The 68608-nt window shown below is 45.9% G+C and overlaps 1 protein-coding gene and 1 long non-coding RNA gene across 2 annotated transcripts; both read right to left on the bottom strand.

Annotated features, from left to right (window-relative positions):
- Positions 1-9250: 9250 nt before the first annotated feature.
- LOC148056172 (uncharacterized) lies at positions 9251-43132 on the bottom strand. The gene is made up of 4 exons (XR_015703970.1): positions 43004-43132; positions 16569-16738; positions 12474-12580; positions 9251-10840 (listed from the first exon to the last, which is right to left on the bottom strand). It is a non-coding gene; the product is annotated as an uncharacterized LOC148056172 (long non-coding RNA).
- An 829-nt stretch (positions 43133-43961) lies between these two features.
- On the bottom strand, positions 43962-67276 carry TGFBI (transforming growth factor beta induced). The gene is made up of 17 exons (XM_087753894.1): positions 67129-67276; positions 62628-62726; positions 55732-55796; positions 54685-54842; positions 53420-53584; positions 52777-52923; positions 51946-52087; positions 51079-51291; positions 50807-50944; positions 50418-50563; positions 50118-50254; positions 49463-49593; positions 47449-47573; positions 45876-45978; positions 45592-45671; positions 45201-45225; positions 43962-45032 (listed from the first exon to the last, which is right to left on the bottom strand). Exons 1-17 carry the CDS (start codon positions 67236-67238, stop codon positions 44992-44994), a joined length of 2025 nt encoding a protein of 674 aa, XP_087610020.1. The 5' UTR covers positions 67239-67276; the 3' UTR covers positions 43962-44991.
- Positions 67277-68608: the final 1332 nt, after the last annotated feature.

The following is a 68608-nucleotide window of genomic DNA, read 5'->3' as shown; positions in this document are numbered from 1 at the left end:
GTTAAATTAGAAGCAAAAAAGAATAGATTAAAATGGCGCATTCCAAGTATCTCTCACATAGTTTTGCTCGTAAGCTGAATGGTCCTTTTTGTAACCAAAAAGACCAGAAACAGCCTCCTTTCCCAACTGGAGGTCTTTTTTAAATCTGGCTTTTAAAATTCTGTATGGTAGCAGAGAGAAAAAAAAAAACCACACATAGTCTACATTGATGCTCTGCTTGCAGATTGTCCTCCATAGCAAGGGGCACAATGCGCTTCCCTGGCTGATGCATGGTTGCGCTAGAATCATCCATTTTTATCACTTTCAGTTATTGTTTCCTTCCCTCGCCACAAATATTTCCCACAGTGCCACTGTTTTCTCTTGGCCTCCTTACTCATCCAAGCTAATAGTTAGGGGCACACTGGGCATTTTGTTGTGTTTTTTTTTATATTCTGGTAGGCATGAAAACACTCAGTAGGGATTCCATTATGTTTTAGCACTTGTGTTGAAGGGTGAAATAACTTCACAGCCTGTCAGAGAAGCGATGCATCATGAATAGTTCCTTCTTTATTCTACATATTTTTATTTAAACATTCTTAACCATGTTTTATAACAAGCTGCTTTCACTGTACTAGACTGTCTGGAGGAGGAGGATCTGTTTTAACTTTCAAATGACCGTGAAAGATTGGAGAGAAGCAACAAACAAGAACATCTCTGTATTAAGTTATCAAACTTTTTCCAGGGATCCGAGGCTGGAAAGCCAAATATTAGCGAAGACTTTTTGCCTTCATTCAGTGTTTTGCTGCCTTCGTTTTCAGAAATTTGCATTGTTTTCACCTGGGTATTGATTTCATCTCAAACTTTGACAGCTTTGTCTCTTCTGTGTTTTCTTTGAAGACCGACTGTGTCAGAATTTACATGGGCAGAGCAAAGGGCAAACCAGTGTCAAACCCCACAATGTTTGTTCCCCGTTGGCACCCTTTTACTGATAATTTTCAAATTCTTGTCAACAACTCCTATGTTTCCAACACAGAAAATGTCAGATTTGCCATTTTTACAGTGTTAATAGAACTCATCACATTACCACATTCAGCTAAATAACTTCACCAAGGTTAATGGGCATCTCCAATGAGTTAATTTTCGTAAAACACCCAAACCTCCTTTTACAATATCAAATATGTGAAGGTCGTTTAGCCTTAGCAAGTGGCCCTGCCTGGAAGGGACTGTGACACAGGTCAAGGATGAAACATCAGCAAGGGAGAAGAGGAAAGGCCATTTTCCTCCTCTCAAAGCTCCTCACAGTGCAGTTCAAGCCAGAAGTTACTGAATATTCCTGACTCTTCCTCAGCTCTTTAAAACAAGTGCATCAGCGATGGAGGGATTTTGTATACTCACAAGATGAAGTCAAGTCACAGAAGCTCTGCAATGTGTTCTCAGCTGGTAGTGTCCTTCTGATTTACCCCAACTCTATTTGGGTTTACTTTTGAAATCTCTCAGGGGTTGGCCAAAGCCACCAACTCTGATGGTACATCAAACTAGGACAATGCATTAGCAGTAGTACAGCCTTCATTATCTTGCCTTATACGCTGGACTATGCTCATCACTAAAATTTCTTAAATAGGCCACAATATTACATGTTCCCGCAGATGTCCACCTTTAAAAACAGCCTAGCCGCTAAACTCTAGAACGTTAAGTTGAAAACCTAAGAGCAATTTCTTCACAATACTTAAAAAGACCCAATCAGGAGCATCTGTTGTCACTGTGCCCTAAACCCCACTCATGGTGAGCATGACAAGTCCTGCCCGGAGGCAGGCTGAGGCTTCGGTCATGTTGTTAATGTTGTTAATCTTCCTTCCTTCGGGTTTCTTTCCTCCCTGCCTCCAGGACATGGGTCCTACACCAGCTTTCTGCCTGGAACAAAGGGTGGCCCCACCGTGGCATCTCAGGCTAACCTCTTGCAAAGGAAAGGAGTTCACTGCACACACAGTCCCATCAGCTCCTGCTGACATCCAGGGAAGGGACAGAGCTGTCCTGCTGAGACCACTCACTTTGATGCTACTCCTGGTAGCAGTATCAGGAGCATCAGGCCATGAATAGCCTGTCCACGGGTCTGCTTAGCAAATCTAGACCTGGCCAGGTTCAAGCACTCTGTGCAAGGTCCTTCATTTCACTCAGCATCCAGGATGCCGGTAGCCAGCAGCTCTAAAAAGCAGGGTCATGAAGTACAGAGACCGTAGCAGTGTGCTGGCTTGTGCCTTGCCAGAAGTCACAGGTTGTGCCCATCGCATGATGCATCTCCAGAAATCAGTGGTCTCCTGCCCCAACACTGAAACCAAAGCTCTGCTTCCCCGCGGATGCATCATGTCAGCTGCAGTCTGGCCTGTACAATGGATACCAAGTTACTTACATGCAATGACAAGCTTCACGTCCTGTGTTCTGCCCCTAAAGTGAAAAGCAGTGGGGAAAAAAAATATTTAAATCAGTCCATTACTCTTCTGAAAAGATGGTAGTGAACTGGACTTACACAGCCTTCACAGTAACAGGAAACATGAAAACCCCCTCTCCAAATCTCTGTAGTTCTGTGCTGATTTACAAGCCCTAAAGATGAAGTTCATTAACAATATTCCCCTTACAACTTGACTTGGGTTGAAATTTTTTTTTCCACTATTGGCTAAGAATATATCCTAAGAATGGTAACACAATATTTTCCCATTGACCCAGCAGAAAAAAGATTCGGGACTGATTAAAATAGGTAGCTATATGGATTCAGTGGCATAGATCTGTAAACTAAAGTGCTTGCAACAAAATAATACCAAGAAACTTTAAATAAGCAGAAAAATATTTTGGATTGATCTTTGAGCTGATTTTTCATTGATGTCCTATAATGGGAAGAGTTGAAAGAAAGCTTTAGCCTCAAAACCCGTAGTGAACAATAACAAGGTTTCTACAACATGATGGCAAATTTATACAAAATAAGGAGAAAGTTTTGGGAAGCTCTGCATCATGAATCTAGGCTGCCCTTTTAAGGAATACCATGTAGCGACTGGGGTTTGCAAAATTGATTCAATAAATTTAGTGGCACAAAGGTAACAGTCGCTTATTTTTTCATCGGTTCCATGGTTTTGATAACAAACCCCTTTGTTTCAATTTTCTGAGAATTTTGAGAAAACCTTTACTTCCCACTTTTTGAGAAAACCTTTTTTTCCCACTTTTTGAAAATAAAATCAGCAACTCTTACTGATCCATTTATTATGGGAATAACTGTGAACTGCAGGGTAAAATTGCTGGCTGCATGCAGTTTGTGCTCAAAGGACATGGACCAGACTTCGTGCTCCCGCCTGCCTCACAGACATTTTATCAGCTGAAAGAAAATTAATAACATCCCAGCACTGATTTGCATTCACTAGCTCGATGAAAGAGAGGCAACACAGAAGAAGTAATCACATGGGAACGTACAGAACATTAAAACCAGCAGCAAAAGATAGCGTATAGTCAAAACACAGGTGCTTCATTGTCATATTTTCATTTGGGTATCCGTATCCTCAAATAACCTGCACAAAAATCCTTGGAAGAGATGGTGGGGGGAGGACTCTGGAGGATGAAAGAAACAGTCTGAGGAGGACACGGAGCTGGTGCCGGAGGATCAGCGGCAGCAGTAAGGTTCTGGGTTCAACTTCTTCACATCCATACAAAGCTGCCATATCACAGGCTGGGCTCTCTGGTGGGCAACCTGCTTTTATTTTCTCAGAAGAGCAGATAGGACCCATGTGTTACATGCCTGATAATTATGGTCATTTGTGAATAGAGAATAAATAAAATACACCCTTTGGGTTTTCTTGGCTGTGAATTTTACAGCTAATAATTCAACATCAGGTTGAGAAGTGGACCCTTGCTGAAGAAAGGGAGAGGAGGGGGCAGGGCTGGACACCACAGTGCACAGCAGCGCCAGCTGCCATGAAGAGTGGCGTTCTTAATGCCGAATGCACTGAATCACAATAAAACAGATACCGTAAGTCTAATAGTGTCTGCATACATGTTACTCTGGTTATGCACTCCCTTCATCAGAGTAAGGAAGGTGCTTGAATAGCCAGAGCTGTTGAAAAGCAGATGTCTCATACACTTTTTTTACCATCTCTGGTCAGATGAAGGAAGGAGAGAAACCATGTATGCTTGCAATTAGAAACCAGGGGCCTGATCCAGAGTCTATTGCAGTCAACAGAAAGGTTTCCATTGACGTCAGCAAGCGCTGGGATGGGCCCCCAGAGCTTCGCTGCATGCTAACACCACCTTGACTGTTGTCGGCTGGAGCTTTGCTGGTTGAATTTCAGGACTGGCTCGGATGCCCAGTTTGCCTTTCCTCGCACGATGGGGTAAAAGGGGAGCCTGCAAGCACGGGGCTGCAGGTTTTAAGGCTGGTTCTGAATGAGGACCAAGCTTCAGCATATTTTGCAGCAGCCCTGGGCTGTGCTAAATTAATGCCATCTGCTCCTGGCCTTCCTCCCCTTGCCTCCTCCCACCTCCTCCCTCAGGGGGCTTCTGACAGTGGAGAATAGCTGGAGTACAGTCACAAGCATCACGCCTCTTCCTGTCCCTAACACACCCTTTACACCCTTTGTTTCTCTCTAAGTGTCATGGGTGGAGTAGGATCCCAAACCAGCTGGCTCCAAACCAGCTGGCAGCATCTGGCCAGGCTCAGCCCCGTTTCTCCCAGATTTGGAGGATCTGAAGCAGGCAGAGCCTCCGCTCTGCGATCTCCAGGGGTTAATGATGTTGTTTTTTCACCCAAGAGAGGAGTTATTTTCAGTGACATCACTGCCCCCCTGGCTGAAAGCTTATAAACTTTCCAAATTCAGAGGAGAACTGCAAATACCATGTGAAATCTCTTCTCGCTCTAGGTTGAAACCTTTGCCAACAGCCCTTTCAGGGAAAGGCTCCCACCACTAGTCTGAAAGTTCAAAAGGTAGGAGCCATTTCTCACCATCAGCGCTTGTGAAACACAATTGAAAGTAAAGATCCTAATTACATTTGGCATTTCTAATAGTCTCCCGCTAAACAAATGACATCACTTGTGGCATTGGCAGTAAAAGAGCCCACTGTAAGAGACTGTAAACAAGAGTCCATCCAGCCTCATTCTGCTCTAACAAAAGGAAGGGGAAGGGGAGGGAATCTTACTAAATGACCACGATGTTCACGTTTTTTTCAAGTATTAGACATGTCCTGATACCTCTGCAAAACGGTTTTGAAACGGGGGATAAAACATGCTCAGAAACTGGGACAACCATAAGGAAACCACTGCACATAGCAACGTGCAGCCACTCAGGCCGGGGGCATGGTCACCCCTTGCCTTGCTAGATCTGAATGTTGTAGGTGTTAAAGATCTGTGAAGCTGGATTGAACCTCCTCCTGATTACCGAATGCTGTATTTGACATTTCTATAGGATACATTTTCCAAAACGGGACTTATATTCACTCTTGGAAAAATGGTTGCACGTCATTCCTTTCTTCCTCATACCACATTACGTGCTCCTTGCCCGTCACCTGCTGGTGTCACAGCTCCCACCTCTGTTGAAGGGGAAAGAGATGGTTGTATTTAAGCCTAGAAGGAGCTCCCTCTAGAGAGGAGCACAGCAGCTCTTCCCCAGCAGGGCAGAAGTCCGCGCAATTTTGGTATAGCAATGTGTCAGCCTGGCCTTTCAGGGGAAATACCAAGATGCAGGAGCTGTGCACCATATCACGATTAAGGGAACAGACAAAAATCCCTTCCCTCCTTAAAAAAAAAAAAAAAAAACAAAAAACAAAACTCAGACTGCTGTATTTCAGTCTCAGGTTGTGTATTTTCTAGTTTGCCCCTGTACAGCAGCCTGTCTCGCGGCTGTGCTGGGAAGCAGCGCAATGCCAGCTTGGAGCAACCCGTGCTGCCAACACAGGAGTCGTCTTCAGAGCTCTCCTTTCCTCGTAACGATGCTGCTCGACTCTACTCAGTTTGTGATATTTGAGGGCATCCCAGCGCCAAGTGGTATGAACGCAGACCATTAATTGTAACGGGATGCGGTTAGAGGCTTTTTGATATCTACATGCCCATAACTGTAACCTGCATTCAGCTATTTTCAGCCCCTCGTGCAAACAGAAGTAACATTTGCATTCAGATTGCCCTTAGTGCATAGATATGCTGGATGATAAATGAAAAGTACAGTGTAAGGGCAATACCCATCTGTTCCATGTCAAATATATATTATTTTTGTCCTTGCCAGGTACTGTAGAGGATGCCCTTTGCCAGATTTCTTTTTAGGCAGTTGCACTCACCACTGAAAAAACAACTGCTCATTTGGACTGCAAGTCAAACCATGATCTGAATTCTTTCCCACTGCTCAATTTTTGAAATGTCCTTCCTAGCTGTGCTTCTGATAGCTTCCTTACCCTAAGGAAAGACCTTCTCCTTGGTGTTTTTTTCCTTTGCAAAAGTAAAATACAGGATACATTCTTGATCCAAGCATATGGAAATATCCCCTTGCCTACAAAGCGAGATGGGTTCATAATGTTCCTTTCTCTTATTAATTTAGTTGCAAGACGCTCTCTGAATCACTCACAGTATCATCATGCAAACCCTTTCACAGTAGTTAGGCTTTATTCATAGGAGCACTCGTCTTGCAGAGTGTGAAAGAGGCCATTTATGCTTAATAATGATAATAACCAGCAGTTGGAGACTGGGAAAAGAAGGGAAAATAAAACCCTGCAGAACTTTACAGGAAAGGACATTTAGTGTTGCCAGGAGGGCGAGGAGGTCAGACATCTGGTGGTTAGTCTCGCCTGGGATTACAGGCAGGAATGCACAGCCATGGAGGTGGGGCTCGGCCGGCCACCGTGGCAAAGGCGCTCGTGGCTGACGGGACTTTGGGGTGCCCCGGTGTGCCCCTCATTTGCACAAGACCTCTTTTGTTCGGGGGTGCAGAGCACAGAGCGGGCTCATTCTGCACAGGCAAACTCCCAGGGGATGAACAACAAGGAGGAGAAAAGCGTACCCTGAAAAAATTTTGGAGATTAAGCTGGGGTAAAGACTACCAAGGAAATATTTAGGAAATCCATCAGAAATCATGTTGTATCCATCCTTGTTAATCATGAAAAATCCCAACAAACAGGAATCACAGAGACCTGCATGCCCTCGCTCAGTGGTCCCAAACTTTCTGGGCATGGACTGTCAGATACTCATAAAAAAATGTGTGTTTTGAGAAGCCAGCTGCAAACCACCTTGCCACTTGTAGATCCTTCTGTAAGGGGCCACAGACATTACTGCTTTATTCCGCTCTAGTATGGCAAAACCATTGCAAGTGTGTTGAAACTGCGAGTATCAAACCCATGCGTGTCCTCCTGTGAGAGCACCGGGATGGAGAGCTCACATAGTCAGCTCTCACTTGGCCACGAGTTATTGAGATACGTAGAGTAAGGGGATCTGCATTTTCCTAAAGCCTAGAATAATGCTTGAGTTTAACCTTCAAGAGCTCAGCAGCCCACAAGAAAAGGAGTATCTTATTATCAAACCCTGTAAGATCTTACAATGTTTTTCTTTTGGTGCTGCAATTTCGACACCCCCAGCATTTATTGTAAGTCATCTCAAACATTCACTGTGTTCAGTTTACATCCATCTTCATCTATTTTTAACAAAAAATAAACTCAAACGCACATTGGAGCAGTACAGTATTTCTCTTGAGTATCATAAGACTGCTTGATCACATCTTTTCCTGGCACTTAGTCCGTTGGTTTATGAATTATTTTGTTACACTTGAGTACATAGTTGATAGTTTAATGGCTAGAAGTGATTGTTCTCGAAATATAGATGGAGTTGTCATGGTAATACATTGCTAGGGAGATTAAGGCATGCTTAAATTAAGGCATGCATTGAATTCTCAGTTGTTTTAGCTACTCTTTCCTTGCCATGTTTGGAGAACATCCTATCTAGTGCAGTCCTCCAAGACGTCTCACTGGATTCCCTGTCAAGTAGTGACTAACCCAATGCTTTGAGTCACCAACTTGCCATCCCTGGGCTCCAGCCAGTCCCGTGCAGCATGCGTAGGGGCCAGCAGGGCAGCGATTGGCCTCCAGCACTGCCTGTTTTGCAATACCAGGAATTCCTTCCAGCCCCTTTGAACTAAATCCTGAACAGACTCACACTCCGCCGGAGCATTTGGCTCCAAGATACACCGGAAGGTTTTCAAAAGCACAGAAGAGGTCAGACAACAATGAGAGGTCGATTTCTAGAATTTGATTTTTAAGAGTTTTAAAGGAATTGATAGCAATCGATGGGTCCTGAGGAGATTTTCAGAAACACGTATTGAAAGTGTCGCCCCTGGGGTTGCCTCCCACCCGCCCCATGCAGCGATTTGTTCAGAGAAAGTCACCACAGTGATTCTTATCAAACTCTGACAAAGAAGATTTTAGTTGAGTATCTCAGTATTTCTGATAGACCGATAGCATTTCTGGCTTCTGTTGAAAGAGATCAGCTGACACCAGTTAAATCTCTGGTCATCTGTGACCTGTCACTGGGGATTTTTTCATGCAGCCTTACTGACAGAGATCGTGCACGTGGGTGGGAAGGGAGATGCATCATTTCCCCAAAAGCAGCTCCCTGTAACCAGCCCACTTCAATGTTCTCGGTAGATTTAGCCTCTGCCTCCCCATCTACGCACAGTGAAAAAGAATATATACTAAAATCTTATCTTTGAGAAAATTTGTATGGGAAAGAAGCATTATTGGCAGTCCCATGCAGGGTCTCAAATCCATGCTGGTATTTGAAACATGAGTGAAGAGAAACCTTCAGACATTGAAACTCAAGGGAAAAAAAAAAACAAACCAAAACAAAAACAACAAAACAAACCAACCAAACCAAACCAAAAGGCCAGTCTATGAACATGTGGAAATACAATTTTCAGAATTGACTAAATGAAACAGAAGCCCTATATTTATTTCTGAATATCCTGTTGCTGTGGACAAAGCAAATCTACAGCAGTAAGAGTTAGCAAAGAAAACAGTTTATTGTCAAATCCACTGACACGGAGTAATAACTACTCATCGCAACTACAGTCAACACCTTTCTTGTAAATCCAGCAAATAAATATTCACTGCCCTGTACGTGATCTGCAGCTTGCAGCAAAGATGACCCCAAGCACATCCCAAGCACATGGGAAAAGGATCAAAACAAAAAGCACGTGACGGTTCTTAACAGAAACTACATTATCCACAGAAGGGACAAACACACATGGCCTTCAGATCCGTGTAAAACAATACCAGGGCTGCAGCAGGGCTGAAACTGGGAAAAGCAGATGCTGCCCAATGCAGAATCTGCTCAAGAAGTTTAACACGCACAACACATATCAGGAAATCAGAGCACTTTCATGTGAGCAGAGAAGAGCTCGTTGCAAGCTTATTTCCAGCTAGCATCAATGACAGAGAGACTCAAGAGGCAGAATTCAGACCAGGATCTGTAAGTTCACTCCGTCTGGTTGAGTTCGCCCTGGTGTTCAGCTTCTTGTGGAGACAGGGGCCAGCTACAGAAACGAAGCCTGGCTTAAGGTCAAGAGCTACTGAAAAACATAGGAACAGTTCTGCAGCATTTCCTCTTAAGAGACACTATTATCCACAGCAAGGAGCAGAAAATTTCAGCTGGTGCTCGTTCATGGGAAATTAAAAACTCACACAAAGCATGAGGATCCCTGAGATGCAGCAGGAGGGGGGGGTAATTTCTCCCCCACGCCACATGTTTTTTACTCCTTCAAAGATGCAGTCAGTTTAACCCTCAATTCTAGAGCTGTTTCTGCAAATGTAAGAAAACCACCTCTAGCTTTTAATAGGTGCCAACTCCATTGTTTTGGCTAGAGAGTCAAATTCACTTCGGGCCAGTGGAACAGACTAGATGATTTACTGAAGTCCCTTTCACAGTGCTTGCCATAATTTTATAAACCAATTACAACATGCAGAGAGTTTTAAAACCATCCAAAGGCGATGTTGGCCTCCTTGTGCAGTGCAAACCTGTGCAGATCACATGGAAGCTACCAGCGTTGTTTCGAAGGACTAATACATCTCAATTCCTTTAGTTATTCCCGATGCACAGTAACAGACATAGAAGATGTACACTGTATTTATGGCTGATTTAGAATTAAGACTCAATTTATGGCTCAACCATGAAAAAGTGGCAGATAAATCTCATTAGATAAAATGGACAAATAGTGGTGGTGGTCACGTGGACCGAGTCTCTCCAGAGGAATGCTCTCCTTGAGTGGTCCTGGAGGAAGGTGTGGGGCTTCCTGTGTGCGTCCAGTTGGGCGTTCACTGTTTTCCACGCACACAGCTTACAGACAGGAGAGAAGGAAACCTCCGCACTCAGCTACAGCTGCCTACACCAATAGGAAAGGTCTGCTCACCACATTTCAGGTCCTCCATTCTCTTTCTACACCAGGGTATTTGCAGTCAAATCATGAAGTGCTAAAAAAGCAGCAAAGACCAAAGCTTTTCCTCATCTGTCATTACCAAGCAGAAGAAGGTGATGCTCAGAGTCCCAGCAAGGAGGTACAGGCATGCTGCATCCATGGTCCTCACCTCACCATCACTCCCGGCCTCCATGGATCTCCTGTGGGATCTTGCGGAGGTACTGCAGTGCCATGCGAACAGGGTCAGGTGAATGGCAAAGCTCAGGCCAAAAGTGACATCGGAAACAGCTGGGTCCTGCAAAAAGGCTGCAGCGCTGGTATTGCTGTTGGCTGCCTGCCCTGCCCCCGGGCGGCCGCAGGGCTGGGCAGGGAGCGCAGAGGCTGCAGCATATCTGCAGAATGGAGCGGGATGCAGCTGCCCCGTGTTTAGAATGTAAAGGAGCCTGTCAGGGTGAAGGAAAAGTAGTTTGTGCCCTGAGGCTGTTCTTCCCCTTCCTTTCTAAAAAAAACCCAACTTACCCTAAACCCCAAAAGATTATTAAGAGCATGGGGCTGACACCTTCTCTAAAAGGATTTTTCAAAACTCCTGTGCCTTTTCAGAGTGTTATCACAGGGAGAGTTATCCCATATGCACCACGCAAGGCTAAAATGCCCCTCCTCATCAGGAGCGACAAACATCGCTTGCACAATTAACGTGGCTCTGGCACTGGTGTGCAAGCTGCCAGCCAGGGAAACATGCAAAGCAGCCACTTGAAAAACAAAATTCCCCACTTTCTTGTGCATGTGGAATGAGCATGATTTATCTGGGAAGGAATTTGCCCTCAGTGTTGATCTCCTTAAAAGAGACGGTAACTAAAATAGCTACAGGCCGCTCAAAAATTAACCAGTTGTCGTGTGCAGCGATGTTCCCCTCTTTTCCTCTCATCCTAAACCCAGACTTTTATCCCAGCATCTGTGTTGGTACTTCATTAGCCCCTATCCCACAGCAGATCATGGCAATGTTTCTGCACAGGCCAGAGGTTGGTATCACTGTTGGATGATTGCTAATTCAGCAGAGGAGCTGGGAGCCCCGCTGGCATGGGCTGCTGGGGCAGGAGAGCCATTCCCAGCTTGGCCCAGGCAGAGAGCTTCCCAAGAGTGGGAAAGAAGAGTTATTTGGTAGGCAGAGAAGAAGCCAACTGACACAAACTGCTCACCCGGCCAAACAACCAGGACTGCAAATATCAGGAAGCAGGATTAGAATCACAATTTGTTGGCACAGATGTTATTGGCTTAATATTGTTTGTGAAACGTAAAGTGAATTGGTTGGGGGGGAGGGGGGAACCAACCAACCACCAAAAAACCTCCCAAACAAAACAGTTTGTCTTTTGTAGGTTCATGTACAAACTCTCCCACACAGCCTGGGACCAAGTTTTGGATCGAGGCCTCAGCTTGGCTTTCATTTACTGGCCAAAAACAGCAGAATGGATTCATGGTGGGGGCAGGGCTGGGTGATGCGAGGGAGGCTGTCATCTCCTTGGGTTGTATGGGCTGGTTTATGTTTCCCTGTCTGCATCCCAGCTGTAGCTGCCTTTGCATCCCCATGCAAGGAGGAGGGAGATGAATCCTACTCACTTTGAAGAGCCCATCGCCCCTGATGGGTGCCCAGGGCTGGGCAGGATTTCACCCCTCACACCTATAGCTGTCTGTCACCAAGAAGTGATACCAAATCTGAATTGCCTAAGGTGGAGGGGGCACACCTTGGGCAGGAGAACTGCTGAAGGCAGCGTATTCATGGGGAAGCTCCAGGCAATTAGATGCTGTCCCACATAAAGACGTCGTAAGGATGATCGTACCATCATTGTAAGGATGATGAGGTACCACATGATGTAACAGAGGTTTAATCAAGTCTTTTTACACAGGTTATTATTCACAAGAATCTTTGTTTTAGTCTTTTGCTTAGAAAAAAACAAGAGTTCATTGAGGGGTTTAATGAACCTTTAAAGACATCACTGCAAGGACTGCCAAATTAACCTGCCAAAACAGCATTATTGAGCTCCTGGAAATTCATGACAAGGAAATGTGTGTTTAATGTACCTCATTTAACTCCTATTATTCAGAGGAATCAGCAGGTGTATTTCTCTGAAGCACACGAGATGCTAATGGAGACAGCGTGCAGTCATTCAGCCTGTGCCTTTCTAGAACTGAAGAAAAACAATCAGAAAGAAAAATACTCTTTCCCCTCTCCCCAGAGCCCTCCAGAGGCAAAGACAGTTTTTCAGTCTCTCTTTAAAGATCCAGCATTTTTATTCTTTTCCACTGCTTCAACCAGCATTTATCTCCCACTTGCTGTGTGCTTCACCGCAGTTCAGATGCCCCATTCCAGCAAACTTCCCTTTGTGCACCAATGCCTAAATACAGAGGCACTTATTTATGTGCTACTTGTGCAGTGTCAAAGTAAATACTAATAAATGAGTTCCTGGAGCACAGCTCAAATATCTGCCCTAAAGAGCTGATTATTGCTGTTGTAGCCTCTTGTAGCAAAGCAGCGCAGAGTGACTCGATTGAACAAACATCCACAGAAACAAAACCAGGGTGATGCCGCTAGTGAGACAGGACAGGTCTGTGTTTGAAGCATGGGGCAGGAGACTTGGCTGACTCTCCCAACATGGCAGGGACATCCCTGAGTCCATCTGACCTGTACTTCGCTCCACTCCCATTTTGTGCACTTCAGACCCAGGCTGTGACCCTGAAAACCCTTACTGCCCTGCTTGCTCACCCAGGGAAGTGCTTTAACACCTCACGTGAAATATCACCAAGCACTTAAACTTCTGCACGCGCCTCGAATTGTTCCAGGTGCCACGGCCCCAGCACAGCATCTCCCCGGTTTCCCCACATTCACACAGCAGCCAGAGGTCCAGGCTGAATTCCATTTTTTTGCATGAAGAAACTGAAAGCCACATCTTCCACTTTCCAGGAGAGTGCCAGGGCTACCAAACTATTGGCAGTTATTTGTGAATACCTTATTCTACCCTGCAGATAAAGGTGCACAGACAAATAATTGAAGTTTCACTGATGCTGAGAGCAGGATGCTCCTGGGCTCAGGCAGGGTGGAAGGGGAACACTTCTGGCCTTTGCTTCCAAAACTGCTCCATCTGATGGCGAATTGATGTAAAACATATCCGTAACTGTAGAAGTGAGAGCCCAGGTCTGGCTGAGAAGCTGGCCCTTTGTTCTCAGCTTCCACCTCGAGCATCAGCTCCTTCGGTAGCATTGCAGCAGGGTGCAAATGCTCACACCCAGCAATGATAACACCTTCAGCAACGGCAGGGATTCACCTAAGTAAACCCCTCTACCTTTAGCTCCCAGCATCTCTGTGCCAACACTGCTTCTCTGTAGTCGAACATTTCTAACATCGTGGACAGCACATCCCTGCCATATTCTTCTCTCTAAAGGCACCATCTTGGACAGAAATGGAGCAGAGAAATTGCCTCTCTCTCTCACAGTGAAAAAGGAACAGCTACAAGTCGCGTATCAATATATTTTTCACTGGAACATAGAAAATTGCTGCAATGTTTAGGAGGCTGTGGAAAGCCTGCCTGCGGACTGCAAAAACACCAAGATGCTCTTACCACAGGAGCCTGAGTGCTTAGGAAAGGGATTGCATAAAACTGCCCATCGCAGCTGCATCTGGAAGGGGCCTTCCAGACCACCAACTTCAGTCCGATATCCCCAGGGCAGCATCGCAGGACCTGCGCAAGACATTTGAAGTGGGGTGATCCCTATGCCCTCCTCCCTGAGCCTGGCACTGCTCCCAGATGCAGTCTGTCCTCCCACCAGAAATGCTCTTGGTGAGCCTGCAAAAACCAGTATCATTCCCAGGCTTTGCCAAAGGGACATCCTCTGCAGAAATGATTCTGGGCAAGTAACAGCAAGGGAAGGATGACAGGAGAGTAAGAAACAGATCTGTATTGCTTGGCTTCGCGCTCCCTATGGAAAGCGGGATCGGGGAGCTCTCCCAGCTGGCCAGTACTCACTCCCCCACTTGCTGCTGGTGCCAAGCGCGTGGCAGCAAAGGTCAGGATTGCAAAGAGAGCCTCACTATTGGGCTGGGTGCATCCTAACATAAGATGACAGAGGCAGTTGGAAGAGAGAAAAAGGGGGTTATTCTATTTCTCTTAGCACTCTAGATTGTGCTAACGAGAGACGAGGACGCCTTCTGTAAGTAGAGCAGTTTGAAGCAATAATGCCATTTCCCTTGTTTCATTAGACCTTCCTGTTTGACACTGAAGAGGGCAATCCTTCCTGATGTCCTGGATCTGCATTGCTTAGTACCTGTATCCCTTTTTCCCCACTTATCTTCATTGGCATGCGGGTATTTGCAGAGCAGTGCAACCAGCAGCTGATGAGCACGAGCTCCCCAGCCCCTCTGCCCTCCATTTCCTCCGGTGCTTTGGGTTTCTGGAAACAATGTTGGATTGCTCCTGCTTACTAAATCAGTCCTGGTTTTTACAGCACCATTTAAACTACTTCCTCAGGAAATTTCACAGGCACACTGGCAGGCATTGATTTCAAGCAGAAAATATCCCAGCAGGAAACTTAAAAAGGAAAGATGTGCTGTAATTATACCTCTCCTGGGCTTGCAAGACGGAGGAAGACAAGATATAAACTAACACAAGCACCGAAGCTATAATGTTCAGTAATGCTGTAATTAATACAATCAAAGCTTTCAGAGCACTTTTCTTGCAGTCAGAGTTTTGAAGCCTAAGTGCACAGCTTTCCATTTGGTCACACACATGATCACAGTCATGTTGTCACTAAATGGCACAGACCACCTCATCTCATCTCTCTGAATCCAGTTAAATGAGCGCAAGCGATTAAATACCTGTGACAGCTTCTGGTTCACAAAAAGGACCCAAGATGCAAGTCCAGGTTTTCAGTCAATTTCTAGAAATAATAAATGCTTTAACAGAAGAAAAACAACTGCACAATGAATGTGGATAAAGGCTCTGAGAAGGTCTGAAACTACTTCACACTGTCACAATAGACATTGGTTTTATGCAGCTTCTTTGAAACTACCTGTTCTCAGCCGGTTTAGGATCTGCGCACACACTCCTCCCTTTACCTAAATGAAAATTAAGCTGTGGTGCCTTTTTGCTTCAAAATATAAAGCATGGATGGGTTTTAGGGTGATAATTATTTTCAAGTGAAATTCCCAGATGGAAAAATGAGGGTTGGAGTGGGGGGACTAGATTCACAACTTTTGCTGTTTCAATGAAATTAATTTCAGGATGCGTGTGCCAGAGAGACCGAGTACCTTGCCGTAAGTCCCATGGTGAACCTGCAATTGAACCCAGGTTTCCCACAGTGCAGACAGCATCCTAACTGTTGGATTGTGCCTTCTCTCTGTAGTACTCCTAAGAGGCTGATGTCCTCTGGCTGCAGAGCAGACATAACACAGATTGAAAGTCTCTTGGTATTAGTTTGCTATCTGCCTCTCCTTTCACAGGAGAACCCTACTAACAAAAAGTGGGTATCCTGCTCCTTCACTGTCCCAAAGCCACCCCATCATGTCGGACAGCAATGTGGAAAGTCCAGAGTCAGACAGTATCACCTAAAGATTTAGCAAGGGATTAACCCTTTTAGCCAAGGTCAGTCGGAATGAGGTTGCAGCCACAGACAACACCAAACAGGCTGCAAGTCAGCATCAGGAGCTGCTGAACAAGAACCATTTTCACTTACAAGAACCCAGGCTGTCCTAGAACTTGCACTGCAGAAGACAGTTGCCCTGCAGAGCACTCTGGCCCTGACACAGCCAGCCTCTCTCCAACACAACAAAACCACTACTTTCACCCAAAGGAGGAATACGATGAGGATTTGGGTTTTGCTAGGTTTTGACCATACTATTAAAAAAAAAAAAAAACCAAAAACACAAAAAACCAAAACAAAAAAAACCCAAATTCACTACCCAGTTCTTGCATCTGAAAATTTGTCAAGCAGAAACTTCAGTTCTATTATTCTAAACCTGATTTTGCAGAAGCATTATATAATAAGTAGGTTTTTTGTCTCCCACTTCTGTAATTTAAAGTCTCTTTTAGCTTTGCCACATAAACTCAGGTACAAATGTCACATTTATTTATAAAAGAGGAAAACAAGCTTGTTATTTTACATCTCTCCTCAGAGCAAATTTACCTGTTGTGGTTTGCAGGAAAAAGTGCTCATTATTGGCACAAGCAGGAAATTCAGGCATAACTTTATAACCACGTTTTATAGATCTGATCCGTGGGTGGGGTGTTCCTGGAGATGCTCCTTTCTCGCGCTGCCGGTGCCTTGTAACTTGTTCCACTTTCCTCACCTCAGAGCTAAAGAAGAAACGAAGCTTTTATTTCAAGGCTCAGTTTTGCGTTATTACCAGCACAGCTATTTATAATCCCTGGAACAATAGCTGACCTTGGCCCAGTGCGAGCACTTGGATACCCTGCGCCTGCATTGTCCCGCAGCATTCCCACCCCGCTGCCTGCGGCTGCCTTCCCTCCCCAAGGCTGCCAAGCCCTTGGACGCAGGGTGGAGACATCACAGAAATCATAAACAAAGCAAGGCAAGCCACGACACTCAAGGCTTGACCCACAACGCATCCGAAGCCAGGGAGAGGTGATTTTTCCCTCCCCCAGCAAGCACAGAAAAACTTCCTCGCTGACCTCTGTAATGAGATAGTTTGCTGTGCTATCAGTAATTGCTTCTTTGAAGTGTAAAGCGAACTCTTCTCCCTGGCGGTTTTCTTCCTGGAAAATAAGCCAGGTGTCGTGTTTTCCTCCTAGGTTATTTTTGCAGTAAGGAAGCTGCAATTAGAGAGGAGTAGGGCATGCACCTCTGCCTTGACCCTGCAGCCTTGCAGAGCCCTGGCTCCGAGCAGGGTCCTTGGGGAGCCCTGCTGTGCTGTAAGGGAGGGAGTTGCTGCCAGCCCCCACCGCCCTTGTGCACACGAGCAAAGCCTGGATCCCCTCCCTCAGTGCTTACGGCTGCACGCTGGGCAAAGCCCCAGCGTGTTTGCAAAAGCAGGGCGGCATGGTGTGATAAAGCCAAGGCCGCTGGCCAGCGTGCAGCCAAGGTGCCCAGCAAGGAACAGCTGGTGAGGAGGGGCAGTGAGCAAAGAGAAGTGTCAGAAATCAGCCCCAAAGCAGGGGCTTCGCCTGCTTGCTATGGGGTCAGATGGACGAACCTGTTGGTTTCCAACACTGCCTGCGGGGAGCAGGTCCAGGGGTGAAGGGAGCTGCTGGTCAGACCCACCAGAGGTCCAAGTGCTGCTTTGGGCTTGCTTTTGAGCAGAGATCCCCACCAGAGGGACCTCTTGCTCAGAGCTGGGGAAACCAGGCTCCAGCCATTCTTCTGGGCTGGCTCCTGCCCCAGGGTGAGCCAGGGGCCGGGCAGAGGCAGCTCTCCGGCTGCGTTGCCCATCTGTTTCTTCCTGGGTCAACACTTAGGTCTCCCTGGGTCAACACCTGCATTCAGCTCTTTCGGAGAAGTGGCCTGGATTTGCTGGGTAGGGGGTGGGAGGCTAATGCAGGCAGTCCCTGTCTCCCACAGGCACAGGGGGAGGAAGGAGGGCAGCCCCATGTTCGGCTGTGCCCCCTTGGTGCGTGGCCAGCACAGCTACCGTGAAATTAGACTGTTCACTGAAGTCAAATTCCTGCACAGTGATGGCGAGGTGCAGCTGCCCTCGCTCTGAGCCCCGGCTCAGATGAATCTCTCGGGATACAGCTACCGAGCTCCCAGGAGAGCAAAGCCCTGTTCTCATTTTCAAGGAAACAACACATCCTCCTTGTTCTGGCCGCAGCTGCCACCAGTGCGTGTGAGGAAGGAGGTGCAGGAATACAAGGTGCTTTTGGCCTCACTTCTCGGCAAAGCTGCTGAGGAGCCACCATGTCCCCACAGACAGAGCGTGGGGACTTCAGCATGTTGACAACTTCTGCCCTTCTCAGTTCATCCCAAATCAAGCCTTGTCAAACAAGGGAAAGTGGACGTGCATGGTCCTTGTGCCATGCCATCAGACGGCCCGAGATCTGCTAATGATTCACTGGGAATCACATTCCTTTTCCAGGTGATTTAGAGTAGGCACTTGAATTTGCAGCTTAAATCCAAGGGTAAAGGGTCACCTTTCATCCCCCACACTAACATTTGTGGAGGAATTGAATTTAATTCAATTCCTTCTGATTTGGGGATTTTCTGACCAGAGTGATATTGAATCAGTTTTCACAAAAGTGTTTGAGAAACTGGATTGCCCATCTCTCAGTAAAAACCATTTTATTGTGGGATCTCCCCATCCACACCTCAGAGGAGAGACAGAGCACCCATCATGCCCAAAGCTGAGGAGCTACGCACAATTAACTCTTTTGTGGGTAGATCTGAGACTGTACAGACCAAGTGGACTTTATCAGAGCAGCTATTTAAGGCTGAACAATTTCCTCCTCCCTCTCCTGATAGGATCCTCAGCTGGCGCGGGGCCCGGGGGCAGGAGGAACCTGCCAAGGAAGCAGTTCTGAGCCGTGGCCACTCTGCTGGGAGATTTTTATTTCTCTCTAGCATGACACCGAGTATAAATAAGCTCTGACAACAATTGGATTAGAGGTTAGATTGCCTCCCAAAATCCCCAGGAGAGCAGCAAAAACAACAAGGAGAGGATACAGAGCTGCCTGAGAGGCAGTTTGTGCCAGTACACACCTGCAGTGGACCCCAACCAGCCTCACAAACAACACCCAGCGGGTCACGTAACGCAGGGAGGACGGGTGGCCCAGCAGCAGCCACCACCTCCCGTTAATATTGCATTGCTTTTTCATGTTAGCCTGCGTTTGCAAGAGCAGACTCGGAGCAGAAATGCTGTGATAGAGTTTAATTGCTGATGCTATTTGGAAAAGAGATTTAGGGGCAAGTAAACACACACAAACGTTTATGAGCAGAAGCCTGCTGTTAACCCTGCTTTCCAGATGGCTTCTTTGGAAATGCACTGGAATCACTGCTCTATCGCAGCATGTATGGTGCTGTCAGGCAGCACCAGAATTGAATAACCCCTTAAAACCCATTCTCTGGAGCTAGTTAAAGTGCAGAGGTTTCCTTCCAGCCCCAGCACCACCCTGTGCCTCCATCCAGGCTGGAGCTCCAACCCGCACCACCGATTTTACAGAATTCAGTTTAAAAAGCTCCTTCCTCCCTCACGTCATTGCAAAAGCAATGTTGAGCCGTCAGCGGAGCATCGCTGGGTGCTGCGCTCAGCCATGCCACCGGTGCGCTGCCTGAAGGCGGCGGTGCTGCTGGCACTCTGCCTGCGCTCTGCCTGCAGTCTGGCAGAAGTGCCTCTGCTGAAGCTCAGGGGACGCTGAACTCCAGGCCAGAGCAAGAGAGGTGCTCCATGATCTAGCATTTAAGCACCTGCCTCCACACCGATTCAGAGTAATTACCCCTATAAAGTATAATTTGGTATAGTAATAGTATAATTCAGTGTAACTACCCTTATAAAAGAGGCCTTGAGCTTTTATGCCCATTTGCTATGGCAGCACCAGATGTTTTATTGTCATCCCGGGGAGCATCCTTTTTCCTGCTCCCACTGAGACCAGCTGCAGGCAGTGAGCCAAGGGTTGACTTCTTCCTCTTTCCAGAAACCTCTTTTTTTCTGGGAGGGAACTAAAAAAAAAATTAAAAAAAATAAAAGAAGTCTCAGGATTTTCTCAGGTCATCCTCCAAGAGCAATGGTGGAGGCAGGGGAGCCAGGGGAGTTTTCCACCTCTGGGAAAGCCCTGGAGGTTCGTGCTGTCAGTGTAGGACGGGAATGCTGCTCTCCAGCCTCTCCTAAGGCACTTCAGGTGGAAGACTTGGCATAGTTAGACAACAGCTTTATAATTAATTTATAATTTGATAATAAGAATGTGGGCATAAGGATTTATTTTAAAAACATTTTGGGTTTTATGGTTTATACTTTCAGAGCAAAGAAACTAAAACCTTGGGAATTAAATCACATGAAGAGCAAGAACTTTCCTGTTGCATAGGCACTGGAAGCAGGAGGACTCAGCTCTTAACTTGGGTTGGTTTTGGGGGTTTTTTTGAACCCTGAGGCCATAGTTATAGCCGTGAGAAAACCTCTTACATTTTGGACCTCTTACATCCTGCCAATTTAAGGAATTTTGAGGATGACCAGTGCACTTTTGAGGCTTGGAAGGGGTTTGTTAAAGCAGGTTCATCCCTTGCAGCTGTCCCCTACTGCATCTCCAGCAGCACCTGCAGAGGGGGGAGGCTCCTCCTGTACATGGCTCCAAATTAACTCTTCACTTCCCACCTCTTATTTCCATTTGTGTTTTAGCTTTTCATTCTTCTTCCTAATGTGGAGTCTGATCTCTGTGTTTCCAGAGGTGCCTCCTGCCACCCCCTGCCAGTCCTTTCCTCTGCTTACCTTGCCATGTGCTGCAGCACAGGCTGCTGCTGAGCAGAACTGCCTGAAAACACCGACTGCCCCCTCCACCCCAGCCATTCCCAATGGCTGCATTTTCCTTCTTAGCCTTCATTGCATGACCAGGGCCCAGCACTGCACAGACACTGTCCTGCCCTGGCAGCTCAGCTGGAGAAGCCAACCAAATTTAGCTTACAACTCACCATACATGTCCATATATTTACTTTGGTGGGAAAGGTATTACTGAGAAAAAAACCAAGCAACCAAAACCACCACAAATACTTCATCCTGTCATCATACAGACCTGATAACACACTGAGCTACTCTGTTCTTGCATCACATTGTCCTCTCCCGCACGTTGCTGTCTCTTCAGTACCTGCTTCTTTCCTAAGCCTCAGGTTTAGGTGGCTTTCTTGTACTTGGGAAAATTATCCCCATTTGTTTTTAGCTAAATTCCATCAGTTGTTGGGGTTTTTTTTGCCCACACCTGATTGTACCACACTTCAGCTATGCTCTGAATGCACCGTGAATCAGCTAGTGTTTTGTTTTTTGTTTTGTTTTTTTTTGTTTGTTTTTTTTTTTTAAATATATAAATAATTTTGCTGTGGAGCAATTTTCAGTGATAAAAATGGTAGTTCTAAATGGTACCTCAAAAAAAGTGGTAGTCACCCACATGTACAACTCCACCTAGTTTATTAATAAACTTTGTGCTGACAACTGAAATGCTTAATAATTATACAGTAAAATTCCAAACTCAAAATTGTTCCACAGCCTTTGCAGACAGCTTGTGCTTCCTTGCATAAGTGGTAAGGCCCAAAGCGAGCAGCCTTTCCACAAGTAAGAAGCAATGGCTGCAAGCTAAGAATCACAAGCACTCTGAATTATGTGCAGATTAATTCTCCTATTGATGTTAAGGGGGTTTCCTTTCTTGATAGGATCATTTCCTTTAACTGCTGAACTTGGAAGGGAGCCGTCCCCCATGCCATTGTGCAGGGCTGTGCCGTGCTGGCCGTGGGGCAGGTGTTCTTGGGAGGACTGCATGTGCTGCTCCCAGCTCTCCTGCTCTGAAGGAGCCCCTGGGTTTCGTAGTGTGGCATGGGGAGTCATTCTGCAAACGGCAGCAGTGAGCTGCCCCGGCCACACTCTGCTGCCTGGCAGAGGAAGAAAGCCCCCGAGATCTCCCTTGGTTTTGCTGCTCACGCAGGGAGTCACTGGGGGGGCTGCTGCTCCGCGAGTGTGACAGCCCCATGCTAACTCCCTGCCCTTCCATTAGGGAACTTGTGCTATTTAGTTTTAGTTTTCTCCCTTCAGGCAAAGGGCAACTCCTCCCTGGCCTTGCTGAGTGTCCTCAGAACACCCCGGCCTTTCCTGAACTACCACGTGTTGCCTGTTCCAGCCTTTTACCTTTCCTCCCCAGCACCATCCAGGTCCCTCTCCAGCCTCACTGCTTTCACTCAGCGGCACACATGTGCAGATGCTGTTTTGACGGGTGATTAAGCAACATCTCCCTGCAGCGATCTCCAGGCAGCACCACACCAATGTCTGCTTCGAACCCTGTTTTCCCAGTGCACCAGACATGATTTCACCACAAAGCAGCGTTCAATCGTTAGCAGAAGCAACAATTCTCTAAGAATTACATGCCTGTCTCACTGCACTGCTGCTGATTAACGCTTCGCAGTCTTGGAAGAAACAATTCAACAAAACCCAAAGAGCTATAAAGGGAAAAATATCGCCTATGGCCAAGCTGAACTCCCACTGAAATCCCCATAAGTGTTTCCATTGGCTCTAGGGGGAATTGGACCAGTCACTATCCAGAAGACAACCTATAAATGGATGAGATTTCTGAGTCATCTATATATATATACACCCAAATTTAGCTCCTTTCTCTAGTGTGTCTTTTGTCTTGTCAGTGCTGTTTATGTGAGGAACTCTGTCCTTCTGTCACCTCAATACTTCAATGGCCAGACAGCTGGCATCATGCACAGGGTGGTTACCACAGGCTACAGAGCATGAGGCATCACCTCCTGACTTTCTGCTTGAACGTGAATTCCTTTGTTCCTTCATGTCAGCATTTGCTTATGAGCATCACCTTCCACAATAAAAATCTGTTCCCTCCATTTTGAAATAGCACATCGCCATGAAAAATAAGCAGGGCTTCAGAAGACTACATCAGTTTGTAAAAACATTTTGTTAGATGGTGTTAAAATAAATACCTGCCCAGACTCACTTCCCAGGGAGCACACTGGGGAGGAATGCTGCTCCCCTGGGATCTCCAGCAATGCTCTATGCAGTAGCTGTCAGCTAGGTCTTGCCATCCTACCTCAGTGATAACTTTGTCTAACCAGCAACAAAAGAGCATGGAGTCTGGAAAAAAGATGTCTGGAAATCGTACTGGAAAAGGGCTTTCAAAGCCGTAACACAGCACTCAGCTGCTACCTGACATCTGAACAAGCAGCAACAGAGAAGGAGCTACATCACCACCTTTGTAGACCCAGCCATCAGAATGTCATTAACCAGTAAATTCTGTAGCTGAAGCTCTTCAGAATGTTTCAAAGAAATAAGGAGCCTTATCTGTTAAAAGGGTTTAAGCAAATGGAGGCCAAGACAGCTCTTCAAGAACACCCAGAAAAACAAGCAGACATGGAAAGTAAGTCTTCCAGATCCAGATCCACTCATCTGCTTCAGCAAACTACCACTCAAATCAATTTAAGGGGATTTAGGAGCACCTGATGTGTTTTAAGTGGGGATTGCTGAAGACACTGTCAGAGAGAAGAAATGCAGTAATGAGAGGGAAGCCCTTAAGAAGCAATGAAGACTCCATCACACCACATGTTTGAGAGAGGAACAAACAAAAGCTGTAGTTACTAGAAGGAAACATTTCCAGAGCCAACAATTATCTAATTAAAATAAAAACAGATATATACAGGGCAGACCTGAGGACAAGCAGCAAGTCCATGTCCCCAAACTGGCCCTCTATAAACAACACTTTCTGCCAGAAACCAGGCTTTCTCTTGTCTCACAGCCAGTCCCCGCTTTGAGGGATTCTTCTGGGCAGACAGTTTGTGTTTGTTATTGTCATTCGGTGCCCTGAAAATAACATCATCTCATTTGCTTACCTGTGGACTGCCCACCTCCACCTCAAGCGCATCACACCAAAGCCAAGGTTTCTACCAGCCACATCCTTCCCCTCTCCAGGGTTCCAAAAGGACCCTTGGCATTGGATCTGTGAGTCTGTAAGGTCAAGTGGGATGCTACCAGGTCATGACCAGTGATACCTCTAGACAGTGTAACAGGACTACATTCTGAAGATGAAAGAAAAAAAATCTTCATCTGCTTAGTGAACGTTTTTCCTTTAGGAGACAGGAGAATTGCGTTCGGTTGGCTGCCTCCCATGCTTGAAACACATACACTGTCCATTAGGACCTGTTCCGACTTCATTGACTTCATTACACTCCCACATTCCTTGGCATGATTGGCCAAGTGTAATCCTAGAAGGTGTTTAACTGTCATATTTTCATAGGCTCAGTGTTAATGTCGGAGATGGTCATAAAGTCATTACTTCACACTATGGAAACTGCGTGTATAATGGCTCACTGTCAACTTCCAGGATCATCTTCCCCACACATCCCAATGCTTTTGCTCTACGTTTCATTTCTTGGTATTACAAATTAAATTGTCCTCACTCTGAAAGATGAGAGAGCAGATTTTATGGTCTCTGCAGTTAAGAGGAAAACATATTAAAATATAAACATTAATGTAATATTACCTCTAAAAGTGTGGTTGAGCAACAGCTGCTTTCCCCCCCCAAGTGTAATTTTCAACTTTTCAAAATTCCATTTAAATTCATTTATAGCAGAAAAATTAGAATCTAGATAACTAGGGAAAATTTCCCTTCATTTACAGTTTTTTGCACTTTTTTAATGGCTTGGCTCAGAAGCAAGCAGAGCTTTTCTTATCAGTCTTCCATTCTTATTGTTAATTTTCTTCTATAAACTGAACTCCAGACATCTTCCCTGTAAAAGCATGCCAGAATTTACAGTGGCACCAAGCTACAGCAATAATTCCTGCAGAAACTAAGCAGATTTCATTACTGTCAGCATGTTTTTCACATCAGAGGAAAAGGTTGGACAATTCAAACGTCACATAAAAGGTGGGATCATTTTACTAGGAGAGAGGGCTGGAGGATCTCAGTCCCCTTGGTATTTTAGCAGCTATAATTCCTCCTACAAGGCAGAGGACTGAGCTGCAGAAATCTAGAAACAAAATACTGAAACAAAAGCTTTGTCTTAATTTCAACAGAATTTGGACCAACACAGGTATGCAGAAATAAGCTTGTTTTGCATCTCCTTCAGATCTTACAGAAGATTTTGACATCACTTTTAGCTGAAGCAGACTATGGCTGCATAAGACAGGTCTGCAAGGAGGTTTGCCAAACTGAGGAAGAAGCTAATAGACCTTCAAAAGAGAAATCTGACCTGGAGGCCACCATCTAAATATCTCGTTAATTCTCTAGTCGCCTCGTGCAGCCCCCAGGAATTCATCCAAGAGCTCTGGGGCATCAGGCATTTATCTTTAAATCAAATCTTATCTTATCAGCACCCCATTCATTTTATTTTTTTAAGTTAATTTTTAAGCAAGTCTCCTTTCTCTCTCTCCTCATTTTCACCTCCTATAAACTCTTGTTTGAATGTTTGGACAAGAAAAACAGGTCCTGCCAACCAACAGTTTCTCAGTCTGTGTGGAAGATTACAGCACAGGAATAGCAGATGGCAAGAGTCCTTCTTTCTTTGACTTTGAAATACATTGTTATTTGGAGGAACCACAGAGGAAAAAAACCAACAAGAAACAAAACAAAACTAACAAAACCCAAGAAAATACAGGAGAAACCGAGCACACAGAGGGGAATACAGAAATACATCTTTTACCCTCACACAAGAACAGAGGCACTTTCAATCTGCAATCACTAATGTGGACAGGCAAATTCAAGAAGATTCCCATAAGCCAAGAGCCCATTGTTAAAAGATGGAGGGGTTTCTTGCCCCAAGGCCCAGAGGAAATGCAGGCAGCCTCTAAAAAAAAACTTGAGAGGCTTCACACCTTTGGGCTGTTTTCCTGCAAGAACAGCCAGACAGAGATGCCCAGAGACCTACATCTGTCCACAGTGGAACTGAATTTGTTCCCCACAGTTAATGTACATATGGTGCTGCTGAACCAGTGGCAGAAGGACTTAGGAGAATGTTTTTCCATTTACCAGCCCACACCCACATTCTTCCACTTTTCAACGGAGTAATAGGAAGTCTACTAAGTCCTGGCACTGTTATATAAATGAAAATCATCTTAATTACATGGTAACAGACGCATATTTATGTTGTACGTTTAACAGCTGATGAATAAGTAATTGAAACTTGAGATTAATAGTTGGTTTTTGAAGGAATTCATGACTATACCATTAGTACTGACGCTGGAGGAGGTTCAGTCCCAGAGAGACTAAGGCTGCAGTGTACCTTAACATCACTACCAGGGATTGCTAGAAATGTTAAATTAGGAGCTAACTGGTGCATGCTCTTGGTCTGCGTTAGCATTCCAGGTTGCACAACTGATGGTGGAATAACAAAGCCACATAGAGGGCCACAGCCACTGAAAACCATGGGATCCAGCCAAAAGCCTGGGCTTTTTGGTTGCAATAGAAACAGAATATTTTCTGAGTAATATCAGAGGCAAATGCTTTCTTCTAGACCTTAGGGTCACGCTTAGAATTTAACATGTTCACTACAACTAAGGAAAAAGAAAATGGCACATGATAGAGCAACACTGAAGAATCCTAATGATGGTACTACACTGCTTTTGTTTTTGACCATGAATTACTGTTCCTCATCACAACAAAGTAGTTCTCCATCAATTTATTTTTTTTAATTCAGAATTAACTGGAAAACTCTCCAGTTAATAAGCAAACCATCAGCCACATCTTTTTTTCCCCACTAAAAGCATATTCAAAAGCTTTTGTCTGACAGCACTCCAATGACCTCACTGTTTCACCATCCATTTCTGTTCAGCATCCAGATGCACTAGACTCCAATCCCTCCAGCTTCCAACAGCCAGCAAGAAATAGAGGGGCTTTTGCAAGAAGAAGGGAGTCTAGGACCCTTTCCAGGAGTTTGAGGAGAGCTGCCCCAGTGTGGAGATCCACAGGGAGCAAAGGGAACAGGAGTGGAAAGAAAGATGATGCTGACAGACCTATGCTCACAAGGCAGTGCTCCGTTCAGGACCTTCCTAAGAATGCATGGGAAAGGGAACCTCCAGCCATTGCCTGACCTTCGAGCCAGCCCTGCAGCCATCATCTCTGCAAAGCCAGGTGAGACGCTCTGGAAGTCACATCACAGCCCAAACCTGGCCCAGGCTGGTCTCTTCCCTTCTGAAAGGATCACCAACACCTCTGCGGAAAGGACAAGGTGGCCTGGGGCTGACAGGTCTTGCGTCAAGGCCCAGTGAAAATCAGTCCTGATTCCGCAGGGCAGAGTGAAGGCACTTCTCCTACTTAGTACAAAACATTGGTTATTGAGGAAATGGATCAAGATACAGTAGCACGTTTAAAACAACTCTGCAGATGGTGAGTAGGCTGCAAAGGAAAGCCCAGGATACTTAATATTATAGACAAAACAAAAGCTTGAAACAGCAATAAATTTAAGGAAATTATTTCTGAAATCCCTAGACTGTCTGCATACAGTCTGACCATATTTAAATGACTGTGCTCTTTCCACAGCTAAAATACTTGACGTGCCTGAAGAAACCTTATGTAAATAGACAAATAAACTTAAATTTTATCTAGCAAAACTGCCATTTGTTGTGGCACTGTGCTGTTAGCATTGACACAGCAAGTCGTTTTCATTTTCAAAATGGAACAGAAAAGAGGAACAGGTAGCAGGAGAAACCCTCCCAGGAAAACCACACAAAAATGTGCAAAATACCCTGACAAGCAATGTTCTGCAACACCTACCCTTCCCTGCTCTGCTTCTGTAGCAGAAGCTTTGATGCCTGGAAACAAAAGCCAGTGCAAAGCAACAGGCATTTCCAAAGAAGAATTCTGGTTTCTTTATCTGGGATTAAAATGTGCAGTTTTGTGTGAAACACCTTCATGATCTCTCTTTCGAAGTGCTTCAAATGGATATTCTTTTTCCATTAGCTGCTTACCATTTGCAGGAGATGGTTGCTTTGGAGAAACCAGCAGTATGCCAGAAGCTTATCCAAAAGGCTACAGTTTGGACATGAATGCAAGAAGGGAATAGCTTTCAGTATTAAAAAGACATTTTCCATTAATATTTGGATGTCAAGTGAGTAATTTCAGCATGTGGAAGCTACTGCTGGAAAGGGATGTTCATGTATTAGTTAATGAGCAAAGGTTGTCTAGCCCATGCAGCCTCTCTGGAACAGACTGACTGCTGGAGATGGGACAAGTGGAGCTTGACTCCAAATAATATGGCCTCAGCCCAGCCTCTGTTAATGAGTCATTTTGATCTGGGAACATTTCTTAATTACAGCTGCCTTCAGATCAGAGTGTTGACATGCACAGTTGAAGTCTTCAGAGACAGGAGAGTCAGACACTGTTTCCAACAACCCCTTCAGGAACAGGGAGTTCAAGTGCTCCAAGCATCAGGCTCCACATATGGAGCCTTCTTACTCAGGTCGCAGGAGCGCTGGAAACGGCCACATCTTCTCTACAATTTTTTTCTCCTCAACGATACCTGCATCCACAGATGTTTCCCACACAGAAGTTGCAGGAAAAAAGTGAGTGTGACTATTCAGTGTCTTAGATACTTCGCTCTGCAAAACTGAGGACTTATCCATCTATCCACAGTCAGAGGAGAGGTGCTCAGCCACAGTGCAAACTCTTCCCTGACAGCACCTGGCTGTGTTGGGCAAGCAATGCTCAGATAGCTGACTGCATCAGAGCTTCCCCTCAGCTGGAGATGTTCAACACCATCTGAGGAAGGTGACCACCTACTAACTGGAAAGCCACCTTCAGTCTGAAATCTCTGCTTTCTGGCTTTGCTCATAATCCAAATGACTGAATGGTTCTGGATACCTCCAGAGACCTTCTGGGCTTCTGCTGGTACTGAGCTCCCTGGAGGAGGGCTCTTCTCAGAGAGACTGATGGGAGAGCACACGGAGGCAGTACACTGGATGTTTTCCAGAACTGATACGCAGCATGAAGGATATTGGCATGATCACAACAAGTGAAAGAGGGAGGGAATGGAACAGAGAAGGGAAAAATATGAAAAATATGACAGGGAGGGACAACAAGTTGTGCCAAGAGAAAAAAAAGTAAACATTTCTGAGGTGAACACAACAGGAAAGGAATGGATCTTACAAAAATGTGGAACAAGGGAAGAGATATATTAGGTGGATGCTCCTCTGAAGGCAAAGCTGCTCTGACAACCCAGCAGGGAGGTTGCTCTTCTGAAGATTGCCAAGCTAACTTAATGTGATGTTTAACACTCTAGGCAAGATTGAGCATGAGGAGATAAAGCAAATGGAGGCAAGGCAGAAGGGACAGCATTTGTAAATCACAGGTGAGGAAGCCAAAGCTGAACAATGCAGACTCAGCAGCAACAGGAGGAAGAAAGCTGCAAAGATACTCCACAGGCTCCCAAGCTTTGAATATTTGGGCTGAAAACTAGTGATGCCCACATTCTGTATACTGGGAGCAGAACAACTTGAGGGAAGCCACAGGATCCCAGAGCAGCCACCTTGGGACAGCAAGTCTGTCTGTAGGATCTCTTGGAAGAGAGGAATGCCACAGACACCTTTACTAGAGCGAGTTCTCTGCACCATAGAATCATAGAATCGTTAAGGTTGGAAAAGACCCTTGAGATCACTGAGTCCAACCGTTAACCTAGCCCTGCCAAGTCCACCACTAAACCATGTCCTCAAGCACCATGTCTACCCTTCTTTTAAATACCTCCAGGGATGGAGACTCAACCACTTCCCTGGGCAGCCTGGTCCAGTGCCTGACTACCCTTTCCGTGAAGAAGTTTTTCCTAATATTCAACCTAAACCTCCCCTGGCGCAGCTTGAGGCCGTTTCCTCTCGTCCTATCACTTGTTACTTGGGAGAAGAGACCGACCCCCACCTCACTACAACCTCCTTTCAGGTAGTTGTAGAGAGCAATAAGGTCTCCCCTCAGCCTCCTCTTCTCCAGACTAAACAACCCCAGCTCCCTCAGCTGGCTCCTCATAAGACTTGGGCTCCAGACCCTTCATCAGCTTTGTTGCCCTTCTCTGGACGCGCTCCAGCACCTCCATGTCCTTGTAGTGAGGGGCCCAAAACTGAACACACGATTCAAGGTGCGGCCTCACCAGTGCCCAGTACAGGGGCACTATTACCTCCCTTGTCCTGCTGGCCACACGATTCCTGATAGAAGCCAGGATGCCATTGGCCCACTTGGCCACCTGAGCACATTGCTGGCTCACGTTCAGGCGGCTCTCAGCCAACACCCCCAGGTCCTTTTCCTCCAGGCAGCTCTCCAGCCACTCCTCCCCAAGCCTGTAGCGTTGCATGGGGTTGTTGTGACCCAAGTGCAGGATGCGACACTGAGCCTTGTTGAGTCTCATACAGTTGGCCTCGGCCTATCGATCCAGCCTGTCCAGATCCCTCTGTAGGGCCTTCCTACCCTCCAGCAGATCAACACTTCCACCCAACTTGGTGTCATCTGCAAACTGACTGAGGGTGCGCTCAATCCCCTCATCCAGATCATTGATAAAGATATTGAACAGGACCGGCCCCAATACTGACCCCTGGGCGACAGAAGGAAGGCTGAGGACCTGCTCCCAAGCAGCAAGAGACCCCGGGAGACCAGGATGACCCATTTTAAGAAAGTTTTGCAGCTATAGAATAGTTCACAGCTGCTCTGTGGTAGACTAAGGCCTGGTCTACTGAGTGTGACTTAATCAAATAGTTTTACCTTTGTTCCCATGATTTAATGAATGTAGGAATAGGAGGAAAAAATCCAAGTACCTCCTACATTCATCCAAGTCTTCCATTTGCTTCTGACATTCCTTCTTTCCCTTCTCTCCATGGCCTCCCAGGGCCAATAACATTTCTGTGCCATAAGCTGGAATCAATTAATGCAGAGACAATAGAAAAACATCCTTTACAGATTAGTTCACATAAGTAATTGCATTAGCATTCTCAGCAAAACTGCATTGAAGCCAAAAGGCTCCTGGCTTCAGTGACTGCAGGTGGTTCTAATTATAGTCACCCTCTTACAAGCAAAAACACGGGCTTGCTGCAAGTGACAGCAATTCTGCTCCTCCAGTAATTGTGTGACAGAGTTATGATATATTCAACTGCCAGAGATGTGGCTATCTGGTCTCCAGGAACAGATTACTAGAACCAGAAGAATGTGGATGGACTTTATAGTAAATGTAATTATTCTACTACCTTACAGCGGTGGTACGTTTTCTACATAAGGCTCATAAAATGCAAGGCATCTGTATGTGCAAAATGTAGAGTGATTGAGAAAAAAATCCTCATTAAAATCCCACAGATGAAACACAGAACAAATTCCAGAGTCTTTGCCAGTATTAAGCTAGCAGCAATTACAGCCACTGGAGACCAAAACTTTACAGACGTCTGCATCCCATCGGCACATAGTTGCAAAAGGATAGGTTCGCAAACAGACCTCATGCCATGGTTTGAAAGGCCACACTAACCTGAACATACACTTTCTATCTGGATGGAGCTGCTGCTGCTATAGACGTAACAGTGGTGTTACAGTACTGTATTATATACTTAAGTGCATATACTTATTTAGGCAGTTTAGTTAAATGGAGAGGCAAATTTGCATGGCTGACAATACTAGCCAAAGAACTTGCAGCTGAGCTTCAGCTTTGTCCCAAGCACAATGCCAAGGTCTATGGCCAAGCTCGATGAAGTTGAGATGGGGTAGGGAGGGACCAAACCAGAAGCTGTCTCACACCTGCTCTAGACAGGCAGGGCCAGTGCCATCAGGTGCACTGCTTGTTATCTAACATGTGCAAATCCTTGTTTGAATTCTGGCCCTGGTTAAAAATAACAAGGGAAACAGAAGGTAAAGACATCTTTCCACAAAGGAGTGGGCTGCAAGTCAATAACTCAAGGGTACATATATAAATAGATCCCTGGTGGGTGGAGCTCTTCTGAACAGCAGCACTAACACGTCTTTGCTTTTGGACCAATGTGTGGCACACACAAGTCACCAAAAGGCGTTACTGTTGGGGCTAAGTCAGCCCAGTAAGTCATATATGGCATGATCAGTAAAATTAAAAACAAGCCCAGAATTACTAGGACATGGGTGCTCAGGGTGCTGGCTTGGACTGATGGCCCCTATGCTCTTGTTTCCAAGCCTGCCATCCTGTGCTACAGCCCGAGCTGCATGTTGTTGCATGGATGAGAGTAGGTTCAACTGCAGCCTCCAGCTGCCTTGTTCCTTCTGACAGGTCCAGTTCTAGGAGTCCATCTAATGAGAACTTTGATTAATCGACAGGATAAACTATTTCAAGGGTTGTCCCACTTTCAGTAGGGCACCCTCACTCAGCTAAGCCCCCAGCATGGAGCAGAAAAGCCATGTTTTGCAGAGCAGCCCAGAAAACTGGAGTTAGTATTTCTTCCTCTTTCCCATCCCTCTCTAATCAGCTGCCATCCCTAGTGAAGAGCTGATACAGTCCCAGAAGTCAGGGAAGAAAATTTTGAGGTAAGAGTCATTGCTCCAGCGATGAATTATTAGCAGTAGGGTGTAAATGGGCATGGTATGTTTTAATGCATGTGGGGCTTTAAGCAAGTTTAATTTCCTCTTCCACTATTGCAACTGGGAAGAGTCTGTGGAACTGTAAGAGATGTCAAATATTTAAACTTGACAAGTTAATTCCTGCATTGTGGAGCCAAGAACCAGTGTGAATTCATTAACCTCCACCTGTTGTAAATCTCCAGCAAGTTCTCTGTGCTCAAGGGATGCCTCAAGACCAGCCCATTGAGCACTGCATGGCTGGTCAGGGCAAATCCTGTCCTCTGGTCTCCAAGAACCACCTTGGACTTTGTAAGGAGCCAGCCGGCTCTGATACTCCCTGATGTTCAGTTCACAGCACTGCCTGAGTCCATACGAGGAGCTGGGAGACCTCCTGCATCTGTTGGAGGGGAGGAGAGGGGAAACCACAAAGCTGCACCTGAGGTATGAGTGAGCTCCTCTCTACCCTAAATCCAGCTGGAAATACAAACCTCACTTTAAGCCAGAGTGAGCTATGCTGTGATGGTCTCCATCTCTTACCAAAAAGCCCACCCAGGATATAATGAGAAAGCTTTCTCATTACCATTATAGTACATTTTGGGTTCAGTGAATCGACATTTCCCAGCAAAGAAGGATTTTACTGGAAAATTCCTAAACCAGATCTAATTTGCTCCTGAATGCAATAACTCCAGACCAGATCTTCAAGCACTGCAGCTCTAGCACCCGAGGCAAGGCGGAGTAATGCCATCTCAGCGGGGAACCTGGCACACAGCACTTTGGCCAGCTACTTTCCTCTCGCTCTTTATGAACATTCCAGTTTGCCTTTACCTAAAACAACCCAATCTTCAGTGGGAAGCTGTAATATTAGACCTATAGCTTGCTCCTTTTTTCATGTCTTGCTATTCAAGCTGTTGTGGTGATCTCTTGCTCTGAACTATCTGTAATCTTGTGTTTGGCAGTGGATGGTGCAGGTCAACGCGTTCATGATTCAATGTTTGTCTTGGTCAGAAGTGAGTCAACTTTGCCTTTCAAGACAAGGTTAGCTACTCCCATGTGGCGTTCTCCCCCAAACCCTGCAAAAGAGGCTCTCAGCATCACTCTGTTCCTGTCATTCCCTATTAATCAGATGGAGGTTGGAAGAAAAATACCAGAATAGCACCTTAGTATTTATTTATGTTAAGATAAGTAAAATGAAAAAAAAAAATTGGGTACGAGTCATCCAAGCTGATGGGTGGAGACTTTAGTCTGCAGCCCAAAGGCATACAACACCACATTCTGGGAAGAGTAAAGTTCTTCTAAACCATGTTCTTATTTAGAGCTTAGTGGTAGGCAGACAGAATTTTCTCATCAGTTATGCAGAAAATGGATTTAATTGCTGGCCTTTCAAAACTAGACTTGTGAATGGACCTCCTTGTCACAGCAGTGACGTCTGACCACAGCTCAATTGCTTTGTCTTGCATCTGCATGTTTAAGATGTTGCCGAATCCCTGTGGTCAGAGGAAGATGTTGACCATGGAGACATCTGAGTCTAAACAAGAGTCATGGGACAGCAGACAGTAAAGAGCTGAGGCTATTCCAATGGTGCTGATGCACAAAGGCAGGGGCACACAGACCTTAGGTCATCTCCTTGTCTATGCATGCAAGATCCACATCAAGGCTTTGACCAACCATTGGGTAAAGCCATCACTAAGGATTTTGAAAAGCCATACCTCTGGAGGGAAGGTATGTGTGGAAGAGCAACCAACTGAGTACCCCAGCCTCACACTATTAGATCTGTATCTAAGAGTGCATCAAAGAGCTCGGAGACTTACCCAGTGGCAGTGAAATGCCTTAACTGCTTTTTCAGGCCTCCCTTGGTGACACTTGGGGCTCTTAAGCATTAACTAGGAGTGAGACAAAACATTTCTCTGTGCTAAGATGTGCCCCTCCTGACTATCTACATATCTGCAGAGGCTCAGAGGCACATTTCTTTCCCCACTAAGTGTCTGGTTTAAATTAGACTCAGAAGCTTGTTCCAGATACCAGAACATGGAGAACTCGTGACTCATGCTCCGTCATGCCTATTCTGGCCCAGGGGAGCCTGGTGCCTCCTATCAAGCCAGGAAAGGAAAACCCAGTGATGCTTTAAAGGGTATGGCAGGATGGTGCTGCAGCAACAGGGAGCTGCTGAGGAGTCTGCACATCATACGTGTGCTCAGCCAGGACTTCCAAGCAGAAGTCAAGCCTCTGACGCAGGTGATTTAAGGTCTAGGATAGATAATCACTTTCCACAACAGGACAAACACACACTTCTGAGCAATTCCCAAGGGAAAAGTCACTCAAGCATGGCAGCCTGCCTTGGCAAACCTGTGCACCAAGGGACATTCTGCATTAGAGGGAGCTGGAGGTTTGATTACATGGTGACAAACAACTAGTGAGATATCCTGTTTAAAACTCTTGTTTTAACATTTATGTCGATGCTGCTCAAAGGTCCCCACCTTTCTTTTTGACTGCTATATTGTCTTTCCAACTGCTGAAAAATTCAGCTTGGTTTTCCATATAGTGTCTACAATGACAGCATGAAAAAAAAGTAATTGCAAAGGGATGTTTTCTCTTACGCACGGGGAAATCACAGGCAGGATTACTGCTGGTTACCACCTGCCTGTGGAGGAAGGAGACCGAACCCTTTCTTTTGTCCCGTGTGCATCCTTCCAGGGTGCCTGGGTAACAACTGAGAAAGACCAAACCTAAAAGCCAGAAGTTCAGCAGCAACCTACAGAGGTGATCAGCAGAATAGAAAGCGGGATTTTTATGGATAAAACTCCTGCAGTTCTCATGCAATGAATTTCTGGGTAGTGAGCTGGCAATGCAGTGCACCGGCAACGTAGTGCACCACATTCCCAAGGAAGCTGGCAGGGACCTCTGAGCACCATGGATGTCTGACCATCCAGCCAGCAGTGCTCCCCTTCATCCCACACCAGGCTGAGACCTTCCTTCATCACAGTCTCATAATTAAATCAAGTGCTCATAGGGCTGCCCACCTGGGTGCTTTATTTCCCACACAAAATTAAAGCAGATAGAGCCCACTCAAGTAGAAAAGCTATGAATAAATTTGCTGCTGAACTCCACGTTTTATACCATAATAAAGCCTTCCTGAGATCCTACTCCTGTTAGTTGCTAAAATTTACAGGAATCCTTAAAACTTCATTTCCATATATGATCTTTTTGCCTCTTAAAATGCATGCTGCTCACCAAAAACCACCCAGACAGTGAAGTGCAATTCAGACTATGCACTGCTATAGCCAAGCTCACTGCACACCATTGACTCATTTCAAAGAAAATTAACTTGCATAAAAGAAGTGGATAAGGATTTGCTACCAACAGCCAGAAGTTAAAGACAAACAAAAAAATTCTCTTCTCTTTCTTTTAAGGTACCATAGTAAACAGTGTATCAAAAAAGGAGCTCATAAAAATATCTGTATATGGAAGTAATTGTGGGGATGGTAGAGACTGAGTTTTGATAATTCATTCTTCAAACAACTCAAGGTTTTAGATCTGTACTTCTCCATTTTGAGGATGCTTGAACTGAAGAATGCAATTTCAGAATTAATATGCACACTGAGGGCACTTGCTTCATTTCATCCCTATTTCAATACCATTGACTATGAAATGACATGAATCAATTTTTAAAAGCCTAATAATGCCTTTTGCCTGAAGATTAATTTAGTGAATTCATAAGTAGCAGAAGTTGTTTAAAACAGATAATTCCACTAAGATTTAGTGTTAGAATTTTTTCATGTCTCAGTGCTCCAAAATACTGTCTCAATACCAAGTAATGAATGAGCAGAAAAAAAAAAATCCTAGAAAAAAAAAACCACACACACTTTGAGGGGAAAAAAAGGCCAAAACATGAAGTGCAAGACAAAACAGGGCTCCTTTCCCCTCAGGTGGCCACTGCTCCCGTCAGCCTCATCCCTGGCTTATTGCTTTCCATTCAAGTTCTGTATTTTTTTTTCTTGAAATTACATTAACTAACAGCTTAAAATGCCAATCCCCCAAGATGGGTAGCTACCATGAGAGCAGGTACAACATATGTACCTTTACTGCAAGCTTCCCAATGGTCCTTTCCTGCTGTGAGACAGCCCTAATGTAAAGGCTGTACTGTTACACAGGGCTGTCATGTCATACAGCACAACTGCCTGTGTTGAGGTATAACCCAATTTTCTTTTTTAGAGCCACCTTCTATATCACTGTGCAGACATACTGCTCATAGAAAATGAGCTATCTGGAAAGGACCAAGACTTCAAGAAATCATGAACTTCTCTCAGTGTATGGAACAGTGGAAGCCTGTTGCTATTTAGACTTTTTTTTTTAAATACTGGTCTTAGCTACAGTTTACTTTTCCCACTTAGAAACGTGGAAAAGTTTGTGCAGCTTAAAATTTCCTGTTTGGCATTAGCAGCTGCTGGCTATGATATTTATAAATATTTCAGCAGACAGTTCTAGGGGAATATGGTTACAATTAAATGGCGAGCAATGCAGCTCTGCAGTCCCTCACTCCCAGGCAGAATTCATGCTGCCCGAGGTTACTCGCGGGAGAAGAGGGGTTGCTGCTCAGTGAGCAGCACATGCTGCAAGGCAAGCGTTAGCAGCCAGCAGCGTAGCTTTAGGGGGCCTGCTTTTAAACAGGAAAGTGAAATCGCTTGCTTGTGGTATCCAAATATAGTAGCTCAGGAGGAACATTTGGTCAGCAGGCCTGGGACCACCTACTCTGAGCATTACTCATTGTGCTTCCCTCACTCCCCAAAGCCCTTGAGCATCCCCAGGTTGTGCGGTGCAGAAACACGCCTCTCTGTGCTGAGCAACCCTCTCTGCCCATCAGCCCCATACACCCCAGTATTTCGTGCTCTCCCTGGTATGCCCAGCCTTAGTTTTCCCCAATTCTTGTTAATCTGACCTAAAGCTGAGCAAGTCAGAGCAAAGGGCAGCAGGAAGAGCCCAGATGAAAACAACCCTTTGATTTCCCAGGCACATCTGCCCACAGCTTTCTGAAGCATTCACCTCTGCTGAACCAAAGGCAGGTTGTTTCTCCCCAGGCAGCCACCACCTCTTTTCAGGGCTTCCCAGGGCCAATTTCTTCCCATCTTTTTTAAATAGCCTCCAATATGATCTGGACTACTGTGGTCCTTAAAAAAAAAAAAAGGCTCCAAACATCACAGCATCTCCGTGGACTCAGCAAGACTTTTGCACAGTTGAGGCACAGCATCCTGCGTGGATGTGCCATCACCCAGTGACAGGCAGAGAAGGAACAGGAGAACATGGCTTCCCAACAAGCCAGACCACTCTGAGGATTCAGGAAACCCAATAAACAATGAGGCAATGGTATTGCCTCAGAAACCACTAACCTGAAACAGCAGCTGCCGTTTTTACTGTAAAGGTACTTAGCTGGGGAGTGATTACTCAGAGGAATGGCAGGTGGAGAGGACACGTGTGCCAGTGAGGTGCTTTCCCCCAGACTGTCTGGTTTTTACCTCCTTAACACTACCTCTTACCCTCTCACTGTGTAAAGCCAGGGCAGCCCCAGAGCCTCTACACTGTACGCAGTGACACCAGCCACACAGCTGGGACCTCATGGCAAGCATGGTTCCTGTGCCCAAGCCTGAGCAGTCAGGCATGGATTAGCATCATTCTTGCCCTGTCTGCACACCTAATGGAAAACATCTCCCAGATCTGCACCAGAAGCTTTTTGGGCACAGCACAGGACCACGTCTGAGCCTGCACAGCTCAACCAGTCCTCATGTGGCTCACAGTTGAGTGCTGATCCAACTCAGTGTCCCATCTTTTGGGACCTCAACTTGAAGGCCTCTGTAGCTTCACAGGCATTTCAGAAAAGCTTGGAGCACAGATCATTTTATTATTCTTTCCCTACATTTCAGGGTAACAGCAGCAAGAATGTGAGGCAGAAGCAAAACAAGAAAGCCCATGAACAATTCTGCAGTCAAAAAGTAATTTCTCCCATAAAAGCTTAAGTTCCTCATTTGCTGGTTTTACATAAAAAGAGGCAAAATATGCTGAGCAAATAAAAGGCATAATTGCCCAGCCTCACCCCCAGTCTGTTTCCGGCCATACGCAACAGCACCACGAACTTCCTAAAGAGCAGCATTTCCTGAACCTGAAGTGCTCACAGATGGTGTTGTCCTGGAGCACTTTCTGCTGATGTTCCTCGGTTCCCTTTGCCTTGCGTGACTACTCTGCAGCTTTGGTTTGTTTATTCCACTTTTTCCTGCACTTTAGTTACAAGCTAAGGAAAGGAACCAGCCACTTTTGCTAGTTTAATCACTTGCTGGTGCCAGTGCACGTCCGCGGGGGTGATTAACAGGGTGTGTCACTACCATTCATGTGAGCGAAGATTGCAAAATCAGGTCCCTTTAGCTTGAGTGCAGGGATGGATGTACTGTTGTCAGGGTCAAGTCTGTAAATATTTCTATCTGGACGCTTTGGTGCCTACATGATAGGGAGGATGAGGATCTGTTATCCATCTAGGAGCAGGACCAGACAGAGACAGACTTGGTAGAGCACCCTGTCCAGCCAGACCCACGGCCTGAACTCTGAGATGCCAACCATAAGCCAGTTTGAAGCTGGAAGCCACATCACCACATGAGCTTGTCCGGTGTCCAAAGCTACAAACACACTGGCAGCATTGCTAGGAGAACACACATCACGCTGGGTATGGGGATTAAGATGCCTACAGCTTATGGCAAATGGATGTATCTTCAGACTAGTGTTACAAAATCAGCCTTAATTTTAAAGTCACAGCTACTGTCACTGTCATCATGATACTTCTCCTTTCTTCAGAGCCATCCTCTGGCTCTTCATGGAGGTTGGTAACTCCACAAGTTCTGCATGTACAAAGATAGTATTGTAATACATGGGGGTTATATGGGATTTCCACCTAATGGTCACTGAAAAAGGTGACTTATCCCAACTGTAAACTTTGAAACAAAGGTAGAGAGCTAGAAGACCTACACAGAAGCACTGATGGAAATCCTGAAATCTATGAATTCATCCTCCTGCCTCCACAAACCCACAAATTCAACAAATGCCCTCAGAAGGCCTGGAGGTTTTGCACAACTATTTTCCAAAGAGGAGCTCTCAATTCTTCTCCCCAAAGTAATAGTTAAAATATAACCAGTTTTGCATTTGTCAGATAATACGGCTTGATGCACAAGCCGCACATGAAAAAAACCCAAAGGTGTGACTTCAGAAGTCAGATGAAGTCCCATTGGCAAGACCGACTGAACAGAGAGAGAGGAGACAGGTGGCAAGATAAAAGCTTAAGAGGCAGCCAAGCTCTCTGAAAAGCTGCAGAAAAGTCAAGGGTAAGTGTACCAGGAAAGAGACATGCCTCGGCCAACTCATGACGATTCTGTAAAGAATTTTTCAGCATATGATGAATGGCAGCATCCAACAAACCCTCCCTGTCACCTTCCTTTCCAGAAGGTGATAACTGGTCCTTAGGAAAGTTATTCTACCTTAGCAGGAGGATGCCTTCCTGTGGCACAGTGTGCTGCATGACTCACTGCACACTTGATACCCCTCTGCTCTTGCACCAAATGAATTCTAGGAAAAGTGCTGAGCTTTTGCAAAGTATTTACTCATAAAAATATTACAAAATAGTAAGACGTCATTCATTGTTGGAAAGAAAGTCCCCCTAAATATTTTTCTTTGGGGAATTTACAGATTTCTGCAAAATCTCTCAAATGTGACCAAAAAGGAGTTGGAAGAAAAAAAAATGCAAGAGTTGCCTGAGCAACAGCTGGATGCCTCTGATGCCGATTGCTCCTTTAAGCCTGTCTTTCACCAGTGCTAGTATTACCCTTAGTTTTCCCTTTTGCTCCTCCTGAGACAACAGCTGACAGGTGCAATGACTTTCCAATAAATCATGTGTAGAAATAAGAATTTGTGTACAGCAGAAGAGCAGGGAGTACAATTTCTTCCAGCAATGGCATGTGGGTGGCTTCACCCCTGCCTTCAGGTTTGACTTTCAGGGATCATCCTTCTGCAGCACATCTGGCTGCGATGCCTTGGCTTCATTCGAGCCTCTGGCTGGCCTTTGACACACACGAAGGCTTTTGCCTTTCCACCTTTCACGTAAAAAGGTGCAGGGAGGTGCCATCGCCCACCTCGCAGTCTGACCCCCCCAAGCCCCAGCACTTGGGGCAGGTCAACTCCAAACCTCTTTCGTAAGCCAAGCAAACAGTGCTCCGAGATTTCCGTGATGCTGGAAGAGCACATGTTTTCCACTACAGCACTGCATGTGAGGTCTCTGCTGGGACAAAGCGCAGCACTGCTTTTTCTCTTGCTTTAAATATATTTGCAGAAGGCCACCAGGAAGTAAAAGAATTTTCTAGAAGAAAAGCATCTCTGGCTCTTGTCTCAAGATGTAAATGAGCAAACCCACCACATTAAGCTTCCTGAAACACAGCATTTCACATTCAACCTTTGCTTTTCCAGCCCTTCAGAGGCACTGCTTTCTTTTCATTGCTCCAACCCAGAAGAGCACTGGTGCTTAGCCAGCACAGGAGCTACCCACCAGCGTCAGCCCAGCCATGAAGGCTATAGGCATCAGCAGGATTTCAGGACTTAGAGCACACACTTGAAAGCTGTATTTTTCCTCAATTAATTTCTGCATACATTTAATTATTTTGTTGAACTGGAGCCACTGCAAGTGAAGGAATCATTATTCTAAAAAAGTAAACAAGGGCGGCTGCACATTCCTGCAAATTTTTCAATAGAAAAACTCTTGACTCCAAAGGAGAGAAAAAAGCAAGATTCTCCTCCAAAAGGCTCTTATTTGCTCTCAGTTTGGTTCTTTTTGCCCCAGCCCTGAAGGGAGCTCCTGCAGAGGACAGCCCTGGTTCAAGCTTGCGGTGGCATGCACCCACACACTCTGGATTTCAGGTGGAAATACTCTGACAACAAGAGAAACCAAAAACCACTGGTGCAATATGGTTATGTGCTGAACACCCTGGCAGTATTTGCCACAAGAAGGCTAATCCTAAATGCTGCTCGTCCCAATGCTGCCCCAGGGACTCTGCAACCGCAGCAGCCCAGACCCTCACCCAGCAGTGCCTCTATCAGGCTTTGCTTCTTCCTCTCCCTAGAGTGTTGCTGTCTGGAGACTCCTGGAGCCGTGGGGTGGGTACACAGGGGAGCTCCAACTCCTCCATCCCACCACAGCCCTTGGCTGGGACATCCCTCAGGTTCCCACACCCAAACAGGCTCGTGGGAGCTCTCTGCCCCTGGGCCAGCACTTCCCCAGGAGAGTTATGTTTCTCCTTAGCACCAGAAACTTCCTTCTTCCTTTCACTTCCACCTTTTGTCACATCAAAAAAAAAATCTTTAGAAAATGACAGATAAGTTTTATATTCCCATCATCTCAGCACTCCTCATTTCCCCATCTTCCAGCTGCTCTCCTCTCACTTCCTCCCTTTGCACCCCTCAAAGGCTGAAGCAATAACATCTCACTCCCCTTGGTAGGATGACTGCCAGCATCCACCCTCGCTCTGTGGGGGGTAAGGTATAGGGATGAATATCCAGGGGGGAAAACATCCCCAAAGTGTTACTGAATCAAAGCGAGAGATGCAGCCCCTGCTGATCAGCTAAAGCAGCTCAACCATTGCCATTAATCTAAGCCATCTGGGTAACCCTGAGCACAGTGGGGTGAGAAACCAAATTGGATTAGGGAAAGGGAGAGAATTTAAGTCATCTCAAGAGTTTCCACCAACATGAACTGTCATCTCAAGATTTTCCACCAACATGAACTGTCATCTGAAGCCACCAAAGCCCTGGGGGGATTCCAAGCACAGAGCCCGTGGGAAGGCACTCAGGCATGGCTTCCCAGGATGTGGGATCCCAGGGAAATTATAGAGGCAACACAACTGGGACACCAGCCCTACACCCACAGGGCCATGGGGAGCTGCTGCTGGTACCCCACAGCAGCTATGGGGATAGAGCGGGCAGCAGGAGGAGCAAGGAAGGGAGCGCTGCCAGAGGGCCAGGAAGGATAAGCAATGGGAGAGAGCAAAAAGGGAGTTGGATTGAAAGGATAACATACCTCTATCTACTGTAAACTCTACCAGGACTTGTAAACCCGGTGTCCCCCTCAAAGCAAGCCTAGCAAAGTCAGGCCATATGCAAAACATGAAGGAGACTATCGCTGCATCACCACCAGCCCCAACACCTGCCCATAAACCAGGCAGTGGAAAACCAGGGCTGTATTCCCAGGAGGAGATGAAAACTGCTCTCTCAGAAGATGGGACTTCTTGTAGTTACTAAGCTCATCTAAGCAAAGTTTCCTCTACTCCCACCTACTCAAGTAGTTTCATTTCACAAAGAAACACTTAATTGGTCACCAGGTCAGACACCAAGAAGGTACCAGTGAGCAGCACTCACCTAGATGAGGATCAGATCTACTTCCCAGCTTTCCAAGTTGTAAAGGACTTTATATCACTTAGTCATGAAGCATCAAGAAGAAAAAAAGCAAAGTGAAACAAAAAAGGCAAGACTCTGCCCTTGCAATTGCATACATCACTACTGAGCAAGATGCAAGGGTTTTGTAGGAGTTAGTAATTAATTATTCTAATTACAAAAAGCTGAGCCTCCCCCAGGAGCCTATCCCCTGATACTACTACTCTTCCTTGGGCTGCTGGGAATAGGTAGATCAAAGGGTTCCCCATTACCACTTCAGCCTTAAACAAGAGGACTGCATCATGCCAGAAAAATAAAAAGATGAGATGGGAGGTTGGGGAAGGGAAATAAAAGAAGTACTTGATTATTTTTCACACATTTGAGTTATGCAGCTGGCTCACAGCATATGGGATTTCAATTTGGGCTTTTAATAGAAGAAAAACAACCAGCGTGTTTCTCAGCCAGGGCAACCAAAACAATCTGGATTTTTTGTATTCTGCACTTGATACCCTTTTTCTTTTTTGTGCCTCGTAATCCTGGGTTTCACCAAAATAATAACTGGCCGGGGAGTGAATATAAAGCCCTGATGGGGTGAATCAGTGCTGTTGGCATCATGGCACACAGTGCTGAGCTGCAGCTGTTGGTGAAGGTAGCTGAGCATCCCGTGGGAGGGTTGTGCACAGCTGCCCTGTACTCCTTGAAGTGTGTGACAGCGACAGCTCATGAAAGTGCTGCCAAAAAATGATGACAGGCCAGGATCAGAGAGGAGAAATGCTTTGCCATTCCACTCTAGTAACTATTAGACTTGTAAATATTGATCCGAACAAATCTGACCGCCCTCCTTCCCAGTGCTCAGGTAGTCAAATTGTGCCATCAGGCAATTCAAAACAAACAAAAAACCGAACAAGGATTATCATCACTTGTCATATTTATATTTTTGATTTTATTTTTAATTTTTATTAAAAAAACAACCATTATTAAAAATGAATCATTTACTGGAAGGCTTCTGCCAGGGAGAACTCTCATTTCAATCTCGTGAACAAAACGCAGCACAGTTAAAACCCATAGGCATAAACAAAACCCAATAAAAAAAAAAAAAGAACAGTTCAAACCACAGCTTATAATTACGCAGTTTCCTCAATGTCAATAGAGAGGCTTTTGTTAAAAGCCTTCAATTCTGAATTTCATGGAAGACTTTTAAAACACAAGGGAAGAAGGAAACACATGCTTGTTTAAACAAAAAAACAAACCCCAAAAAAACAACAAAGCAGGAGAAAAATTTGCTTGGGTAATGGTTAATGAATTCAACAAATTTACTTCCTCCAAAGCAATCACTGTTCACCCAGCCATACAGCTGGCCCTGGGTGATGTATTTGCTCAGAAAGCTGAACATACACAATTCCTGCCAAGTCATTCTGGCCAAAATTTCCCAATTCTGGCACTGTTTTGGGGGGGGGTTCAATGAGGTCATACCTAGCGTCCCGCTTTGGGAGCCTGGGGTTTGCAGTGCCAGTAGATACCACTGGGAGCCTGGAAAAGAGGCTTTAATGCAGCCCCTGTCAGTCTCCCCTGGTGAGACAGCACCAAGGCGAGCTCTAAGCATCTCTCTGAGCTCGTGAACAAGGGTGGAATTAAGCACCTGCCCTTGTATGTACGTATCAAGCCCCAAACTGGGTATCTTCAAAATTGCAAATTAGTGACTACTTTGTAAAAAAACAAAAAACAAAAAACAAACCAAAACCTGCCCTCAGTGTGGGAACTTTAAGGTCAAAACCAAATAAAAACTGTCTTAAAATATATACATATATATATGGCTTTTCAGTTTTCCTATCCATTTCACTGGAAACAAAAATAAATTTAAGGGTGATATTTGGTTTTTAAAAACAATTCTGTCCTTCTCTTTAGCTGTCAGCTGGAGCAGATGGGATGGAGGCGCTGACTGCGGTTGCTCACGACGTGGCTCAGAATCCACCCTAGTTCTTCATCCTCGCTAGTAACCGGGAGTAGACAGGTGCTGCAAGGAGAAAACCAAGTTGGGTGGGACAGACACACAGCATCTCCCTGTCCCCTCCCTTCCTAGTTATGCTACATCTTGCTTGGAGCAAGACAACAGTATAAACCTCTTTTAAAGGGACACAGACATACGATGGAAATTAGAAACAAGCTAGAGAAGTTGTTTTACCTAGTCGAGGATTCCTCTGAGAAACCTGCATGGAAAGAAAATATAAGGTTTGCATAAATAAAACAAGCCTCCAACAGCTATAAGAAGCATGTCAATATATTTATCCATAGTCTCCAAAAACTATGGATGAATAAATACTATTGGAAGCTGACACACATAGTACCATGCCAAGGTTACATTCACAGTGTGCTGCAAACTGTAGTCTTCAGGTTGCAAAATGTATTATTTCTTATATAATTAAATCATGCAAGAAAAGAGGATTGGCCATTCCATGAAACACATACACTCACTCTTTTTGGAAGTCAAAGTCTGAATGTGACATTATCTTCCAATCATTATTACCAAAATGTAATTTCAGTAGTTCTGCAGTGAGAGATTTTTTGTCTTTTACCTTGGATAACGCAGATGCCTGTTTGAAGATTTCTAACGCAGGATCTGCAGGCTCGTCACCTCTTTCTTGCGGCCTTGAAGCTGAGGGTGGGACATAGACAGCATTAAAATACTCTTCAAAGCACACAGGCTGCTTCCTTCCAGTGTTCTGGAGGATGTGTTGAAAATCCCATAACAGACTAATCCCCCTCAATAAACTGAAGCAATTGCAATGTGTCACCTCTCCCTCCCAAAGCGGCTCTGCTGTAATGGTGTGGTTCTAGACATTGCTAACCATGGACCTACCCTGAGGCTGTAAGACAGAGTTCACGGCATAAATCACACCATTCGTGGCCATGATATCGCTTTCAGCAACAGGCTCCTTGTTGATATGTATTACGTTGTTTTTCTGTTCAGGAAAAGAAAAAATAAAGTAAGTAGAAAATGAGAAACTTTTGTCATCAGCGGTTTCCGATTTTATTAAAAAGCCCTCACTTTGCATTTATCATTTACTGGTTGGCTGTAGGCGTTTTCATTCCTCTTGTCAATTAAGGAGAATATAAAAACAACTCATAGCCTGAGCACTTTGTCCTAGAGTGGCTGGCAGGCTTTGGAGTGCAGACTTTCTTGGTGCGCTGGCTGGGAATGCTGTCCCACGGCAGCAGAACACATGCACCAGCTCCCTGGTGGCAGCAGGCACTGCTGCTCGTGCCAAGAGGGATGGCTGCGGAGATGGCATCGGGAGAGGGCAGATCAGGACTGAACATAGGAAGAGTCTAGCATGCAAGTTGGCCATCTCAATGCACGGGGAAACACTGGTCTTTCCATTTTTGTCCTGCATCTTCTTCCTTCTGCACCGAGTGGGTCATGATTATTTATTTTCTGAAATATATTTTTTCCCTCAATAGAGGATCCTACATTCTCTTAATGTAGCTCAGAATTTGTGAAATGAAATTATACATCTACTGCATTCAGCTCTGGGGCCCCCAACATAAGAAGGACATGGACCTATTGGAGCGAGTCCAGAGGAGGGCCATGAAGATGATCAGAGGGCTGGAGCACCTCTCCTATAAGGACAGGCTGAGAGAGTTGGGGTTGTTCAGCCTGGAAAAGAGAAGGCTCTGAGGAGACCTTACAGCAGCCTGGATTCCAGTACCTGAAGGGGGCCTACAGGAAAGCTGGAGAGGGACGTTTTACAAGGGCACGTAGTGACAGGACAAGGGGTAATGGCTTTAAACTGAAAGAGGGTAGACTTAGATTAGATCTAAGGAAGAAATTCTTCACTATGAGGGTGGTGAGGCACTGGCACAGGTTGCCCAGAGAAGCTGTGGATGCTCCATCCCTGGCAGTGTTCAAGGCCAGGTTGGATGGGGCTTTGAGCAACCTGGTCTAGTGGAACGTGTCCTGCCCATGGCAGGGGGCATGGAACCAGATGATCTTTAAGGTCCCTTCCAACCCAAACCATTCTATGATTCTAAATAAATCCTGCTGCATTAAGGGAGCCCATGCAGAGATAATTTTCGTTACACTAAAGAAGATGTGTTAGCTGAACAAGCTATTTATTTAGTTTATTTATGCTTTTCCCCCCCATGACTCAGGGTTAAATTTATAACAGCTCCTGGAAATCATTTACAATTGGTCTTCTGGGGAGAAAGATGAAGAAAACCACATTTCAAGACTACCAGCTTGTTGAACTGAACACATGGCAACAGTCCCTCTGCTACAGCCCAGAAAACACTGTTTCGTGGGACTGCGCGCACATTTAGAAGGGGTTCCCACACCATCCAAATGCACACAGACATACTTTGGTCCTTGACATGGACAGCTAAACACAGACCACAGACCTGCTGATCGCAAAACCACGTCTGAGGTGACTCACCATGCTGACTTCCAGTTTATCTCCCTGCATGGACTTCAGCCTCACAAGGGCACTGACTGCACCACTCACCAGGATCTCATCAGCCACATGGAACTTGAGGATGTTGGCAAGCTCCTTGGCATTACCTGGGGGAAGAAAACATTTACATTTGCAAAACAGCATCAGCACTTGCTTCCCGTATTTCATGTGCTGGAATGACATTACATGGAAAATAGCATCATTTCCTGAAAGTGCAAGGAAAAAACATACAATTGAAAAGACTGGGCAGAAGGACCTTGGTTGGACCTGGTTAGGACATTGAGGCCATTTGTGCCTGGACAAGTCAGGTTCCCAGCAAGTCCAGAAGGACACTCTCCCAGTGTTCCACCTTGCTAGGTACCAATCCTGCCCTATACATGAAATCCCTATCTCTTGGTTTTTCAGTCCCTCATTGCTGCTTTCACTTCCCAAGGAAGTCGAGGGGGAAAAAAAAAAGACCTATGTGAAATAAGGAAGCAGGTAGAGCACTTGGGTACTTGCAAATGTCAATATTTCGCCAGTGCCAGTGTCACTTAGCAATAATCTTCACGGCTGAAACTGCAGGATTCCTGGGTGGGAAGGGGAAAAGTGCAGTAGAAATGTCACTAATGGCTTGCAGATTGCTGACCTGATCCCCACTCCACTGAGTCTCTATTCATCTAGCCATGCTTTGAAACAGATCTTAGGAAGATAAGATGCTTCCCCTTTGCTGTCTGTTTTCCAGAAGAGGCAGTGACATGCACAGCACAGGCCAGCAGCCCTCCTCCATCTTCTCCTTTAGAGGATGCAGTGTCATTGATAAAACCCACAGACAGGCGATGGGGAGCAGCTAGTGCAAAAGATGGCCTCCATCTACAAAACCCAAGCAGCTCCTTCAGCATGGGGGCCTTTTTCTTTTAATGCTCGTATCTGAATACACTGTGAGGTTGTTTTTCCATTACAGTTTTTCTAGGGTGGCTACAGTTCACACTGCACATTCTCACGAGCATGATTCACTTCTTCATCAGGAGCATAAGCTAAATATTTGCGTGAAAAAAGAAGAACATCTGAAATGTCCGCATCTGGGATACTTCATTCCTGCAGCCGTTTACAATAGCTGCAAAACAGTTCTGAAATATTTATATATTAAGCACTAGACTGGATGTGCAGATTACCAGTTCCTCATCCCTGCACTTAAAAGGATAACCAGCTACCATGGGCAGATGCTTCCCAAATTATGATGTCAATGTTTGGTTGGGCTTTAATGACGAGAAAACATTACACTCAAATACCTGACATTGTTTCCAACCACAGCCGGTTTTCAACATGAACAAAGTAAAAGATCGTGCTGCTTATCCAGAAGAGCGTTATTAAACATTCCCATGCTTTTTTCCACACCCAGCCTACAGCCTGTGCTTTTCAGGATATTGGTCTTCATCTGTGCTAGACTGGAATATTTGTTGTCTTCTCAGGATCAGACTGGGCTTCCTGCTTTGTCCTTGTACACATAGATGGAGCAACAGCTCCATCCTTTTACTACTTAAATTTCATACAGTGTAACTTGAGGCTGAATGTGGACCATGTTTTCTATTTGCAAAACTTACTTTAGACACCCTGATCCCATGTGGCTGACAGCCACATTCTCACTTCTTTCATCCCTGAGACAGGCAGAGACCTCATCGGTTCCTCTAGAAACACCTTAGAGTTATCTTGCTTACACAAGCCAGCACAGCCAAATTAAAGTCATAGTAAGTTTGTAGCACAGACTACAAACGTGTCTCCAAGCCCAAGGAAAGTATAAACCCATGCCTACACTTTGTGTGAGAGTTCAGTGCCACTCTGTGCATCCTCAGCTTTCTGCTGGATAGGGCTTATCTGAATCAGTTGTGTAGGAAGCCCATGCTTCCAACAGACAGGGTCAAAGAATGAAATATGGCAGAGAAACTTAGCCATTCCTCCCCATATCATGCCAATAACACACAGCAGCTCTTCATCTAAATGCTCTAAAAATACTCACCCATTAGTTTGTTCAGTTCCCCTTGAGGCATGGCTCGGAAAGCTTCATTTGTTGGAGCAAACACCGTGAAGGTACCTGGCCTGTTCAAGTTCTCCGTTAGACCTGCAGACTGGATTGCAGCCACCAGCGTACTGTAAGACAAACACATACAAAATGCTTCACTATAAACTACTTTTGTTGGTCTTTGAGCAATTGCATGTTGTGTTTGAAAGAGAGCTGTGAAGTTACAATTGCAAAATCCTGCTGGGGTCCAGCAAATCAATTGACCAAAAAGTTTATTAGGTAGGAAATAAGCCTGTGAGGTCCAACCAGAACATCTGAGAAATGGCAAAGCAACTTGGGAATGCTGACTCCTTGGGGACTAAATGGTAGTGAGGAGACAGAGAGGCCTGTCCACAGTAGCTCTGATGGGCAGAGATGGCTTTGGAGCCAGCTTCTTACTGCATTAAGGGGGACCACACGCTCTTGGCCCACAATTCATTGAAGGGTTATTTGAAGTCTCACTCCCTATAATTTAGGGATGAGACCATGGTTTTGGATGCTTTTTCTATGTTAAAAAAATATATATAGTCATGACTACGACCCATAATAAATAGAAACTGCTTTGGCAGCTCTTCTGCTCCTAACTAGCACTTAGGAAGAGCAGAAAGGTCACCTGAAGCGATGGTCTGCCTTGAGAACATCCATCACTGAGCCAGATGGTGGAGTCAACATTTTGTCCATGCTGAACAGGGTCCCAAACCTTCCTCTCTTGTCATGGGCAGCAATGCAAGCATTTTCAATGCAAAGGTTCTGCAAACAAAATTGCAGAAAAAAAGACATTAACATATGCTTCCAAAGAGAGATTTTTATACTTTCCACAGTGCTCAAATACACTTTTTACATGCTAGCCATAACATTACAGACATCAAGCATCATTCAGCCATATACAGCACTGCACGCTGCAGGAACTTACATTGCGGTACACAAAAACTCTCAGTTCCTTGTCACCTAGAGTCTGTAGTTTCTGTCCATGGTAAAGATGTTTAGAGGAGAGCTGGTCTCTAACAATGTGGTTCAGAAGCAAGTTTTTCATGTTGCTGTCAACAATGGGGAGTCCATCTGCAGCAAAAAGTATGGAAAGAACCAGTGATTCACTTAAAATGACCATTGAGACACTAAAAACGTGCAAATACAGAGTATTATGTGCACCAGGTTTTAATTTTAAAGCTAGATGCCATTGCCTATAGCTGAGGCATTTGAGAGAAGGTTTGCATGCTTCTGCACTGAAACTTGGCTGAAGACTGTTTGAAGCAGATCTGTGGCCCAAACTGATGGAAGAAAGGGATTTACTCCCCAGTTTACCTTTGAACACGTCATTCACTGGGGCAAGGAGGGTCACTTGCTCACTGCCAGTTAGATGAGAACTCAGACCAGCTTGTCTGAAAAGGTCCATAGACTTGGAAACTTCAGATTCTTGTGCCAACTCAAACAGGGTCTTAGCTGAAAAGAAAAGTAACACATAGTAACCTTACGTTACAGGAAATCCACCCATCACTACAAAATACCCACACCCTCAAACAAAAAAAAGACAAAAGAAAGGCAACAGAAAGAAAGATGCAGAGAGGCACCAGTACCTGAGTCTGGGATCAGCAGCTCATTAACAAAATGTACGACACCGTTGGTTGCCAGGACATCCTTGTTGGCAATGATGGGCTTCCCATTGAGGGTCAGTTCTTCCCCACTGCAGCCCACGTCCAAGGTGGTTCCTTCCAGAGTCTCCATTGTCAGGCCAGCGATGATGGCCTCAGCACACATGGCTGACTTCAGGATGTGATGGTTCAGCAGGTCTATAAGAGAAGCAAGTGCCTTAGTGAGCTGCAAAAATCAACTATGAAATTATTGCAGCTTTTAGGGATCCTGTTCAATGGCAAGGATTTCCTGTACTGTATGGGGCTCCACTCCAAAAGATGCACAGTCATTTTTCATAGAATCATAGAATCGTTTAGGTTGGAAAAGACCTTTAAGATCATCAAGTCCAATTTAAATTGTGCTGATTTTAATTCAGCAGCCTGTGAAATGAGGTGCCTAAAAAGAGTAATTTTTATACACCTTTGTCAACTTCAAAAGATTTTGTGTGGTTATTTGACTCATTTGTCAGGGGGAGATACGTTGATTAGGTACTAGGTTTTTTGCATCTTGCTGGATTGATAGAAATCACCATCACATACAGGAGTGCTAAAGGAGAACTTGGAAAATGGACTGCTTCAGCTCCCTCCTCCATATCTGGATACCACTCTGTCTGCCATGTCTACAGGTCTACCATGCCTACACCCAAAGAAGTCTGGGCTGTCCAGTTTAAAAAGCTGGAGTCTGTCAAATGTGTTTACTGCAGCTGTTGTCAGAGTGTATCAAGCAGCCGTTCAAATATCCTTGAGAAGGAATTTAGAAGAACTGAAAAATACTCTTCAGTCCCTCCATGGGCTTAGTAAACAAGCGCTTACCCCTCAGGGCTTCTGGGTCCCCCAGGATCCTGTTCAGTGTTTCTTGCGGGATCTTCTCAAAGGCTTCGTTGGTTGGAGCCAAGAGCGTGTACTGGCCTTCGCTTTCCAGCAAGCTGTTGAGGTCAGAAGCAGCCACAGCAGCCTTCAGAGACATGAGGAAAGAGGGTAAAACACATTCAGCCAGAATACAAAGTTCAGCAGCTTTGTCCAGGCACACACTAAAGGCCATCTATTAAGGCTTTTATAATTTCAGAGGACTTACAAAAAATCCTGAATAGCTTCTTTCAGCACTTTGGACCCTTTATAAATTTGACCTGGCCCCATGTGCTCCAGAAATTTGAGTACAAGAGCCCTTTTTTGGCAAGACTGAGAGCTACTTCAAATACCCTAATATGCCTGGAAAGGGTCACAGTAGTTCCAGTGAATAATTCAGATCAGAACCCACAGCTGGCTAACTGCAAACCCCCTGTGCTTTTTAAGTTACTCCTTAACTTGGCAAATACCAAGGCAAATAAATGGTGCTCATCAAATCTGAACAGTTAATATCTCCTAAGGCTGAGACTCCCATAGAAGAGTGAGGAGCCAGACTCAGTTTACATCTCTTTACTGACAGCAATAGCAGGGTGACAATTATTCTCATAAAACCCTACTTGTGCTGATATCAAACACTTCTCTTCCTAAAGCAAAATAAGCTATATTGGTACAAGGATTTTATCAGCAGTTTTAGGGTCACAGCACCTAGGCACTAGCAAGCTCTTCATGACAATTCATCGGGAGTGGGATGACTGAACATCTTTAAGGATTCCTGGAGCGCACGTGGGGTGGACTCACCCGAAGGGTTTCCAGGCTTTCCTCAGTCTCAATGATCTGCTGAATGCTGTTTGTAGTGGTGGCAATGACTTTGTCAATGACATGAACCACTCCGTTAGTGGCATGGTGGTCAGCTTTCAACAGCCTGGCACAGTTCACAGTCACAATCTGCAGAGGGAAAGAGCCACGGGGCATTATGTGCACTAAAACAAGAAGGTAAAGCAGCCTCTGCTGTTTTTCTATTTCAAACACAGCAAGCACTATAATATTGAAGCAGCAGGAGCAGAAATGTGGTTTCTTAAAAAAACACACAAAGAATGAGAATGCTGTATCAAGAATGTTTGAAACCTTTCATGTTTAAAGAGCTTTGAAAATAATCAGTGGTTTTGTCTACCCTGAATCATCAAGACTAAGAAAATATGCAAGAACCAATACTTAAGCAAGCATACTGTTATACAGCAATGTGGGCAACTTCCCTGCAATAGCATCGATGAAGCTATCTGCTTACAAATATTCTTTTCAAGCTCCTTCTAAATATGTATCCTAAATCAATAGTTGTCAACCCAAGCATTACATAGTCCTGGAGGTCCAAGGGCAGTGCAAGGAGGTGCAAAGCAGCAGAAAAGCAAGCCCCCTGTGGGTAGGTTTAATACAAATGTCTTACCCCATTGGGATAATGGTGAATCTGGATAGGCAGGTCTTGGTACATTGAGTTAAGTGTGATCCCATGTTTCAGATCGTCTGTGAGGACCCGTTTGTTCACCATGTGGTAGCGGAGGGCGTTGAGCAGCTCAATGTTAACGTTACTGACTAAGGAATCCAGAGTTTCCTGAAAATCAGAAAAATTCATTTTTCAGTGCTGAGTGCAATTAAGCCAGTTGTTAGAGAGAGCCAGGAGGTCTGGCTGCATCCAGGGTGCTTCCAAGGGGGGGGGGGTGTGCATGTATATTAAGTGATGTATTCAGCCTTAAGCCATCTGTGTAAATTAAGAGCTCTAACTTTTATAATTCTTTATCTTTTGCCTTACAACAGCTGCTAGCAGCTCTGGCACCCCCCATCCTTCCTTGGCAGATGAAGGGATGATGGCAGCAGTCTCCAGTGTGGGATCGCTTCATCAAAATGAGCAGTAAGGCAACAAAAGGCATCACTCAAGGCCAAGGACAAATACACCAGAAGACCTTCCCCAACAGCATCATCCCTGCAAGGGGCTCTGCTGGTGCATGTTTAGGGTAGAGGCTTGGTAGTGGGAATAGCCGAAAAGGTGCCCCCTCCCTGCCCCAATAGTTGTTCTTACATATTTATGGACAAGTGATTTAAATGTGGGATGTAACTGGATAGGGGCTGTACAATCGGGACTCTTCCCTGTTCACAGAGATGCTCCGCTAGGATGGGAGCACTAGCAGGACAGCAGTGACAATTTCAGGAGTGGAAATTTCACAAGACACAGAGTGAGAAAATCAAAACCAACGTAAAGGAAATTTGTATGTAATTGAGCATAGGAAAACACTGATGGAGGAAGGCTGCAGGTTTACCAAGGCTCTGGTTGGGACTGGCTACTTGTGCAAATTATTAAGAGCAACCAGAGCGGTAAAGTAAGGGTCAACAAGAAGAACCAAAAGGGATGGAAAATCTCTTGCCGCAGGTCTTATTGCAATCTGTAATGGTAAGAAGCAGGGAAAACTGAACAAGGTGATTTTTACATTCACCTGCTGGAGAGCACCCACATCTCTCTAGTGTCAGGTCTTTCAGAAACAAAGCTCTGGAGCTAATGGACCAGTACAGTGATTCCCATCTTAGAAATTCATAGTCCTTCCCACATCAGGACTGTGTCTGTTCTACTAGATAGGGCTGGATCCAGACCCCTGCAGAGCTGGATCTCCACTAGAGAAAGCCAGAGGAAGAGGAGAAAGAAGAGGAATTGTATCTTACAGCAGACAAGGATGCCCAGGCCTCATTACTTGGGGCAAAAATTGTAAAACTTCCAGGTCCTTCAATTTCTGGCCTTAGGTTAGACCGGTCAGAGTAGAGCTGTGTGGTGGCAGACCCAACAACTCCCAGGGTTTCATAGATGTTTGAAAGCGGCAGCGCTGAAAGAAGAGAAGGTTATGTTCCAAACACATCATTCATCCTTCCCTGCACTGCGCTGAATTAAAGGAGTGCTGCTGGTGAGAATGCTTGGGGAAATGAAGCACGTCAGGGAACTCGTATCTGTTCATTAATTAGATAATAAATACTCATAGCTTGACAGCTCCAACCTCAATTACAGCAGCGTAATTCAGGATCTACTGCATCTCTGCAGGTTTAAATAGAGTTACACTGGATTTATATGGATGTGAATTGAGGCAAGCAAAAGATATTCATTGCTTTCACCCAATCCTTGTTTGTACTCAGGCTTTTGATGCTCAGAGCTGGCAGCTCACCGCTGGTCTCAGTCTCCACTGACCCGGCTGCACCAGCCCACATGATTAACTGGGTGGCATCAAACTTTTGTGGAAGGAAGCATTCAGAAAGCAAAAGCAAAATATATCTTTGTTCAATAAAGCCAGTTAATTCCCTCCTGACTCTCACCAGTGGCTGAACTGTATTTTCTCCTAAATGCAATTTTGCTAAACTCATGCTTGCCAAAATAAAAACGAGCAGAGATTGGCAGAGCTGTCTGCTACTCTATCATTCCTTTGTATTGCATTTCCAATACAGCTATATTACTTGTTGGAATAAGTAGTTCCCTATGGCCCTCCCATGCTTGATTAAGTTTAATTATATCCAAGGTTTTAAGTTGTCTGGAACATTTTGCATGCTTTGGAACTGATCTGGCACTCAGCTGGTGCTCTGTTGAGTCCATTTTTGACTTGTTCATGGCACTATTGTGCACAAATTGAAAAAATCAAATCCACTTTGAGTAATTTTCTAACATTTCCCTTTACTAGGCAGCTGTATAATTTTAAGAAGTCTAAAAAATGTCAAACATATTTTTACCAGCTGGGCAGCCTTTTTCTCCAGGAACTTTTTCATATCCAGGACAGCACTCGTAACTGATTACTCTAGAAGAAGAGATGGATACAGCAGATTAACTGATGGCGTCTCACTGCTCTTTTCTCTATTCACTATAGTTCTGTGTCCACCCATATTTGGTGATGTTTCTTTCTAAGCAGACTCTTCATTAGAAATATAGACTTGAACAAAAGACAAACCACAATTTTTATCTCCTTCAGGGCTGCATGTTGCCAATTTCTCCACAGAACAAAAGCAGACACAATTTCTTTTCAAAACCACACTTTCCAGGAGACTTTGTACAAACACTGGATGGAAACCAATGCCATGGTCCCAACAGATAATCTGTGCAAGACACTGCAGATGCTGGTTCATTTGGGCATGTTTCCTGCAGGATTTTGGGATCTCCCTGGCTGACTGCTGCTGTCACATCTGATCACTGTTTGGGCAACATGCTGCAACTCTGGTATGGCTGCTTTACCAAACCAGCCAACCATTTCCCCTTCCTTTCACTCCATTCTTGTCCACCACCAGAAATTATTTGCTTACTTATGGCAAAATCCACAAGACAGACCTGGAGGGGAAGGAGCATCCCTGGTCTTGGATGCACTGGCACAAGGGCTTTGGATAAGCCCTGCAAGGACAAACTTCACCAGTGGTGGCATGTGCATCCATGGCACCCCTAGGCAGTACCACAGCACACTCATCTTTGCTAACACTGGGTATGCCCGTGCAAGCACCCTCAGTGCACCATTTCCTTCTGGCTGGCAGCAAGCTGCTGCTCTGATCGAGCACTGTCCCCCAGTAAAACCAAAGGGGCCAGAGACCCCATCCTGGGGACTCGGGGCTGTCCTGCAGATTTGCAGACCCTAAATGAGGAAGAGCTGCCTGAATGCCGTGTCCATTGTCTGCAGCTCAATGGGAAATAAAAGTCATCTGATTCTCAAAGCTGGCCATTTAATGGAACATGTTTTGATATTAACATGGGGGGGCGGGGGCGAAAAAGGAAAAAATCAATCCAGAAGTTGCCCATTTAATTTTCACAGGGGATTCTTTCATCTATTGCTCTTATGCTTGGTGTGAAAGGAGCAAGGCCATTTGATTGATAGGCTAAAGACAGCGAGGGAATAGGTGTTCCTCCCAAAGACAAGCATTTCCTCTGTGCTCCCGGTTGGATTCGAGACAAGTAGGATGCTGTATCACCGAGCCTCAGCACACTCACTTAAAGAGAAAGGAAAATCCTCAAGCTTCAGATATTTGTCATCATTTTAACACTGTTAACAAACAGTGGAAATGCCTGGAGTTTAAGAGGGAATTCTTCAGGGTAATTAAGAGCCAGTAAGTGAAACAAATACCTGCTTTTCTGTGACAGAAGCAAATAAATTCTGTGTCATGGTTTCCTAAGAGAATTACAAAGCAAACCCAGACTGATTGTCTAGACATTATATATTCCATGTGGGAAAGAGTTTGCCTAAAGCAATCCCTTCCTTTGACTACTGGAGATCTTAACACCCTGCCGCTCCACTTTCCCCAGCCCCCCCGTCTCGTGTTCATTAGAAACACACACTTTCTCCCCCTGCCACTTCCCTCCCCCACCTCCGATTTTTCTTTTTTTCACCCTAGAAACTAAATCCAGTCTAGACAGTTCCCTTGGTTCAGACCTGTAATCAAAGCCGAAGAGCTGATTAAAGAGAAATCATTCCAAAGTTCAGCATAAATAATTCCTGAGTGCTGACGTAAGCTTTAAAAGGCTTATTTATAGATCGATCAGAGATTAATGAGCTGTGACGAAGGGGCAGGACGCTGATGCACACAGCCTGCAGCACAGGGAGCTTGCCGGCTCGGGGCTGCCCTAGCAGCTAGGCGCCTGCTGGGAGGCGAGGGCACCAGGAAGGGATGGAGGGACTGTGCCGCCTGCTTTTCAGCGGGTTCGTGGGCATCTCCAGCACCAGCCCACAAGGGAAGCTAATGGCAAGAAGCACTGAGGCCAGTAATGGGGCCAGCTGCACCCGTGCAGGGGCTTGTTCAAAGCCCTTGGTCTCACTCGCCCACTGAAGGTGACCTACCAGCATCACCTGGTATGCATTTTGCATGCCAGCATTTTGAGTTGAGTACCAGAAAACTTCTGCAAAGGGCCAGGTGAACACAGAGGTGCTCACCCAAGTGTTTGCACCCACAAGGAGCTAGAGATGAGGACTGTAAAAATCAGCTTCAGCATCAGCCATTTGCCCTCCCATGGCTGGTGGACTTGGTGGAAGCACAAGACCACCCAGCCCACCCAAAGGCACATGGGCACCGTTCAAGGGACCGCTCAGGTTCAGGCACAGGGCATCCTCCCAGCTGGTCCTGCAGCCACCTCCAGCACAGCAGTGGCTGAAGGCTGCTCTGCCTCACTTGCAGGACTCTGCATCTCGATGCTACAGTACTCTACACATCCATATGGGAGGAAGGCTGCTCCTTTGACATGTCCTCCTCCAGCTGGGTTGAAGCCACAGTTTGCTGCCCAGAGAGGAGTATTTCTCTTACATGGCCAGGGGCAAACAGCTCGTGGGAGAAAACACTGAACACTCGCAACCACTGCACCGCGTGGTGGGTTCTGCACAAACACCTTTGGAGTTGCCAAGTCCATCCCTGTTTCTGGTGTCTGCTCAGTGGCTACAGATCGCTACACCAGGACATGGCAGATGCCAGCGATGTGGGTTAAATAAGCAATGCCCTTGTACAAAGAGCATTTGTCATCCACTCCGCAACGCCTCTGACCACAATTTCCTGACCTCCTCATTGAATAATTTCAAGTCAAATCTGTAGTTTTTCAGCCTCTGGTTTTGAAACACTGTATTTCTTAAATGTCTATCTGTGTCTGATGGCAGAAGCAAGCTCCCTGGCTTTTATTAGTCATTGTTTCACTGCTGTTGCATTCTTAGGATCTGAAATTAAATTTTAAGTGCATTTTTCAAGGTAATAAAAATAAGCTTAGGCATATATTAGTGAATAAAGATCCATTTGTAATAATTTCCTGTAATAAAACCCATATGTTTTGTTTTTGTAAAATAAGTGCCAGAGAGTAAATTTTTTTCCTGAACTGAGGAAAGTACATGAGACAAGAAAAGGAAAGTTAATTTAAGAGGAAAAAAAGGAACATATTAAGGGGCAACTTACTGCCACTAGTTATTCCTCAAAAAATAATAAAAAAACCAAATTTATGTAAGTTGTCTTTTCATTCTCAAGACAAAAAAGTGTGTGGGGACGCATTCAATTGCAACCCAATTCTGGAAGAATGAGTCCAGTGCATAAGGGAGGTAGAAAATAGAAAAAACACAGGAACAACTGTGCGAATATACTCTAAATAAACTATTTCTTTGGCTTTAGAATAACCAACAGTGGAAAATTACCTAATTACCAAAACAATCTTGTTTCAGTGCTCATTAAAATCAAAGCACTGTCAGACTTCTTGCCAACTGTTTTATCTCACTTCATCAGCAAGTAATGCAATGATAAAAAATGTACATAAATCCTCTATCTAATTTCTCCCTAACTCCATGAGCCAATACTTCAGCAAAGAGAAGAAAAACAAAGAAAAAAAAAAGGCAGATAAAGAGGTAAGAGTCCTCTTCTGATGCACGAGTTGAAATTTCCATCATGCACATCCAGCGCCAGTAGAGCACTCCACCCCCACGGACCAAAAGATGCTGCTCAAGAAGCAAGCCTGCAAAGCCTCGCCACCAAGCCTCTGCCTTACAGCCGTAACCTATTTGTTTCTGGTAAGAGCTATGGAGCAACTCAGCACTGCGCCTGCTGCAGCCCGGGGTGACTGTGAGCACTCTCAGCCGTGAGCCTGGAGCAGCAACCGAAAGGTGATGCACCTGGAGACAAGACTAAAGACCAGGCACATCCACGTCTTTTGAGCTGGCTTTCCTTGCTGCTCCAGTCACTCTGTGTCGCCCCGTGCATGATGTGATCATTCAAGAAGGAGTGAAGTTATGACTTACTGCTACAGGCTTGCAGCAGCTTTTCTGCCTTCCTCACTCAGAGTTGAACTTCTCTGCTCTGGGCCAGCTCTGCAGGAGCTCAGCTTTGCTTCTCTGCAGTACCTGGTCTCTCACTGGCCTCCCTCTCTACTACCTGTTTGAAACAGTGCTCAGAGCAGGAAAAGAAGAGAAATCAAAGCAGTCAAAACTGTCTTCCTAGAGCCAGGTCTTTGCACCTGCAACACACATCCAACTTGTGGCACCGCTGACCCTTTAAGCAAATAAGGAGGATAACAGCCAGGTCAAATGTGAAGTAGGTGAGGTAGGTCAAGCATCTCCTATCCCAGGACTGCTCTTCTCACAGGTGGGAAAAGCCTTTTAGGAGGAGGAGAGAAATGACCATGCTTATCCAGCTCCACCACCCCCCCTGGGCTGATGGAGTGGATCCCCCTGCCAATGGGAGGACCAAGCACACAGCTTCAGGAGAGGGCTTCTGACTACAGATCCCAAGCAAAGGCTGGATCCACCCAGTTATGCTGACGAACATGCCAAATCCTGACTCTTTCTGGGATTTAAAGGCATCTAGTATTCTCAAAACCTCTCATGGACCAGCTCAGTCCCACGCAATGGGCCAGCATTGAGGGTTCATGCTGAGGACCATTAACTGTGCCCACGCACTCTCTTGGGTGCTGATGCACTGAGCACAGCACAGCATCAGGCCCCTGACACTGGTTTAAGAATTTGACTACTGCAGCATAACACATCATGTCCTTCATGGCCCAAATGACTCCTGATTGCTTCCATATGCCAGGAACACCACATCCAGTGGGAGCCATCACTAGCAAACATTTGTAATCAGAGCTGTCCCAGGGTCCTCTGGAAAATGTGAGTCAAGGCACGTGTCTTTTGTTCTGCACAAGCACTGCTAAAGGGCAAAGTAGGGCCCAGGCTCAAAAATGACTTGGAAGAGAGAAGACAATAACACCCATTGTCAAGATGATGCAAAGTGAAGAATAGTGAGCAAATTCCATGTACAATGGGAACATTATCTCATAGGTTAACAGGCAGGTTAATGCTGTGTATGCTTTTCTCTCAGCAATGTATCACTGGATTAGACACTTGGGTAAAAGCAGAGAAAATGAGGTTAGAAGAGATCACCCCGTCTCCTCAAATGAAATCATGAAACACTGCCAGATGCCAGTTGTTCCACCTCTTTCTGGAGATAAGCAGATGAGTTGGCCAAATATAGCTGCACACTTGGGTTACTTGAGGTTAGTTTCTCATTTGCTTCAGAGCTGAAGAAATCCGTGGCCGGATTGTTTTGCCTTTCAGTGACTGTAACAGCAAAGCTATCCCACATCCACAGCTGAGTCATGTTTTCTTTGGAGACCTACTAAGCTACTCTGTTATCAGAAGAGGCAATGATGATACCATATTGCTATGCCATAATCTTGTCCATTTTACATCAAAAAAGCTACCATTAGGCCAAGATGAGAGCCTGAACTCTAATCACCCAAATAAAGTCTTCCGAGATTTGGGGGTTTTGTAGAATTAAGGGGGGTGATGGGGTGTGGGGTTGGGGGGTGGTGTTTGTTTGTTTTTACAATATTGCCTCTCCTTTTTTTTTTTTTCCTGTAAAGACAATTGGACATAAGGGAAACCACTATACATACTCACTATATGGCACATCCTGCAATACATCCTCCTGAAGTACAGAATTATCCTCTTTTAGACGAATTCCTGGGTAGCACGATGAAAAGCCAAAAGCCATGCACAGTGACGATTCCTGTTTTGCCTCCCTCCTCACAATACCAACACCAGACACATGAAATGAATCCCAATGGCCAGCCATCACAGCTAAACCAATGAAGGCAATCAAAATAAAAGCAGTATAGCTTACCACAGTTAAAGATCTCAAAGTCTGCTGTTTACTACAGAAACAGAGTTAATTTAATATGCAGTAAAGAACAGCATGTTCCTATAGATCTAATCACAATTTACATTGGACCATATCAGAAACACATGAGATGATTTTCTGCTGTTTGTTCTTCTTGACCTTGCAGATCCAGGACCAGATCTGGCCCACAGCTCTGCTCCCACGGCCAGCACCTTTGCACCGATACTGGGTAACGTGGTGCGTGCTAAAGTGTGGGCCAGCAAACGTGTCTGAAAGCCCACTTTGGCCTATACCAAGGAAAAAGATTCCCCGCTCCTGATCTGCCTGGCAGATAGTCAAGCACACATATCCTTAATTATCTGCTGACTACATCTTTCAAAAGTATGCCTCGAGGCTGCTTACACAGATACTTTATGCAACAGCTACTTGAATATTATTGTTTGCAATTTTAAACGTGGAATTGGCCTGCAAGTCTAAACTTTCCTGGTGGAGTCATCAGAGAGTGTTGGCTAAAACTGACACCTCTTTCCCCTTATTTCTGTTTTCCCTTCCAAAGCAAACATGTGTAGATGAATTTTACATTCTCTCCAATATCCATCAGCTATGGGTTGCCTTTTTTTTTTTTTTTTCCAGCTAGGCAGCATTGAGCCTAGCATAGAGAGAAACACAGCTAAGTCCTAGAAAACATCTGGTACACACTTCATTACAGCATTGAGAGCCATGTAAGTATATAGAGAAATGCAATTAGAATAAACCATCAGGATTTGTATTTACATGGTACTTTCCATTCTTAACATCTGAGTGTTTTAGGATCATGCTTGCCATTTGAGAAAAAACAAGGCACAAGTATTTCTTTGGGAGTAAAAGGCTGAAACAATTCTTAGCACATATATGCATTAAGCCCACACTGGGGACTCTGACATCCCACGTCTGTCACACCGTCTGCTTCTCCCACCCACCACCCACCTCCGCAACAGGGTCTTCAGGGAGACCCTGGCCAGCACTCGGGTACTTACGTTGACTTCCCGCAGATCTTCCTTTGGTACCACTGCTTGCAGTTGGTGAAGTATTTCCTGTTCGTGCCGATCAGCTTCTGCACCGCGCACACGTTGGGGCTACAGGTAACGACAAAGCAGAAGAGAGTCCTGTAAGCCTCCCTCCTCTCAGTGCTGCCCCCCAACTTGGAGCCAGACCCCACCTGACAGCACCCAAAAAGCCCTGCTGGGTCTGCAGGGCAGGAAACTTTGAGAGGTGCAAGTCTTGCTCAATCTGAGTGCATAATGACTATCATGAAGTGGAGGAAGCAGTGAGAGAGATCTATCTTCACTCTGCCAGGGCATCTTTTTCTTCACTGAGTGCAAAAATATTTACTTTTTTCCATGTTCCACCTCTCCCCAAAATATAAAGAAATGAAGTTAAAAATAATACTTTGGTCAGTATTTCCATGGTGAACAGCTACTTACAATTTGGGATCCCAGCTAAAACCTGATAAAGTTATGCAATAATTCAAATCCTTCCAAAAAACCCCATTATTTTATTATGTAGGACATAAAGAAGGACAGATAATTATCAGCCCATGGACCAACTTGCACCAAAACCAGACTGGGTACTTTTGCTGTATGATAAACTCAGCCGATTCTGGACATGGATGCTGAGCTGCTGATGGGGAAAACGAGCAGTGGCACTGCCCACTCCAGTTTCAACACACCAGGTATGTAGGCACAGATTGAGAGTGGCTATATCAGCCCATAAGGTAATGAACTCTTTTTCTCAACCGGAAAAGCAGATGGTCAGTGTTACATGTGTGACTAACCCCACTGAGAGCTGACTGCAGCCTTTCAGCTTTCTAAGAAGTGGTATCACTGTGAGCAAAGATGTGGTCAAACAGGAGTTGGGAGTTTACTTGCTGCTGGTTTGGCCAGCACAGCATTTCCCCACTCAGCCTGGCTCACCATCTCCATGGGTTGTGGCCAGCAGCCCTGGACACAGATGTGGGCAACACATGGTCAGTGCATGAGATATAATTTATGGATCTGGGTTGCAAGGCCATCAACTACCTCTGGGCTTGAGCCAGAGGTGTAGCAAACACCCAAGCAAGCTGAGGATGCTCAGTCCAGCTGAGACTGGATTCCCAACACCAACACCATGCTCCAGTTGCGGCAGCGGCACCGAAAGTATGTGCAGTATTGGCTGCCAGGCAGATGGAGGGAAAACAAATAATTAAGCAAAATACATAAATCATCACTTCAGCCCATCAGAAGTGCTCTGCACCGTCCAAGGCAGAGTTTTCATTTGCACAAATGAAACTCCAGATGGGGCCTGGAGATGCTGTTGTAAAAGTCTTGTTGATCTGTTTAGCAAAAAAGACAGCAGCCTGCTTCATGCTGGGTTTGACCAAGACGCTGCCCACTTGCCTACGAAAATTAACAAAAGCAGAGTTTGCAGTCCAACCACCAAGTCTCCCTTGTGGCCGTGCTTGCTTTTCACTGGCGTCCCAAATTCAACTCTCTCCAAAACGGGCCAGCGTGCCCATCATTAGCATGAATTAACGTGAGGGTCTCCTATATGTTGGCTAACTCCAGCGCCAGTCTCAGTGGGAGCTTGGCTTGCCTTCAATGAGCCTTTGTTGATGAGCCTGCTGCAGGGCCCTGCAGAGGCAGGATCTGACCCTGCGAGGCCCTGGCACCTTCATCCTGCCCCGAGGGGAAAGTGAGGGCCCGTGGGACCTGGGGGAATTAGGCTCACCATTTCCCTTGTTACTGCCATACCCAGTAATGGTAGTTTGTTTCTGCATGAAAGCATTTAATTCCCTTTATATATATATAGGGCAAGGGACAAGGAGAAACAATCTACTGAAAAAAAGTTAGAAATCACAAAGCCAAACTTTCAGCTGGTGCAAACTGGCCCAGGCTCAGTAATTTCCACGCCAAATCATCGCTTAGAGAGACGTCTGTGCTCTCTGACTCAGCCCACCTCGGCTACCCTGGCCCCGCCACGCCGAAATATGGTTCCAATTACATCGAAATTCCAAACCTTGCCTCGATTTCAGCGTCTGGCTGACGGCAGTGGACAATCCCTCTAATATTCGTCTTGACAAGCCTGGCTACTGAAAGACTTGTTTGATCACTTCCCTCGTATCCCCGGGAGCAGCCTGCCAAAAAAACCCTTGTGCCTTCAGGACAGCATCAAACCCAGTGCTGCCTTGCTCCCTCCTCCTGCCCTGGACCACAGCTTAGCAGGGCTGCTGCTCCCTCCCTGACTTATCGGGGAAAATTTCTTCCCAGTTTTTCCTCAGTGCAGAAAAATCCGTCCCCAGGGCCGTGTTATCAATGATTCCCACAGGCAGGCTGTAGTAGCGGCTCCCCGCGGTGCATGTTCTGGTCCTTTGCCCAGTCTGGCTTAAAATGAATTTGTCAACACTCTCCCCTCTCCTCGTTGGAGTTCATCACCTCTGCCATGCCGTTCCCAGCCAGCCGCGCTGACTTGAGGATAAAACTGCCTATTGTTTCCCTTCAGCTGAAGCCTTCCACTTGGCAGGCAGCAGCTGGGAGCTGCTGGGGCAGGGGTTGCCCTTCGGGAAGAGGCAGAGAAGAGCAGGACCTACCGTACGGTCCCAGCTACCTGCCATGACGCCGCCCACGAAGATCCCCAACATCGTGTAGTGCCCACAAAGCCAGGTGAGTTTGGGGAGAGCACTCCTAGGTTTTCACCTTCAAATGTAAATGCTCCTTTTATGCTTCTCTCCCGGACTTAAGCTGATTCACTTAATGAAAAAAGTTAATGAAGATGTACAAGTTTTGCTGCAGAGCCAAGCTCTGCCACCCAACTCGCTCTCAGCTCAATAGGGGCATTGATGGTGGTGGGGGATGCTCACAGCAGAAAGGGTGGCAGCCCTGGCTGCACATCCCTCCTGAGCTCCCTCCTGCAAGCAAAATAACATGCCTCACATCCAAAAACTTGTTGGCTGGTTTTGTGTTGCTGTATCTCTTTGGCACATCATTAATCAACATTCAAAATTCAGCTGATTTTTAAAAATTAGCTTGGTATAAATTGCTCTCTCCATCAGAAAGGGACCAGTGAGCAAAGTGCTGTGGCTGGATTTATCTCAGCGTAACTTCACTTCAGCTGGAAACCCTGGCATACTAATTCCTTGCATCTCCCAAAGATCTCAGGCACCCGCATGGACCGCAATCACATCTTAGCCTGTGCCTCTATTGATTGTACAGGGAGTAACAGGCTTCTTTCTGCAGAGATGAGTGCACTGATTTACACCAGGACTGCACTAACTTACTGAGTCTGAGCAAACTTCTGCCTCAGGGCTATCGGCAGAAATGGATATTTACTTAGGTTCAGATCATGTAGCAATGAAAAAACAGACTCACTGTATTTGTAAGTAAATCACTGTAATTCTTTCATTACTGAGATTTTACAAATAGACATCAGCTCAGAATTTGTCTGTTGGATTCTGTACCTGATGAGACACATAAACAGCATACCCCTTTTCATAAATACTGACCTGGATCCCTGCCAGATAATGTATCAAATTGCAATATTTAAGTCTTGGGGTTTTTTAAAAAGCATTCCATGACCCTGCCTTCAGCAATCCATTTAAATGGAAGCTACAGTTCAATCAATGTCACCACCCTGAGAGACAAAAGCCAGCTGAAACGTCTGTCATCCTTTCACCCTTCCTAATTCCCAATAAATTTAAAAAAACATGGGAACAACTATTAACATTGGGTTAGTTTTCTACCTATCAACGAAGACTCAAACTACTCAGTCCATAACATATTGTCCATCTAGCAAGAGAGGTCTACATGCATTTTTTGGATATTCCTTATCTCAGAAAGTTTATGAGTAAATAAGTGATTGCTTTTGGCAAGAAAAGTTTCAAGACTTACTAGGGTTCCAGTCAAAGAGTGAGATGGAGCCCAGTCCATAGAGACACTCCTCTACCATTGAACCAATTTACTTTATTTTTCTATAAATCCATGAAAACAAGAATACCTTCCACAAAATGTTGAACCGTTCTAAATCTGGGGATTTTTTTTCCCCCTTTTTCCTTAATGGGGATAGACCGATAAAGAATCATTGAGGGCTCTCAAATGACATCTGCAATATTAAGCATCCTGAAAGAAAGGAAGAAAGTTATCCAAAGAAGAAAGAAAAAAAGTTCCTCGAGGATAAAAGAAAACGTCGTTATCCGAGGAAGAAAGAAAAAGTCGCTGTCCGGGGAAGGAAGCATCCCGAGCCTCTCCCGAGGGCAGGGCCGAGCCGCCGGGGGCCCCGCAGCGGCCCCGGCCCCAGCCCCGGCCCCGGCCCCGGCGGCTCCCGCCCCCGCACGAAGAGCCGGCCGGCCGGAGCGCGGCGGTGGACCGCGACCGGCGAGACGGCCCCCGGGCCGCCCTTTCCCACCGGGATTTGTGCAAACGGAGGGAAAAAAAGTTCCCCTCTCCCCCCTTCCCCTCGTTCTTTTTTCCCGGGGTGGGGGCGAGATCCGCCCGGCGCCGCGCTTACCCGTGCTGCCGGCCGCGGAGCCGGCTGTGCTGCAGGACCTGCTGGTACGGGGACTTGGCGGCGGCGGCGAGGCCCAGCGCCAGCAGCAGCAGCAGCGGCGGGGGCGCCATGGCCGGGAGGCGACGGGCCGGGACCGGGACGGGCCGGCAGCGGCCGCGCACCCCGTTAAATGCGGCGGCGGGGCGGGGGCGGGGAGCGGCGGCGGGGGGGGGGAGCGGAGCCGCCGCCCGGCCCGGCCCGGCCCGGCGGGAGGGGAGGGGAGGGGAGAGGGGGCCGCCCCCCGGGAAGGGCATCCATCCATCCATCCATCCATCCATCCGCCCACCCACCCGTCCATCCGTCTGTCCGTCCGTGCCCCGCCGCCGCGGGAGCACAAAGCGGCCAGGGGCGTCCTCCATCCTCCCTTCCAGCTCAGCGTTTCATCCACAATCGCTTTTTTCTTCTTCTGGACTTTTGTTCCTCCATCCCCCACCCAGCCGGGACTCCGAGCGGGGAGGTTGAACGGACACGCTCCGGGGGTCCCATCGATCTCAGCCCCTCTGCGACCCCCCCACCGCAGGGAGTTTTCCTGGCTGCCGCCCGGCCAGCCCTGCCCTGCCCTGCCCCAAAGCCTGTTTGAGTGCCCCCCCAGCTGCCTCGCCCGGCCCCCTCCCAGTGCCTGCTGGTATCACCCCCCCTCCCCGGGGGCCTTCCAGCGCTATCGGAGGTCACGCACGGTGAGAGGTTTCTGGTTTCTTTTAAACCGATGCAGGAGCAATAAGGCTGCCATCGGCATGCCCCCTCTGTCAGGTTGCTTGTCTTGCGTACGGCTCTGGGGTGAAGCCCAGGGATGAGTTTTGCAGCGAGCCACTTGCCACCCCATTGCTCTGAAGGGTCACAGACACAAAGGTGCTGGCCCGCCCTGGCCGGTGGGCCAGGCCCCCAGCAACCAGCCCTGCTGTCACAGCCAGCCTAACAGCTCACATGGGAAACTGCTGTTCCAGCCCAGGGCACAGCAGTGGTCAGTGCTTGTAAAGGTAACGGCAGCAGAGAAGTCAAACCCTCACTTGAGGCTGTCGCTGTGCTCATCACCACGGGATTCCCGGGAAAGAGGCCGTGCAGAAGTCCTGAAGAGGCCAAAACATGGACAAATGACAAACAACCGAGGTTCCTTGTGCAATGCCATGCACAAAGGGGCAGGGAAGGCTCAAGTCACCTGGCCCCCAGCTTATCCAACCTGACTCACCGCAGAATCCCAGTGTTTGTAATGAATTCGCTCCGATTGGACTAACACCAAAGTTGAAGGAGTCTTTCCTCCCTCAATCCTCCTGGGAAGCAGAAGGGGTCCTTTGTGGCAACTTGCCTTTAGGGACAGCTTTCTACAAAACCCTCATATGGATTTGCAGACTGGGCAGTGGCCAGGAAGGGCAGCTGCTCAGCAGAGGAGGGGAATTGAAACGTATCCAGTGAGGAGCCACTGAGCCAAACAGAAGAACTCTTT

This window comes from Nipponia nippon, unplaced genomic scaffold (assembly GCF_047370975.1).
Source record: "Nipponia nippon isolate SJK-2023a ecotype South Korea unplaced genomic scaffold, ASM4737097v1 scaffold_17, whole genome shotgun sequence".
Lineage (NCBI taxonomy): Eukaryota > Metazoa > Chordata > Aves > Pelecaniformes > Threskiornithidae > Nipponia > Nipponia nippon.
This window is presented reverse-complemented; position numbering and strand designations above follow the sequence as displayed.

Coding starts and splice junctions, on each gene's coding strand:
- TGFBI (XM_087753894.1), bottom strand. CDS start 67,238: ATGGCGCCCCCGCCGCTGCTGCTGCTGCTGGCGCTGGGCCTCGCCGCC. Junction 52,924..53,419: donor TTCACCATTATCCCAATGGG/GTAAGACATTTG, acceptor TTCCCTCTGCAG/ATTGTGACTGTGAACTGTGC. Junction 45,672..45,875: donor CTCTGTCTTACAGCCTCAGG/GTAGGTCCATGG, acceptor TCCCACCCTCAG/CTTCAAGGCCGCAAGAAAGA.